General features: G+C 53.2%; 1 protein-coding gene across 1 annotated transcript; it reads right to left on the bottom strand.

Moving 5' to 3' along the window:
• Window positions 1-20,998: 20,998 nt before the first annotated feature.
• NGFR (nerve growth factor receptor) lies at window positions 20,999-51,114 on the bottom strand. Its single transcript, XM_029074635.1, has 6 exons — window positions 50,916-51,114; window positions 40,114-40,255; window positions 30,540-30,899; window positions 24,066-24,309; window positions 23,496-23,656; window positions 20,999-21,369 (listed from the first exon to the last, which is right to left on the bottom strand). Exons 1-6 carry the CDS (start codon window positions 50,988-50,990, stop codon window positions 21,065-21,067), a joined length of 1,287 nt encoding a protein of 428 aa, XP_028930468.1. The 5' UTR covers window positions 50,991-51,114; the 3' UTR covers window positions 20,999-21,064.
• Window positions 51,115-70,609: the final 19,495 nt, after the last annotated feature.

Raw genomic sequence — 70,609 nt, 5'->3', positions numbered from 1 at the left:
GAGGAGGGCAGGCTGTTTTGGCATGGTGTTATGAAGGTGGGCAGTGCAGGGCATCGTGTTATGGGGTGGATAGGGCTGGGCAGAGTGGAGGGGCCAGGCTGGGTAGGGCAAAGTAGGGCATGGGGTTATGGGGCTGAAAGGAGCTGGGCAAAGCAGGGCAGAGCGTGGTGTTGTGTTGTGGGATTGGACAGGGCTGATGGGCCTGGAGTCAGAAGGTCATTTTATTGCCATCGTTCTCGTCTGTCCGTCTCCCCCGATTAGACCGTAAGCCCGTCAAACGGCAGGGACTGTCTCTATCTGTTGCCGACTTGTTCATTCCAAGCGCTTAGTACAGTGCTCTGCACATAGTAAGCGCTCAATAAATACTATTGAATGAATGAATGAATGAATGAATGAATGAATTCTGGCTCTGCCACTTATCTGTCGTGTGGCCTTGGGCAAGTCGCTTCACTTCTCAGTTACCTCATCTGGAAAATGGGGATTGAGAGTGTGAGCCCCACATGGGGCAGGGTCCCCCTCCCTTCAGGCTCGCATCTCCTCCTGCCTTGGGGACGTCTCCACCTGGATGTCGGCACGCCACCTAAAACTCAACATGAGCAAGACCGAGCTCCTCATCTTCCCTCCCAAACCCGGTCCTCTCCCAGACTTCTCTATCACCGTGGATGGCACGACCATCCTTCCCGTCTCTCGGGCCCGCGATCTCGGTGTCATCCTTGACTCGTCTCTCTCGTTCATCCCACACATCCTATCCGTTACCGAGACCCGCCGGTTTCACCTTTACGATATCGCCAAGATCCGCCCTTTCCTCTCCACCCAGACGGCTACCTTACTGTTACGGGCTCTCGTTATATCCCAGCTAGACTACTGTGTCAGCCTTCTCTCTGACCTCCCTTCCTCCTCTCTCGCCCCGCTCCGGTCTATTCTTCACTCCGCCGCCCGGCTCATCTTCCCGCAGAAACAATCTGGGCATGTCACTCCCCTTCTTAAACAACTCCGGTGGTTGCCCATCGACCTCCGCTCCAAACAAAAACTCCTCACTCTAGGCTTCGAGGCTCTACGTCACCTCGCCCCTTCCTACCTCTCCTCCCTTCTCTCTTTCTACAGCCCACCCCGCACGCTCCGCTCCTCCGCCGCCCACCTCCTCACCGTCCCTCGGTCTCGCCTATCCCGCCGTCGACCCCCGGGCCCCGTCCTCCCGCGGTCCCGGAATGCCCTCCCTCCTCACCTCCGCCAAACTGATTCTCTTCCCCTCTTCAAAACCCTACTTAAAACTCACCTTCTCCAAGAGGCCTTCCCAGACTCTTCTCCCTCTACTCCGTCTACCATCCCCCCTTCACCTCTCCGCAGCTAAACCCTCTTTTCCCCCTTTCCCTCTGCTCCTCCCCCTCTCCCTTCCCATCCCCTTAGCACTGTACTCGTCCGCTCGACTGTATATATTACCATTACCCTATTTATTTTGTTAATGAAATGTACATCGCCTCGATTCTATTTAGTTGCCATCGGTTTTTACGAGATGTTCTTCCCCTTGACTCTATTTATTGCCATAGTTCTCGTCCGTCTGTGTCCCCCGATTAGACCGTAAGTCCATCAAACGGCAGGGACCGTCTCTATCTGTTGCCGACTTGTTCATTCCAAGCGCTTAGTACAGTGCTCTGAACATAGTAAGCGCTCAGTAAATACTATTGAATGAATGAATGAATGAATGACTATGTCCAACTCAATGTGCTTGCATCTACCCCAACGCTTAGTTCAGTGCCTGACACATAGAAGGCGCTTAACAAATACCATCACTGTTAGTACTGTTATTATTATTATGGGGTTGGGCGGGGCTGTACAAAGCAGAGCAGAGTGGGTGGGATCTAGTGTTTTGGGGGGATTGTGAGGGGCTGGGTGGAGCTGAGTAGAGTTGGGTGGAGGGCAGATTATGGTGGGCTGTGGTATGGTGGGGTTAGGTGGGGCTCAACACGAACCCCAGTGAGATTCAGGAATGCTTAATTTCTATAGTCTCCAAAACCCAGGGCTGTCTGCCCACCCCACCCATCTCTTGCTCCTAATGATCCTGCCGCTTACTTCACTGATCAATTAATCAGTCGTATTTATTGAGTACTTAATGTGTACTCCCAGAGCACTTAGGAGATAAAATTGAAACCGCTAAGCATAGTCTCCTTTAAATCTCCCTTCCTCCTTTCCATTCCTTCCTCCTCCTACCCCTCGTCTCTCCCATCCTCCTCGGCAGTATCTCAAGAGGAGCTCTCCACCTCCTCTCAAAATCTACCCCCTTCCCCTGCACCTCTGAACCTCTCCCTTCCCGCCTCATCGAAAGAACTGCCCCCTCCCTTCTTCCCTCACTGACCCCCATTTTTAACCATTGACTTTCCAACGGCTCCTTCTGCACTGCTTTCAAACACGTCCATGTCCCCCCATCCTAAAAAAAATTCTCCCTCGACGATCAGGTTCCTTCTAGTTATCTCCTCATCTCCCCACCGCCCCCACCATTCTTCTCCAAACATCTTGAGAGAGCTGTCTACATACGCTGCCTCCACTTCCTCTCCTCCATCTCTCTCCTTGACCCCATGCAATCTGGCTTCCACCCCCTTCGCTCCACAGAAATTGCCCCCCCCAAGGTCACCAATGACCTTACCAAATCCAATGGCCTGTATTCCATCCTAATCCTTCTTGACCTTTTGGCTGCTTTTGACATTGTCAGTCACCCCCTTCTCAATTCCCATTTTCCAGGTGAGGTAACTGAGATCCAGAAAAGTGAAGCGACTTTACCTAACTTGACCTAACCTTGGCTTCAGTGACACTGTCCTCTTCTGGTTCTCCTCACAGGTCTCTGGCAGCTCCTTCTCAGTCTCTTTCATGGGCTCCTCCTCTGCTTCCCACCCTCTAACTGTGGGGGTACTTTAAGGTTCAGTTCTTCTATTCTCCAGCTACACCCATTCCCTGGAAAACTCACTGGCTCTCTTGCTTCGGCTACCACCTCTAGATGGATGATTCCCAAATCTACTTCTCCAGCTCTGAACTCTCTCCTCTGCAGTTTCATAGTTCCTCCTGCCTTCGGGACATTGCTAATTCAATGTCCTGCTGACACCTCAAACGTCCAAAACAGAACTCATCTTCCCACCCAAATTCTGATCTCCCCATGACTTTCCTATCACCGTAGAAAACACCACCATCCTCCTTGTCTCACAAACCCATAACTTTGGCATTAGCCTTCACTCATCTCTCTCATTCAACCTGCATATTCACTGTCACGAAAATCCTGTCAGTTCTACTTTCACATCTCTAGAATCCACCCTTTTCTCTCCATCCAAATTGCTACCACGCTGATCCATGCACTTATATCTCATTTCACTGCATCAGCCTCTTTGCTGACCTCCTTGCCACCTGCCTCTCTCCTCTCCAGTCCTTACTTTGCTGCCCGGATCATTTTTCTGAAAAAAAAAAAGCATTCAATCCAAAAAAACCTCAAAAACTTCTGAAGGTCACCCACCTACCTTCACATTCATTCATTCATTCAATCATATTCATTGAGCGCTTACTGTGTGCTGAGCGCTTACTGTGTGCAGAGCACTCAGACAGAAACTCCTAACCATCAGCTTTAAGGCACTCAATCAGCTCTCTCCCTTCTTACCTTACCTCACTGCTCTCCTGTTATAATCCAGTCTTCCCACACCACTCCTCTAATGCCAATTTACTCTCTATACCTCGATCTCCTCTATTCTGCCACTTAACGCCTTGCCCTTGTCCTCCCTCAATCTGGGAATTCCCTCCACCTTGGGCAAGTCCCTTCACTTCTCTGTGCCTCAGTTCCCTCATCTGTAAAATGGGGATTTAAGACTGTGAGCTCCATGTGGGACTACCTGATTACCTTATATCTACCCCAGCGCTTAGAACAGTGCTTGGCACATAGTAAGTGCTTAACAGACACCATTATTATTATTAGCATTCGTATTTGACTTAACTTCAAACCCCTCCTAAAATCACATCTCCTCCAAGAGGCCTTCCCTGACTAGACCTTTATTGACCCTACTGGCTCTCCCCTTTGTGTTGTCTATGCACTTGGCTGTATAACCCTCATCCACTTTGAAATTCACCCCGAACCCACAGCACGTAGGTATATATCCTTATACTCTCCTATCATCCCTACCGGCAGTTGATTTTATCACCTACCTCCCCTTAGACTAGAAGCTCCTTGTGGACAGGGATCTTACTGTATTGTATTTCCCCAAGGAGTGATTTGACTGAGGCATTGTGAAGTGACTTGCTCAAGGTCACACAGCAGACACGTGGCAGAGCCGGGATTATGACCCACGACCTCCGACTCTCAGACCCGAGCCCTTTCCGCAAGGCCACGCTGCTTCTTCAGGCCACAGATTCAAGTGTGTAGGTGAAGCAGAAAGGAAAGGAAGTAGAGGAAGCGAGGGCTTAGTGGAGAAAGGCCTCCTGGAGGAGAAGTGATTTAAAATAAGTCTTTGAAGGTGGGGAGATTAGTGGTTTCTTTCACATGAAGGGAGAGGGAGTTCCAGGCCAGAGGAAGGGCCTGGGTAAGGAGGTTGCTGACAGCTAGAGGAGATTGAGGTGTAAGGAGGAGGTCGGAGGAGCGAAATGTGCAGGCTGGGTTGTCGTAGGAAATCAGCGTGGGCCTGACTCTGATCTGGGCTCAAGTGATCTGGCAGAGGAAGTGCCCCCTCCCACCACCGCCCCCATCCCTCAGATGCCTGGGCTACAGTATCCCCCAGCCCCTGCCAGAACACTTCTGATTCAGCTCCCATCTGCTCTGGTCTCTTCCTCATCACCCATCCGACCCCCACCCCCACCTCCAGCCCAGGTTCCTTGCTTGACCTGGAATGGCAGCATAGCATAGTGGATAGCTCTTCTATCAGTCAGAAGGACCTGGGTTCTAATCCTGGCTCTGCCATGAGTCTGCTGTGTGACCTTGGGTAAGTCACTTAACTTCTCTGAGCCTCAGTTACCTCATCTGTAAAATGAAGATTAAGACTGTGAGCCCTATGTGGGACAACCTGATTACCTTATATCCACCCTAGTGCTTAGAAAGTGCTTGGCACATATTAAGCACTTAACCAATACAATTATTATTATTCTCTGAGTCTCAGTTACCTCATCTGTAAAATGGGGATTAAGACTGTGAGTCCCACATGGGACAAGGGATTGTGTCCCACCCAATTTGCTTGTGACCATCCCAGTGCTTAGTACAGTGTCTGGCACATAAAAAGTTCTTAACAAATACCATCATTATTATTATCATGTAGCTACCTCAGTGCTTAGGACAGTGCTTGGCACATAGTAAGGGTTTAACAAATACCACAGTTATTAATAATAATGTTAATAATGTTGGTATTTGTTAAGCGCTTACTATGTGCCGAGCACTGTTCTAAGCGCTGGGGTAGACATAGGGGAATCAGGTTGTCCCACGTGGGGCTCACAGTCTTAATCCCCATTTTACAGATGAGGGAACTGAGGCACGGAGAAGTTAAGTGACTCGCCCACAGTCACACAGCCGACAAGTGGCAGAGCTGGGATTCGAACTCATGAGCCCTGACTCCAAAGCCCGTGCTCTTTCCACTGAGCCACGCTGCTTCTCCAATATAATAATAATAATAATAATAATATTATTATTACCCTTTAAGCTTGTGATATTCACCCTTCCCTGAGCCCCATAACATATTTTATTTATTTATTTTTTATGGTATTTGTTAAGCTCTCATTTTGTGTCAAGCACTGTTCTAAGCCCTGGGGTAGATACAGGATAATCAGGTTGGACTCAGTCCCTGCCCTTCATAGGGCTCACTGTCTTAATCCCCATGTTACAGATGAGGTAACTGAGGCCAAGCAAAATTAAGCGAGTTGCCCAAGATCACACAGCAAAGTAGCAGAGCCAGGATTAGAACCCAGATCCTCTGTCTCCCAGTCCCGGGGCCTTTCCGTGAAGCCGTACTCCTTCTTATTTATGTACATATCCATAATTTATTTTTATCTCTATCTCCCCTTATAGACTCTAAACTCCTGGTGGGCAGGGGACGTCTTTTCCAATTCTATTGTATTGTTCTCTCCCAAGCGCTTAGTTCAGTGTTCTGCAAATAGTAAGGGAAAAGGTGGGACAGCTCCTGCTATCCCCATATCTCTCTTCCTCTCCCCTCCATGAGCCCCCTAGCTCTTGGACCCCTCCCTCTGTGGGTGTCTGGCTCAAGTGTAGTGGGTTCTAGGAACTCCTTGGGATTGGAGTCTGGCAGGGCCTGCCCCTTTAAAAGCAGGCATTATCGGCTCTCCACTTTGATCCGTTCCTTTTAAGCACTTGATTTCACCCTCCCCTCAGCCCCAAAGCACTTATGTCTTTATGTGTAATTTATTTTAATATCGGTCTCCCCCTCTAGACTGTAAATTGGTTTTTTTGGTAATGGTCTTTGTTAAACACTTACTGTGTGACAGACACTGTTCTAAGCTCTGGGGTAGACACAAACTCAGCAGGTTGGACACAGTCCACGTCCCACATGGGGCTCGCAGTCAATCCCCATTTTACAGATGAGGGAATTGAGGCATAGAGAAGTTAAGTGACTTGCCCAAGGTCACACAGCAGACAAGTGGCGCAGAGCTGGGATTAGAACCCAGGCCCTTCTGACTCTCAGGCCCGGGCTCTAGCCACTGAACCATGCTGCTTCTCTGGTTTGGGGCAGAGTATTTGTGGTACTGTGGTAATTGGACTTTGTGGTTTTATATCTCCCAAGTGTTTAGTACAGTGCTCTGTATGCAGTAGTCACTCAGAAAATACCATGGATTGATTGCATCTATAGGGGAAACCAGAAGCAGGGGGCCCTGAGGTTCTGGTTGCTTAATCTCATTGTTTTCCACCGCCTCGGAACGATCAGTCATTCATTCATCCAATCGTATTTATTGAGCGCTTACTGTGTACAAAGCACTGCACTAAGCACTTACAGATCCACTGTCCTCCCTCACCTCCCGGAACAAAATCAAGAGGCAAAAGGACTTCAACTGCAGCAGTAGGGATGAAGGTTAGCGCCTCAAGAGTCACTTCCTGATTGGGAGAGTGAGGAAACCCCCAAACTAACCCTGGAGAGCCAGTGGGGAAACTCCCAGTGTTATGGAAACAGGGAGATAGGCAAGATGTCTTTTCAAGGATTCTCCTTGCCAGGGGAGTCTAGCAATTTCATCTTCCAGCCAATGATTTGGGGTTGGGGTTGGGGTTGGGTGGGGTCGGCCGAGCTGGGGAGAGCGGGAAGGAAGAGATCTTCCCCCACACCCCCTCCCTCAACCCCTCCCCTCCCAAACTCCCTGGCCCACGAGCAAAGGGGCCCAGCTTTCCACTGCTAAAAACTGAAAAACAGCAGATCCCCATTTCCCTTTGCAGGAGGATTCCCTGGGTCTTTCCTCAGGCGGTTTCTTGCCCCTGCTGCGGAAACAGCACTTGAAAAATCTCATCTGCAAAATGGTGATTAAGACAGTGATCCCCATGTGGGAGAGGGGCTGTGTCCAACCTGATTAGCTTATCTACCCCAGGGTTTAGAACAGTGCCTGGCACATAGTAAGTGCTTAACAAATACCACAAAAAAATCCTAAAAGTGCATGTAAGCTTATTGTGAGCAGGGAATGTGTCTTTTTATTGTTATATTGCACTCTCACAAGCACCTAGTACAGTGGTCTGTACACTATAAAGAAAAGCAGCATCTTGGGAGTCAGAGGTCATGGGTTCTAATCCCAGCTCTGCCACTTGTCAGCTGTGTGACTTTGAGCGAGAAACTTAACTTCCCTGTGCCTCAGTTACCTCATCTGTAAAATCGGGATTAAGACTGTGAGCCCCACATGAGACAACCCGATTGCCTTGTATGCCCCCCAGCACTTAGAACAGTGCTTGGCACCGAGTAAGCGCTTAACAAATACCATAATTATTATTATTATTACTATAAGTGTTCAAAAAATATGATTGGATGAATGAATGAATTTGGGAGCCACTGCCATTTACAAGCAGTACAGAGTTCCTCAGCAACAGAAGCATCTGTCGGTCAGTCAGTTGTAATTATTGAGCATTTACTGTGTGCAGAGCACTGTACTAAGTGCTGGGGAGAGTACAATAGAATGATATATCTGACATATTCCGTCTCCACAGCGATCTTAGGGTCTAGAGAGGGAGACAGATATTAATAGAAATAAATAACCAATATGATCTTGAGTGCTGTGGGGCTGGGAGGGGGGATGAATAAAGGGAGCAAGTTAAGGCAATGCAGAAGGGAGTGGGAGAAGAGGAAGAGAGGGCTTAGCTAGAGAAGGCCTCTTGGAAAAGATGGGCCTTCAATAAGGCTTTGGAGGTGGGGAGAGGAATTATCTGTCAGATATGAAGAGAGAAGATGTTCCAGGCCAGAGGCAGGACGTGAGCGAGAGGTCGCCGGCAAGATAGACGACATCAAGGTACAGCAAGTAGGGGGGCATTTCAGGAGCAAAGCGTGCAGTCTGGGTTCTAGTAGGAGAGTAGTGAGATGAGGTAGGAAGGGGTCAAGGTGATTGAGTGTTTTACAGCATCAAAAAATCCCCTATAGCTCACCCCTACTAGGGAAGGTAGCTGCATCCCTGGGGACACCTTGATGCTGCCCTAATTTGCTGGTAAATGCCATCTCTTGCCAGGCTCTTGCTGCACGTTGTATACTGGTAAATATGGTTTACCTCCATGGTTTACCCTCCAATTTTAGAACACGTGAGTTGCTTTCTTACTATAAGCCCTGTGGTAAAGGAAACTCGCCCTGTAGAATCAATCGATCATATTTATTGAGAGCTTACTGGGTGCAGAGCACTGTACTAAGCACTTGGGAGAGTCCAACACAGCAATATAGCAATATCTATCACTAATATATGTTACATATAATATAATAGAACTAACCTGTTGGGACAATGTCAACACACAAACATGCAAACACATATGCAAACATACCCCTGGAACCCTACACATCCCATGTGTATAAGCGGTTTCTTCTGTGCCGAGACATGCCAAGCTCATGTTCTTCTACTATCTAGTCACGTATCGAAAGCACCCATTATAGCTGAGCAGGTATTATACTTCTCTGAGTCACATGCCCCATATACTGGTAAATATGATATTAGACTCTCTGAATCTCAAACTTACATATTTACACGCTGGTAAATACGTAAATATGGTATTAAGGTTCTCTGACTCCCATGCCCTGTCCTCGGTCAATCGATCATTCAGTGATACTTACTGAGTCCTTATTGTGTGCAAAACACTGAACCAAGGACTTAGGAGAGGATGATATAAAAGAGACGATAGATAAGATTTCTGCCCTCCTGGAACTCCCCGTCTAAAGGGGAAGACAGGTGAGAAAATAAATTGCCTATGAGAAAAATACTGGAGTGTAAGGATAAGTACATAATAATGGTATTTGTTAAGCTCTTACTATGTGCCAAGCACTGTTCTAAGTGTTGGGGTAGATACATGGTAATCAGGTTGTCCCATGTGGGGCTCACAGTCTTAATCCCCATTTTAGAGATGAAGTAACTGAGGCCCAGAGAAGTCAAGTTCATTCAATAGTATTTATTTTTATTTATTCAATAGTATTTATTGAGCACTTACTATGTGCAGAGCACTGTACTAAGTGCTTGGAATGTACAAATTGGCAACAGATAGAGACAGTCCCTGCCCTTTGACGGGCTTACAGTCTAATCGGTGGAGACAGACAAGCAAAAACAATAGCAATAAATAGAATCAAGGGGATGAACATCTCATTAAAACAATTGCAATAAATAGAATCAAAGGGATGGACATCTCATTAACAAAATAAATAGGGTAATGAAAATATATACAATTGAGCGAACGAGCACAGTGCTGAGGGGAGGGGAAGGGAGAGGGGGAGGAGCAGAGGGAAAGGGGGGAAAAGAGGGCTTAGCTGAGGGGAAGTGAAGGGGGGGTAGAGGGGGAGCAGAGGGAGCAGAGGGAAAAGGGGAAGCTCAATCTGGGAAGGCCTCTTGGAGGAGGTGAGCGCTAAATAGGGTTTTGAAGAGGGGAAGAGAGTTAGTTTGGCAGAGGTGAGGAGGGAGGGCATTCCAGGACCGCGGGAGGACGTGGCCCAGGGGTCGACGGCGGGATAGATGAGAACAGAGGACGGTGAGGAGGTGGGCGGCAGAGGAGCGGAGCGTGCGGGGTGGGCAGTGGAAAGAGAGAAGGGAGGAGAGGTAAGAGGGGGCAAGGTGATGGAGAGCCTCGAAGCCTAGAGTGAGAAGTTTTTGTTTCGTGCGGAGGTCGATAGGCAACCATTGGAGGTTTTTAAGAAGGGGAGTGACATGTCCAGAGCGTTTCTGCAGGAAATGTGCAAGTCAAGTGACTTGCAAGGGACTGCAAGTGACTTCAACTGACTTCAAGTGACAAGTCAAGTGACTTCAAGTGACTGCAAGTCAAGTGACTTGCCCAAGGTCACACAGAAGACAAGTGGCAAAGCCAGAATTAGAATTCATGACCTCTGACTCCCGGGCCTGTGCTCTATCCACTACGCCATGCTGCTTCTCTAAGCACATAAGTGCTGTGGGGCTGAATTGGGGTACCAGAGCACCTAAAGGTATGTACATTGGTTAATACGGTATTAGATTTCTCTGAAAATGACAATGGCTCGGCCAGCAATCCCGGCAGCTGTGCCCTGCTGACATTCATTCATTCAATAGTATTTATTGAGCACTTACTATGTGCAGAGCACTGTACTCAGTGCTTGGAATGTACAATTCAGCAACAAATCCTAAATATGCTATTAGACTTCTCTGAATCTTATGCTCTATAAACTGGGAAATAAGGTATTTGATTTCTCCAAGACCCATAACTTATATACTAATAAATAAGGTATGAGACTTCTCTGAATCCCTAAAATCACCCCCTATATACAGGTAATTATGGTACTCAATTTCTCCAGTGCTTCACCCAAGTGAGTATTCACCTGAGGACTGTCTAGCCAGGTAATTCTAGTTGGGGAGAGGAGGGCGGTCAGCACAGTCCAAAGGGTCAGAAGGGACATGGGGGAAAAGGAGAGGTGCTGGGGGTTGGGGGGAGACATGGGGGGAGAGGGAAGGGACACTTGTGGAGGGGGTCTTGAGATTGAGAGTTTTGTTTTCTTATGACAGTGATTAAGCGCTTACTATGTGCCAGGCACTGTACTAAGCGCTGGGGTAGATGCAAGTTAATCAGGTTGGACTCAGTCCCTGTCCCACATGGGGCTCACAATCTTAATCCCCATTTTATAGATGAGGTAACTGAGGCCCAGAGAAGTAAAGTGACTTGGCCCAGGTCACTCAGCAGACAAGCGCCAGAGTTGGAATTAGAACCCAGGTCCTCTGACCCCCAGGCCAGTGCTCTATCCGTTAGGCCACACTGCTTTTCATGCCCAGGTTTCTGGGCATTTTGATACTAATCGAAGCATCTGTAGGTGGAAACCAAATGTGCACGCAGTAAGCGCTCAACAAATAGGATTGAATGAATGATGAATTAATGAACGACCCCACCTGTCCCTTGGGTTCTTTGAGGTAACAGGGCTTTGTAAAAGGGAAGCAACTCCATGAGCTTGTTATGGGCAGGGAATGTCACTGATTATTGTTCTAGAGTACATTCCCAAATGCTTAGTACAGTGCTCAGCAGGCAGTAAGGCACTTAATAAATCCAATTGAGTGAGTGAGATCTTTCCCCAGCTGATCCTGGGGGAAGGGTTGGGCAGAGAAAGGAGAGGCTCCTTGATGGGGCAGGTGGGCCCTGCCCACCTGCAGGCCGGGGGTCCCTGGGGGTCCACTGGCCCAGACCCCAGGGCTTCCAGCTCCTCCATGGCCCGCCCCTGCTGGGGCTGATGCTGAGGGGAGATGGGAAGGGGTCCCGAAATTCAATCTCAGCCCCACCCCCTGCCGCTGCTGCTTCCTGGAAGCCTAGTTCTTCTGTGCCAGGTTTCCCATGTGAGCTGCCCACCCCCTGTTCAGGGCCCAAACACCCAGGCTCCTGCTCTATCTGTACCAGGGCAGGGCCTTGTGGGTTGGATCCACCCTGGCAGGGGGCTGGGGATAGAGGGCCCCTCAGGCGCCCCCGCCGCCAACCGGCTCCTGGCCAATCCACCTGGTGGCCTCGGTTGCCAGGTCAAGATGCCAGGCAGGTGACCCCAGTCTCGGCAGCTGCTCCTGCACCTGCGTCCCTCCCAGGCCCGGGCCACCTGCTCCCCTTGCCCAGAGCACGTGGAGAAGGGGGCGGCACCATCAGGGAGGGGATCCAGGAAGGTGAGCCCCCCACCCCTTCCCAACCTCCACATCCCCCCAAGCCTGGATCTCTGCATCCTCCTCCCCCTCCTCCCCCAACCCCCACGCCTGACTCATCGGGATGTGTCCGCTGGAGGGCAGCTGGCAGTGCCCCAGAGCGGGTCTGGGCAGGCCCGACCCACAGGGTTTGCAGCCCTGCCAGGTGAAGCTCCATCCCAGCCCTCGTGGAGCCCCGGGGCCCGGGACGCCCGGCCTCCAGAGACGAGCACCCGTTGCCTTTTAGGGTGGCATGGGGGTGGCTGAGAAAGGAGGACAAGCAGGGGTGGGGGAGGATGGGAGAGGAATGGGCCTTGACCTCCCTTTGCAAAGGGGGAAACTGAGGCAGTGGAGACCTCTGGAATAATCGATGAAGAGACAGGTTGCCCTGGGCTCTGCCCCCTGGCATAAGGTCGGTGCCCATCTGATAGCCCTCTGTCCTCCTAGGGTGAGGCTGCTGAGAGGTGAGGGGCATCGGCCATTATCCACCGACACCTTCAGTGATAATATAACTGTGGTATTTGTTAAGTCCTTTCTATGTGCCAGGCACTGTACTGAACACTGTGGAAGTTACAAGCAAATCGGGTTGTCACAGTCCCTGTCCCACATGGGGCTCAAAGTCTTCATCCCCATTTTACAGATGAGATAACTGAGGTCCACAGAAGTGAAATGACGTGCCCAAGGTCACACATCAGACAGGTGGCAATGCTGGGATTAGAACCCAGTGGAATTTGTTAAGCACTTAACAAAGCACTGTGCTAAACTCTGCAGTAGATATGATCCAAACAAATCAGACACGGTCCATGTCCTATCTGGGGCTTTCAGTCTAAGGGGAAAAGAGAATGGGTAGTTAATCCCTGTTCTCAGAGTAGAAAATTGAGGCACAGAGGGAGTAAGTGACTTGCCCAAGGTTCCCAGCAGACAAGTGGTAGAGCCAGAATTAGAACCTGACCTCGCCCTTACACTTTCTCTGCTGGGCCTGCGGGGAGAGAGGGCTCCAGACTATGCCCCCAGACCATGCTCCTCCCCAGATTCAGCAGCCCCCAGGTTTGAAGGGGGAGGTATTGGAAATAACCCACCCCCAAATCAATCGATTGTATTTATTGAGCGCTCACTATGTGGAGAGCACTGTACTGAGCACTTGGGAAAGTCCAACCCAACAGAATTAGCAGACACGTTCCCCTGCCCATAATGATCTTTACAGTGCAGAGGGCTGCCAGCAAGATTTTCTTGTGCATCCCCTCTGCCCAGAAGAGGGGTCACCCCTCTTTGCCATATCCAGAAGGCGTGTAATAAAGGGTGGCAGAGGGAGAATAGAGGCCCAGCGAAGGACCAGAACCCAGGAGTCCTGGCTCCCAGACAGTACTTGGGCCTTTTCAGCCTGTCTTCTCTGTTTTTGCCAAATCAGCTCGAGAGACCAGCGGGGCGAAGGAAGTATCAGGACAGGTATTCATTGGCACTCCCCTCAGGCACCTTCTTAGCCGCAACCATGGGGATGGGGTGAAGATTGGAGTGGAAGTAAGGTGGGTTTGGGGGTCAGGGTGGGGGATGGGGTGAAGATCTGGGTCGGAGGGGTGCGGAGCAAGCTGGAGCCAGGTTGGCTATCCCTCTCGGGACCAAGGAAGGACAGAGTCGGGCTTGAACCCAGATGTTGCTTCAGATGGGGTCAGAAAGTCTTCCAGATGCGGAGCTAGGGAGGGGGCGAGCTCCCTGCCTGCTACCTGTTGTTCTGTACCCACTCTTTCCTCTTCTCCAGAGCCCCCCGGTTTCCCCCCACCACGGTTTTGGCTTCCCGGGAGCCCTTCCCGGGAGTGGGAAGCATGAAATAATAATAGGATTTGTTAAGCGCTTACTACGTGCCGAGCGCTGTACTAAGCGCTGGATAATAATGGTGATATTTTGTTAAGAGTTTACTAGGTGCCAGGTGCTGTACTGATTGCTGGAGTAGATACAAGCTAATCTGGTTGGACGCAGTCCCTGTCCCACACAGGGCTCCTAGTCCCTATTATACTGATGAGGTAACTGAGGCTGAGAGAAGTAGCTTGCCTAAGGTCACATAGCAGACGAGTAGCAGAGCCGGGATTAGAACCCAGGTCCTTCTGACTCCCAGGCCAATGTTCTATCCACTAGGACAGGCTGAGCTGAGGCTTCCGGTTGCAGACCCCCTACGGAGGAGTTGATTCTAGTGTTAGTGGCTTGTGTAAGGCCCTCCTCTTGTGCTCTGGCTTGGCCCTGCTGGGTGGGCACTAGGGTGCAGTGAGCGAGCAAGCGGGCGGGGGGAGCCATGTGGAGAAGTGCCTGTGCCACCTTCACCCGGGCTTGCCAGCTGCAGGCCCAGTTGGGATTAGAACCCTGGTCTCCTGATTCCCAGGATGGAGCTCTTGGGATTGAGTTGATTTTACTTGGAGGCAGAGGGACGCCACTGGATGCTCTAATCAACCAGAAAACATCAAGGCAGAGTTGCTCAGTCCACCCAGGGCCCCGGACACTGAGACTAGGTTTGTGGGGTCTCTCTCCCTGCCCTAATAATAATAATAGTTTTGGTATTTGTAAAGCACTTACTATATGCCAGGCACTGTACTAAGCGCTGATCTCCCCAGTGCTCATGAGCACTGTCTCAGCAGACACGGTCTGGGTCTGACTTTGGGACTTTTTGACCCCCTGGCCTGGTTCCAATAATGACGTTTTCCAGCAGCCCACCCTCGGCTCAAGCCCCCTGGAAGGTTTGCAGGGAGACGAGGGGGCCGACGAGCCGTGAGCAAGGAGGCACCTGTTGGTCCACTTCTTCCCTGCAGATCATTCATCATTCAATTGCATTTATTGAGTGCTTTACTGTGTGCAAAGCACTATACTGAACTCTTGGGAGGGTACAATATAACGGTAAACAGACACATTCCTGGCCCACATCGAGCTTACAATAGATCAATCATATTTATTGAGTGCTTACTATACGCAGAGTACCGGACTAAGTGTTTGGGAGAGTTCAATATAACAAGAGTTTGTAGAAACGCTCCCTGCTCACATGAGCTTACAGTCTAAAATAACAGAGAGAGTTCAAAGGGTTTGATTACCCTGTGAGTTTGCTGGGTTCCTCCGTGTTTTTCGTTCTCCCTCCCTTCCTGACTGAGGATCAGGACACTCTGAAGGCAGTGTAAACAGCACTGAATTCCTGGGCTGGGAGTCAGGAGACCTGGGTTTGAGACGGCTCGGGCCGTGAGACCTTTCTCCACTCAATCGGTCAATCATATATTGAGCCTTTACTGTGTGCAGAGCGCTGTACTAAGAACTTGGGAGAGCACAGTATAGCAACAGATGCATTCCCTGCCCACAATGGGCTCATGTCTAGAGGAGAGAGAATGGGAGCTTATTTTTTATTTTAATTTATTATATTTGTTAAGTGCTTACTATGTGCCAGGCACTGTTGGAAGTTCTGGGGTAGATACAAGCTAATCAGGTTAGACACAGTCCCTGTCCCACATGGGGCACACAGTCTTAATCCTCATTTTACAGATGAGGAAACTGAGGAACAGAGAAGTAAAGTGACTTGCCCAAGGTCACCCAGCAGACAAGTGGCAGAGTTGGGATTAGAATCCAGGTCCTTCAGACTCCCAGAACCGTGCTCTATCCACTAAGCGACACTGCTCCTCTGGGACTTTGTAGCTCCGACGCTAAGGGGAGAGGTTACTCCCCCTGCCCCTTCCGAAGCGGGCAGTGAGCTCCTCTCCCACCCTGACATCAGGAGACAGAGGAGTTAGCCGGTCAGCCAAGGCCCCGTTTGAAGTTTCTGGGGGGGAAGCAGGGAAGTTGGGGTCCCTCCCTGTTTTTCACATCGCTCTCTCCGGCTTCTCGGGCCCCAAGGGCTATCTTGGCACGGGCCCTTCCCGTCGGCCCCAACTGGGCCGGCCATGGCCGCCCTTCCTCTCTGAACATATGGGCAGCAGACCCTCTGCCCCGGGGTAGGATTGAAAACTACCCCCCTGCTCCTGACCCCAGCCTCACCCCCGGCCCCTTTCTCTTCCCGAGAGGTGGGAAGCGGCAGCCTGGGCATGAAAGGAAAGGGGCGGGCTGCCGGGTTGGAGGGGCACACGATTGCTTTTGGAGTCGCCTGCCATTTGTCCCGCCTCTGAGCACCACCTCCCCCCAAGCCACACACACACACACACACACAACCTCCTGGAACCCTCCTGTCAGCACTTCTGGTGATTAGCAGGAATCCTCTATCCCCGCCCCCATCCCACTGCTTCCCTGTGGGGCCTAGGGCTAGTGGTGGAGGAGGAGAGAGAGATGAGAGAGAGGAAGAGCAGGGCTCTGGGTACCCTTAGGCATCAGCCATCAATCATGTAGACACTGGACCAATCAAGAGCCTCACAGTTCTGACCTCCCCCCAGCTCAGCCTAGGGCTTTTCCAGACAACTGGGCTGTTTCCCAACCCAAGGCCCGGGTTCGAGCCCCCCTCAGCTGCCAAAGCTAGGTAAGTCCATGCCACGTGAACATAGGCATGCTCCACATCAGAGATGGACGCTTTGTCAAATTTAGGCTCACACAATCAGACACACAGTCTCTCGATCATATATGACACAAACACAGTTCTGCATTAATTCCCTGGGACGCATAAATCACACACAGAGTTGTGCATGTATTCTCAGAGACACGTGCACACATACACATACATACATACACACAAACACATCCCCCTCTCTCTCCCAGTGAACCCAAATCCCACCCCGAAGGCAAACACAGTTTCCATGTGGGACGTGATTAGGCTCAGACAGAGCCGTGAAGATTTTATTCCTTATAAGAATTGAGAGTGAATTAGCGGAGGGGTGGGGAAGGGGGGCCCTCGAGCTTCAGGGGCACAGAGCGGGGACAGAGGGAGTGTGTGAAAACGAACCAGCTCCATGGTGAAACTGGACGGGTTTCATTTCTCTAAAACCAAGCGGCAGAGGCTGGGCCGGATCTCTGGTTTCCATCGATGGCATTTATGGAGCGCTTACTATGTGCAGAGCCCTGTATTGAGCTCTTGGGAGAGTACGCTACGACAGAATTAGCAGACACGTTCCCTGCCCATAACGAGCTTACAGTCTGGAGGGTTTGGGAAGTCTCCTTTTCACCTTTGGGGTCACGGGGGGAGAAGGGACAGGGAGAGGGGAAGAATCTGGGATCGGTTAACCCAACTCAGCTGTACTCCCCTTTCTCTGGATCCCAACTAGGAGCACGGTGGGGGCGACTGGAGTGGAAGGGGAAGGCTTGGATGAAGAGCATCCTTTGGGTGGTCAGTTGGCTGTTGGCGAGCCAGAGCAGGAATCAGAACACACAGTATCGTACTGAGAGGCATTATTATACAAAGGAGTCGTGCTGGGTTTGCGTAGGTGTGTTGGGGTCAACAGCTCAGGCACTTGTAGTCAGAGGGCAGAGCTTGTGTTTCCCATCAGATCATTTCCTCTCTCTGCCGCCGAAGCTGCCCGGTGCCTCAGCAATGCCCACTAGGCTCTGTGTTTTGGCCGATGACCTGGGTTCTCTTGATCCAGCCACCCCTGCCTCTTTTCTCCCCAGAGATTGTTGAAAGTCTCAGCTTCACTCTAAAGGAGGCCAGAGTCCTGGTATCGGCTATGCCTCGATCTCTCCCCGAGTCCCTCCCTAAAAACTCTCCCAGCTGCCCTGGGGTGGGGCAGCATTCTGCTCTTCCCCCTCATCAAACTCTATCTTTCAGGGAAAGTTCTGAGTGGGAAGCATAGACCGTTGAGTACTGGTTTAAGTCCATCTCTTTCTCACCCTCATGGCATTTGTCAAACGCTTACTAAGTGCTAGGCACTGTACTAAGTGCTGGGGTAGATAAAAGCTAATCAGGCTGGACCCAATCCATGTCCTATATGGGGCTCGCAATCTCAATTCCCATTTTATAGATGGAGTAACTGAGCACAGAGAAGGTAAGCGATTTGCCCAAGGTCCCCCAGTAGGCAAAGGACAGAGCCAGAATTAGAAGCCGGGTCCTTCTGACTCCTAGGCCGTTGCTCTATCCACTAGGCCACGCTGCTTCCTAAATACCTCTGTCATGCTGGGCATCTTTGAGCTGGTCCCTTGGCCTCTCTGTGCCCCTGTTTCCCCTCCCCATCTCCTCCCTAAATTCCCCACGCTAAGACTTGGGCCCGGCTTGGGAGCCACAGGTCATGGGTTCTCATCCCGGCACCGCCGCTTGTCAGCTGTGTGACTTCGGCAAGTCACTTCACTTCTCTGTGCCTCAGTTACCTCATCTGTAAAATGAGGAATAAGACTGCGACGTGGGACAACCTGATAACCTTGTATCTACCCCAGTTTTTAGAACAGTGTTTGGCGCATAGTAAGCGCTTAACAAATATTATTACATTATTGATAAGATTTGAGGCTCCGCTCTGGCTCCCAGGACCCAGCGGGGTGGGGGCCTCTTTTTCCCTTTCCTTTTGGGAGAGGCAGAAGAACACTAGGCCTCCCCCGCTTCCCAGCCAGGACCACCAGATATTGCCCGGAATAGTGTCAGGGCCCAGCCAAGAAGCGGCAGGCGGCAGGGGGCGGGGAGACGAGTCGGCCGGCCGAGCCGGCCAGCCCAGAGCTGGTTCCCAGACTCCCTTTCCAGGCCATAAAAGCAGAGAGGGGAGAAGTCGTGGGCGGGAGAAACTCCCTCGGCGGCCTTGACGTTTCTCAGGAGAGACCACCCGTCAGCTCCTGACCAAAAGTGGGGCCGTAGGGGAAGGTGGGGCGGAGCGACTCTGAGTCCCAGCTTGTGGGGATCTTGGGCCTTGTGCCCAGCCGACCTCCCTGGGAACCCAGAGGGGTGAACTTCGCTCCGTCCAGGGGGCGGGGATCAACCTCACATCTGGTTCCTGGTCACTTTCCCTTTCACCCTTAAAACTGCCTTTAGGGGTGGGGTGGGGTGTGTGTATGTGTGTCTAGGGGTGGGGTGAGGGGCAGCGTGCTAACTGTGTCTCACACACACACACACACACACACACACACAATCCATCCATCCCCTGGGATTAACCCCTTCCCCTCTGCACCTGGGTTCCGGTTTGTCCAGATCCCGTTTTTTGTTGCTTTTTCCCCCCCGCGGCCCCCCCCACCCCCACCCCAAGAGAGGCAAGCCAGGAGTTTCCATCCTGGACCGGTGACGGTTCCCACACTTTTCAGCGCTGTCGGAAAATAGCTCTCTGGACAAATTGGGGGTTTTTTTCCGGTTCCTTCCTTTTATATTTCACCTGTAACGGTCTAGAAGGCCCCAGAGACCGATACAGAGGATGCAAACAATAGGGGACAGTCAGGCCCAGCAGCTCACCATCGATTGATCGCTCAAGAGGCGGCCGGGGGATGGGGCCAGTTCCTGAACCGCCCCCCTCAACATACACCTTTGGTGAGGGGCGAGGAGGGGGGAGGGGGTGCAGGCTCTGAGCCTGGCATTGACCCCCAAATCAACGCGATGTGATCTGGGGGAGGGGATGCAGAGTGAGCACGTGTTCAGGCAGTTTTGCCCAGCCCTGCCCGTTCCCGTCGTCCCCCGCGCGTCCCCCCGGTTCCCCTCTGGACTCCCCCAAGAGGCACCCAGGTGGTCAAATAAATAAAGTCAGGCCCACTCCTTGGGCTCAAGCAGAGATTCGGGTCCTGGCCGAGTGGGCAGCCGGCCGAGGAGCTGAAGGCGGCCCTGCCCTCCAGACACAGTTTGCAGTCAGTGAAATGTCATTTTTCACGAGGTTTCCCGGTCTCGCGGGGATGGCGTGGGGGCGGGGGGCTTGGAGGGGGGCGAGCAGAGCCGGACAGTGACAGCGGAACGGGGGCGGGGGTCAGCAGAGCAGCCGCACAGACAGCAAATGGCACCAACCCTCCCTTTCCTCCACCCTGGAGGAAGGGGGGGGTGGGAGAGGGGTGACCCTCAATACTGCCTTTGGAGATAAAATGGGGGTGGTGGTGATACTGTAGAAAATGCCCCCTCCCCTACCTGAGCAGGGGTCCAGGGTAGGGAGCTGTCTGGTCCCGGCCCCTCGCGTGATGGGAGGCGGGGCATCCAGAAGCCTCGTCCTCCGATCTGAGCGGCTCAGCCCCCCCAACCGCACTCCTTCTACCCGATAAAGAAGGCGCGGGTCTTGGGGGCTTCTTCCCTCTCCCCTCCAGCCCCCACCCCTTCCTTCCCCTTTGGTCTCTTGCCGCGGGGCCTCCGCGCCTTTCCCCTCGCCCGGCTGTCTCCCCACCGTCCACCCCTCCGACCCCCAAGAACATGATGGATGCTTCAGGCCCCCTTCATCCCTCCCGGGGGCGGGGAGGGTGGTCCGGACCATCTGGCGAATGCCAGGGGAGGGGAGGGGGAGGCGAGCGAGGCCGGGGAGACCTGAGAGAAAGAGCCCAGTGGGCGAGGAGGGGGCGGGACGGAGGAAGCGACCCGGCCAGAGCAGGGGTCGGCGGAGGGCGATGTCGCGGTGGCAGATGGGCGACCGCGCCGGGGGTCCCCAGCCCCCCTCCCCGGCGCTCCCTGATCTTCGATTCGGTTTTTTTGCTCCCTGGGACTTTGATCTTTGACCTTTGCTCCCGGCGGGAGTTTTGCTCTTGGATTTTCGGCTCCCTGGAAATTTCGGCTTCAGTCTGAACGGGTGGGCGGGGGCGAGGGGAGACCGTTCGCCGTCAGAGGGGTTGGGTGGGTGGGTGGGGGGGTGGGAACCTCGGGGGTAGGGGGGTCCCCGCTTGGCCGTCGGCCCCGGCGCCGCCCGCGGGGTTGGGGTCCCGGCCCCGCGGACCCCTCCCGACCCCCTCAGACGGGAGAGGTGGCGGTGGAGTCGCTGTAGAGGTTCTCGGCGATGTCCCCGCGCTGGATGCGGCGGAGGGCGGCGTGGAGGGCGTCGAGCGTGGCGCTGTCCTGGGCGGCCCAGCTGGCGAGCAAGGCACGTGCCGGGCAGGCCTCCCGCCTGAACGAGTCTATGTGCTCCGCCTGGTAGCCCAGCTCCCCGGCCAGGTGGCGCCACGCCTCCCCCGCCGAGCTGCTGTGGAGCAGTTTCTCCACTTCTTCCCGCTTGGCCGGGGGCAGGCTGCTGTACAGGCCCCCGCAGCCCTTTGGCACTGCCGGGCGCAAGGATGGACGGACGGACGGACAGAGAGGAAGGTTCAGCTCGGAGTGGGGGGTGCAGGGGTAATAAGGAGGAGGAGGAGGAGAGGAGAAAGGTGGAAGGAGAAGAAAAAGAAGAGGAGGGAGAAGAGGGTGAAGAAGAAGAAGGGGAGGAAGAGGAAGACGGGGAGGAAGAAGAAGAGGGGGAAGAAGAAGAAAGGGAGGAAGAGGAAGAAGGGGAGGAAGAAGAAAAGGAGGCAGAAGAAGAAGAGAAAGAGGAAGAAGAAGAGGCAGAAGAAGAAGAGAAAGAGGAAGAAGAAGAAAAGGAGGCAGAAGAAGGAGAGAAAGAAGAAGAAGAAAAAGAGGAAGAGGATGAGGAAGAAGGAGGGGAAGAGGAAGAGGAAGAAGGAGAGGAAGAAGAAAAAGAGGAGGAGGAGGAAGAAAAAGAGGCAGAGGAAGAGGAAGAAAAGGAGGGGAGGAAGAGGGGAAGAAGAAAAAAGAGGAAGAAGGAGAGGAAGAAGAAAAAGGAGGAGGAGGAAGAAGAGGAAAAAGAAAAAGAAAAGAGGAGGAAGAGGAAGAAGAAAAAGAAGAAAAGAAAAATAGACTGTGAGCTTGCTGTGGGCAAGGGATATATCTGCTTATCATTATTTTGTAATAATAATAATGCTACTTATGGTATTTGTTAAGCGCTTACCATGTACCAAGCACTGTTCTAAGCACTGGGGAAGATACAAGGTCATCAAGTTGTCCCCCTTGGGGCTCACTGTCTTAATCCTCATTTTACAGATGAGGTAACCGAGGCACAGAGAAGTTAAGTGGCTTAACCAAGATCAGACAGCAGAGATGTGGCAAAGCTGGGATTAGAACCCATGTCCTCCGACTCGCAAGCCCATGTTCTTTCCACTAAGCCACACTTGTACTCTCCTAAGTGCTTAGTACGAGGCTTTGCACACAGTAAGCATTCAATAAATCTGATCAAATGAATGAGTGAATGAATAATATTGGCAGTTGGTAAGATCTTACTATATGCCAGGCAATGCTCTAAGAGGTGGGGTGGATACAGGCTAATAGAGTTCGATACAGTCCCTTTCCCATGTGGGTCTCACGGTTTAAATCCCCATTTTACAGATGAGGTAACTGAGGCCCAGAGAAATGAAGTGTCTTGCCCAAGGTTACAGCTGACAAGTGGTGGAGCAGGATTAGAATCCATGACCTTCTGACTCCCAGACCCCTGCTCTATCCACTTCTCTAAGAACCATCCGAGTGGTTGGGAAAAATGGGGAGGGTCTGCTGAGTGAACTTGGGCATGCCATTTCACTTCTCTGGGCCTCCGTTACCGCATCTGTAAAATGGAGATGAAGACTGAGACCCATGTGGGACACAGACTGTGTCCAACTTGATTAGCTTGTATCTACTCCAGCGCTTAGTATAGTGCCTAGAACACAGAAAAGCGCTTCACAAATACCTCATTAAAAAATAAATAAATAAGGACTGCTCCTCTCCCTCGATCACTCCACGGACTTGAGGGGGCAAATCCCTTCCCGGGGTGGGGGCCGGCGGCTAGCTTAGAGGCAGGGGGATGGGCAAAGCGACCTCGGAGACAGAATGACCTTCGCCAGGGGGTTGTCTGGCTCTACCTATCCAGGTGTCCTTCCCTGCCCCGAGCCCCCTCCTCCACCTAGTCCGGAGCCTCCACCTCGGCCTTTTCTCAGGGTAAAGAAAAGAAGGGGGCAGGGTGTGGGCAAGGATGTCCGTGGGCGGCTAATTGGGAAAGTAATTAGCCACTCGTACCGGGGAAGTGGAGGGGTGGGGGGCAGGAAGCTAATAGCAGCCACTTGTCAGAGCAATTAGCCCCTAGGAAGGCAATTACTCTGATGAATCTGGAATCACCGAGAGGGAGCTCAGCGGTCAGCCCGTCCATCCCCCTGCCTTGGGCGGGCAGTACAGGTCCCTTCCCCCAGCCCCGGATAGGGGCATCTCATCTCCTCTTCAAGACCTCCGGGGAAGGCAGTGCCGCTCCATCCCATCCTTCGGAGGCCTGCAAGTTTGTCTCAATGTCTAACCACAATCCCTCCTATTGCATTTAGCCTTTTGGCTCCTGGGTCTGGGGGTGGCACCTGGGGGGCCCTCCCCGCCTCACCCTGGACTTGAGCGGTCTGCGTCTGCGGCTGCTGGTCGTGCAGGCTCTGGCTGTCCACCGATATACCGCTGTCGCTGTGCAGCTTCTCACCCTCGGGCGATGGGGTCTGGTTCACGGGCCGGTTGTTGGCGGCCTGCTTGTTCTGCTTGCAGCTGTTCCACCTGAGGGAGAGGGGCGAGCGGGTCAGGGAGCACCAGGGGCGACCCCCCCACACACAAACACGCACGACACCCGGCCACTACACACGTGTCCTTGCATGACTGCATGTGGCGCTCGTAGGCAATCTGGGCATGTGCAACCGATATGGAGCATGTGTGTGCACATTGTGTGTGTGTGTGTGTGTGTGTGTGTGTGTGCATGTGCAGGGGAGGGGAGGGGAGAGGAGAGGAGAGATCGACCTGTGCTTTGCTCTCATCATCCCTTGTTCCTGGTCAGCAAATGGAGCCGCTGGGCACCAGCGGCTAGTTTCCGATGGGGTTGGACAGAGGTGTGTGTGTGTGTGTGTGTTTGGTGGGGGGATGTGTCTGTGGCCCGGGTTGAGGGTCAAGGGGGTCCAGCCCCGGGGCCTACCGTTTGAAGGCGATGTAGGCCACCAGCCCGGCCACCACCGCGGCCAGGATGGAGCAGTAGACGGGGATGAGGTTGTCGGCGGCCCCCCGGCTCACCACGGGCTGCGAGCTGCCCATCACCGTGGTGACCACATCCGCCAGGGTGCTGGCCGCCACGTCCGGCTCCGAGGGGTCCGGGCTGAAGGGGGAGGGGCTGCTGGAGCTGAGCAGTGGCGGGGTCCGAGTCGTCCAGCGAGGGGGAATTTCTGGAGGAGAAGTGTCGGGGTGCGGGGGTGAGAGCCGCGCCCTCCCGGGCTCACGCCCCTCTGGCCCCAGATTCCTCCTCGGCCCTGCCCTCAGCTGCCTCCTGGGAAGGCTGCCAGCTGGGGTTCTAGGGACCCGGGTTCTTATCCTGGCTCCTCCACTTGGCTGTGTGACCTCGGGCAAGCCTCTTCATTTCTCTGGGCCTCAGTTACCTCATCTGGAAGATGGGGATTAATGCCGTGAGCCCCATGTGGGACACCGACTGTGTCCAACCTGATTAGCTCGTGTCTACCCCTGGCGCATAGTAAGCGCTTAAAAAATACCATCCTCATCATCATCAATAGGGATCTAGACCCCATCCTGTCTCACCCATTTTAGGGATTCTTCATCCCAGCTCCGACCTAAATGCTGTGTGACCTCGGGCAAGCGGCCCCACTTCTCTGGACTTGTTTTCCCCATCAACCTTGGAGGTCATTACTCTCCCTGGGACCCAGGGACAGGTGGAGGTGAACTGGTTGGGGCGACGGGAGGGGTAGCAGAGAGGCAGAGTAATAATAAGGATAATAACTGCGGTATATATTAAGGGCTGACTATGCATCGGACACTGTACTAATCGCTGGGGTAGATAAAAGAAGGTCAGGTTGGACACAGTCTCTGTCCCACACAGAGATAACAGCCTTCATTCCCATTTTTCATGAGGGAACTGAGGCACAGAGAAGTTAAAGCAGCATGGCCTCATGAAAAGAGAACGGGCCTAGGAGTCGGAGGACCTGGCTTCTAATCCCAGCTCTGCCATTTGCCTGCTATGTGACCCTTAGGCAAGTCACTTCCCTTCTCTGTGCCTCAGAGAAATCCGTGAGCCCTACGTGGGACAGGGACTATATCCAACCTGATCAGCTTGCAGCCACACCAGTGCTTAGAACTGGGGCTGGCATAAAGTTAGCGCTTAACAAATACCATAAAAGAAAATACCACAGAAAGGAAAATGCAACAGAACATTGTTCAACTCTGATTCCATCTCTTGGGCTCCCTAGAGTGTAAGAAAACCCCTTCTTCTCTTCTCGCCCGGACCCCTTCCTCCTCCTCCTCTCCGCTTCTTCCTCGCCATTCTCTTTCCCTCCCCGGTAAGCCCGGAGTCTCAGGGGCAGCTGAGTGACCCCTTGGCATTTTCGTGGCAGCTGGGCCTGGCCCAGCCCCAGCAATGGGTTTGGGCTTGTCACACGGAGGAGGAGGAGGACGAGGAGGAGGAGGAGGAGGAGGAAGCTGCTGGCCAGGATTAACCCTTCCGCAGGCGAGAGTGGCTTCCTGGGGAATCCAAGCAGGCGGGGAAGGAGGAGCTGGGGTGGTTGCCTCCGGAGGAAGTTGAACCTTTCTGCTTGGGTTCTTCCCTGCCCATAGGGCTCCACCCTTCTCCTGGGTTTCTCCCTCTGCAGGGCTGGCATTGAGTCTGCCGCCCAGGGCTCTGCCAACCAGCCAGTGTGGCACCCCCAGGCTGGCAGATGTGGGTGGACGGTTCTATGTTGCCACCTGGGAAGTTGCCAGGGAGCAGTGCCAGCTGGGGGGGAGGGGATGTCCAGGAGGGTGCTGAGGATGGCAGCGGGGAATAGCTCTCCCTGGATGGATTCCAGCTTTGGTCAGGATGGCCGCCGGTCCCTGGCTGGGCTGGGCTGGGCTGGGCCTGCTGAGTTCCCCTCCTCTCAGTGGGGTGGGAGCGGGCATGAACGCTCGCTCAGGTTGGCCTCAGACCGGGCGCCCCGCTGACCCTTGCCGCCTTCTGCAGGCCCTTCCCCTGTGGTGGACTCACCATAGTGGCCGGAAATAATAATAATAATGATGTTGGTATTTAAGCGCTTACTATGTGCCGAGCACTGTTCTAAGCGCTGGGTAGATACAGGGTAATCAGACTGCCCCACCTGAGGCTCACAGTCTTAATCCCCATTTTCCAGATGAGGTAACTGAGGCACCGAGAAGTGAAGTGACTTGCCCAAAGGGTTCAGGAAGCCAGGACCCTACTGCAGAGCTAGACTGTAAGCTCGTCGTGGGCAGGGAACGAGAAACGGTGAGTGGATAGAGCACGGGCCTGGGAGCCAGAAGGACCTGGGTTCTAATTCCAGCTCTGCCACCTAGTGTGCTACGTGACCCTGGGCAAGTCACTTCACCTCTCTGGGCCTCAGTTCCCTCATCTGTAAAATGGGGATTGAGACTGTGAGCCCCAAGTGGGAAGGGAACTGTGTCCAACATGATTTACTTGTATCGATTTGATCCACTCCACCGTTTAGTACAATGCCTGGCACACAGTAAGCACTTAACAAATACCATTATTATTATTAATGTAGTCTCCCAAGCGCTTAATACAGTGCTCTGCACGCAGTAAGTGCTCAGCAAATATCACCGATCGGTTGATTCTCTGCTCCCTGTGACTGAGAAGGATGCAGGGAGGGGAGCTTGTGTGTGTTGGGGCGGGGGGCCGTGACTGGTGGTCATCGTCTATCAGAGTGAGGGGCAGTCACCACCGTATCCTTCTGGCAGTTGAAGGTGGAGTAGCCACGTCATTAGGGTCCTGAGGATATTGAGGTCGACGCGTGATGAGGGAGGGGAAACCAGGCCATTACGGTAAGTGGCGGGGTGGGTGGGTGAAGGAGGGAGGAGGGGGCGGGGGGAGGGATGGAGCTTTGGGGTCCAGAGGGACCAGATTCTGGCTAAGGCTCAGACTCCGCTTCCTGAGTCCGTGCGAAGGTTTGCACGGCCGGGCCCGGCCGCCCCCCGCCCCTCCCCTTCTCCATCTCTAATTGCGGGGACCAGAGGGGTGGGGGTGGGGGCGGCGGGGGGAGGTGTGGGGGTCCATATGGCTTCAATTTCCCCGGCGACCCAACCTGCCAAGCCCTCCCGTTTCCTCCCAGCTGCTTCCTGCCGGGGAGCCGGCCGCCGCCCCCTCCCCCAGACCTCACCTGGCTGGGGGGCTGGGACGAGTCAGCTCGTTGTGGGCAGGGAATAATAATAATAACAATGGTATTTGTAAAGCGCTTACTATGTGCCAGGCACTGTTCTAAGCGCTGGGGTAGATACAAGGTAGTCAGGTTGATCCCACGTGGGACTCACAGTCTTCATCCCTTTTCCAGACAAGGGAACTGAGGCCCAGAGAAGTGAAGTGACTCGCCCAAGATCATACATACAGAAGACAAGTGGCAGAGCCGGGATTAGAACCCATGACCTTCTGACTCTCAGGCCGTGTTTGATGTTGTGGTGGACTCTCCCAAGCACTTAGTACAGTGCTTTGCTCACAGTAAGCGCTCAGTACGTACGATTGATTGATTGAGCTGGATTTCGGGAACGATGCCTCGGTGGATCCGAGGGGAAATAGGGTTCGGACACTCGCACGCAGTCCGGGTTCAGGCCCCGCTCCCGGGCCAGGGCCACGCCCACCAGGCCCCAGCCCCTTGGCCCCAGGAGGCGTCCTGGCCCGCTTCCGTGCAAAGATCAGTCTCCGCTGGCCCGGGTCCGGGCGGGGGCGGGTTTTTTTGGGGGGTGGGGAGGTGGGGGTCGGGCACGAGGCCCAAATTCCATTTCTAGGCGCCAGAGGGTTAACCCTTCCGAGGCCAGAGCCCAGGCCCCCATCCGGAGCAGAAGTGGGACTCCGGGTGACCACAAGCTCTCCACCCTGGTCCGACGCCAGCAGAAGGGGTATCCCTCTTCCCCCCCACCCGGAGAGCCTGTGACCACGCATCTCTCGAAGGCCTGATGCTTCGGCACCCTGGGGTAGTGGGCCGATGGGCGAGGGGCCGAGGGTGCCCGGCCCGCCCTCAGGAAGGATCAAGCTTGCTAGGCCAAGGGGATTTCCGTGATCCTAATTCGATGGGCAGAGGGAGGGGAACTGAAATGTGGAACTGGAGATTGTGGGCCCCCGTGTCTTCGGGCGGACCCAGGTTTCGGGGGCCCCAGCCCACTGTGCTCCCAGAGGATCTCAGCAACTCTGATCTGAGAGGGGCCTCAAGAGGTCATCTGATAACCATGATGATGATGGTATTTGTTAAGCACTTACTATGTGCCCAGCACTGTTCTAAGCGCTGGGGGAGCTCCAAGGTAATCAGGTTGTCTCACTTGGGGCTCACGGTCTTAATCCGCACTTGACAGATGAGGTCGCTGAGGCACCGAGAAGTGAAGGGACTTGTCCAAAGTCACACAGCTGACAAGTGGCAGAGCCGGGATTAGAACCCATGACCTCTGACTTCAAGGCTGTGCTCTTTCCACTAAGCCACGCTGCTTCTCAAGTGGGCGACCACCTCAAAGTCCAGCCTCTGGTCTGGAACTCCTTCCCTCCTCCTATCGGACAGGCAATGCCTCTTCCTGCCTTCAAAGCTGAAGGCCCATCTCCTCCAAGAGGTCTTCCCTGACTAAGCCCTCCTTTCCTCTTCTCCCACTCCCTTCTGCATCGCCCTGCCGCGCTCCTTTTATTCATTCCAGCGTGGCTCAGTGGAAAGAGCCCGGGCTTGGGAGTCAGAGGTCATGGGTTCGAATCCCAGCTCTGCCACTTGTCAGCTGTGTGACTGTGGGCAAGACACTTAACTTCTCGGGCCTCAGTTACCTCATCTGTAAAATGGGGATTAAGACTGTGAGCCTCATGTGGGACAACCTGATTACCCTGTATACCCCAGCACTCAGAACAGTGCTCTGCACAGAGTAAGCGCTTAACAAATACCAACATTATTATTATTATTATTCCCCCTCCCAATCCCTCAGCACTTATGTCCATATCTGTAATATATGTTTTTCTATTAATACCTGTCTCCCCCTCTAGACTGTAACCTCCTTGAGGGCAGGGAACGTGCCCGTTTATTGTTCTATTGCCCTCTCCCGAGCTCTTAGTATGGTGTTCTGTACACAGTAAGTGCTCAGTAAATACAACTGACTGATTGACTCACCGGAAATCTTTTCCCCCTCACCCTCTGCCGGAAAGTGTTTCCTTGGGGCTGACCCAAGTCCCTACTGCTGCAGTTGAGCTGTGATTCGGCCCTCCCCGCCCCGCACCCTCTCTTCTCCAAGTCCCAGGTCCCACCCGCCACTCCCCCAAACCCTCGGCCATTCCTCCAGCCCCCTTCACCACCCCCTGACTCGACAGCCAGAGAAGCAGCATGGCCCAGTGGGCGTGGGAGGCAGAAGGATCTGAGTTCTAATCCTGGCTCTGCCACGTGTCTGCTGTGTGACCTTAGGCAAGTCACTTCACATCTCTGGGCCTCAGTTGCCTCACCTGTAAAATGGGGATCAAGATTGGGAATTGAGTTGCGCAGGGGAAGCGTGCTGGGCCCATAACCCAGAGATCAAAGGATCGTCACCTTCCTCTGCTAGCGATCACGTTTTTAGAGAAGCAGCATAGTGTAGTGGATAGAGCATGGACCTGGGAATCAGAAGGTCATGGGTTCTAATCTTGGCTCCACCACTTATCTGCTGTGTGGCCTTGGGCAAGTTACTTCACTTCTCTACGCCTCAGTGACTTCATCTGTAAACTGGGGATTGAGACTGTGAGCCCCATGTAGGACAGGAACTGTGTCCAACCTGATAAACTTGTATCTACCCCTGCGCTTAGTACAGTGCCTGGCTCATAATAAGCGCTTAACAAATACCACAATTATTATTACTACTATGTGGGACAGGGACTGCGTCCAACCCGATTTGCTTCTCTCCAGCCCAGCACTCAGAACAGTTCCTGGCACATAGCAAGCGCTCAACAAATAACACAGTGAGAGGCAGCGTGGCTTAGTGGAAAGAGCCGGGGCTTGGGAGTCAGAGGTTGAGGGTTCTAATCCCGCCTCCGCCACTTGTCTGCTGCATGACCTTGGGCAAGTCACTTAACTTCTCTGGGCCTCAGTTCCCTCATCTGTAAAAAAAATGGGGATTAAAATATGTGAGCCCCACGTGGGACAATCTGATTAGCCTGTATCTCCCCCAGCGTTTAGAACAGTGCTCTGCACATGGTAAGCGCTTAACAAATACCATAATTATTATTATTATTATAGGACAGGGACTGTGTCCAACCCGATTCGCTTGTACCCACCCCAGCACTCAGAACAGTATCTGGCACATAGTAAGCGCTCAACAAATACCACAGTTATGGTGAGGCAGGGACTGCATCCATCCTGATTCGCTTGTATCCACCCCAGCGCTCAGAACAGTGCCTGGCACCAAGTAAGCGCTCAACGAATACCCCAGTTATGATGATGAGAAGGCCGGGGCTTACCCTCACACTCGGCGTCGCTGAAGCGGGTGCAGGCTCGGACCTGGCGCTCGGTCTCCTCGCAGATGGTGCAGGGCAGGCAGGGGTCGACGTGGTTGGCCTCGTCGGAGTAGGTGCCCTCGGGGCACTCCTCGCACACGGTGTTCTGCTTGTCCAGGCAGGAGTACATGAGGCCGAAGCCCACCTCGCACACCTGGCACCTCTCGCAGAGTCCGGTCCGCTCGTCCTGGTAATAGCCGTAGGTGCAGCGGCACACGGCGTCGTCCGACTCCACGCACGGCGCCGACATGCTCTGCAGCCCCACGCACTCCGTGCACGGCTTGCAGGCTTCCGTGGCGCTCACCGTGTCCGAGTAGGTGACACCTGGGGGCGAGGGGGACCGAGAGACGCCCGTCACCCGGGGGTGGCGGCGAGGGGGCCGTCGCGGCCTCCTATCACCAGGCTGCGCTGAGGACATTTCCCGTGCATTTCTGGTGGGGGCAGGTGCGTCCCTCTAGAAAAAGGCGGGTGCTCTGCTGAGCGGGATAATAATATAATAATAATGATGGTATTTCTTAATAATAATAATAATAATGTTGGTATTTGTTAAGCGCTTACTACGTGCAGAGCACTGTTCTAAGCCCTCGGGGAGATACAGGGTAATCAGATTGCCCCACGTGAGGCTCCCAGTCTTCATCCCCATTTTACAGATGAGGAAACTGAGGCCCAGAGAAGTGAAGTGACTTGCCCACAGCCATACAGTTGACAAGTGGCAGTGCCGGGATTCGAACCCATGACCTCTGACCCCCAAGCCCGGGCTCTTTCTACTGAACCACGCTGCTTCTCTTAAGCGCTTATTATGTGCCAAGCACCATTCTAAGTGCCGGGGTAGATACAAGGTAATCGGGTTGTCCCACGTGGGGCTCACAGTCTTAATCCCCGTTTTACAGATGAGTAACAGAGAAGTGAAGTGACCTGCCCAAAGTCACACAGCTGATAAATGGCGGAGCTGGGATTAGAACCCACGACCTCTGACTCCCAAGCCCGGGCTCTTGCTGTTGCCCTGTAGGGTGTTGCCCTTTAGGGGCTGGAGGCTTGAAGGCGGGGGTTCGGCCCCCCCAAACTGCTATGCTGAGATTGGTCTCTTTTGGGAAAAAGCATGGTGTGGTGGATAGAGCACGGGCCTGTGAGTCAGAAGGTTATGGGTTCTAATTCCGGCTCCGCCCTTTGTCGGCTGTGTGACCTTGGGCAATTCACTTCACTTCTCTGGGCCTCAGTTCCCTTATCTGGAAAATGGGGATTGAGAGTGTGAGCCCCATGTGAGATAGGGACCGCGTCCAAACCTCTTGGCTTGTAGCCACCCCAGCGCTTAATATAGTGCCTGGAACATAGTAAGCGCTTAACAAATTGCACAATTATTATTATTTTGTTGGGGGAGAGGTGAAGGTGGGGTCTAGTTTTTGGAAGGAGGAATGGGTCTGGTCTTTGGCAGGCTGCCTGCAGGCTGCCCGGGGTGGGGAATAGATGCAAGAACATGAGGTAGTGGATAGAGCACGGGCGTGGGAGTAAGAAGATCATGGGTCCTATTCCCAGCTCCGCTACTTATCTGCTGTGTGATTTGGGGCAAGTCATTTCACTTCTCTGGGCCTCAGTTACCTTATCTGTAAAATGGGGATTGAGTCTGTGAGACCCCATGTGGGATAGGGACTATATCCAACCTGATTAGCATGTATCCACCCCAGCGCTTAGTACAGTGCCTGGCACATAGTAAGCACTAAACAAATACCATCTTTATAATATTATTATTTTATTAACAGTTGCCCTCGGCCCCTTACCCCGAGGCCCTTCTCTTTCCCACTCTATCAAGAAGCAGTGTGGCACTGTGTGACTGTGGGCAAGTCACTTAACTTCTCTGTGCCTCAGTTCCCTCAGCTGTAAAATGGGGATTAAGACTGTGAGCCTCATGTGGGACAACCTGATTACCCTGTATCTACCCCAGCGCTTAGAACAGTGTTCTGCACATAGTAAGCGCTTACAAATACCAACATTATTATTATTATTTATTTTTTAAATGGCATTTGTGAAGTGCTATAGTAAACACTTAATACTTACCACTATTATTGTTATAATTATTATCATCATCATCCCCATTCAAAATGCCCTTACTAGTCCTCCTCCTCTTCCAGAAAGCCTTTCCTTCCTCCAGTACTTCCCCACATGTCTTCACTGGGCCAACTACCGATTTCCGGCTCTTGAAGCCGTTCGGTCAACCCGGTGGGCTGTCAGATTATCCCAATGGCAAGTGTGAAAATTCCCTGAGCCACTCTCCTGTCTAGGCCAAACCTTTTTCTTGGGAAACAGGCCAGCTAGCAAAGTGAGTTCCAATTCGCTTCCAAGTTCCGCACGGAGAAGCAGCATGGCCTAGCGGATAGAGTCCGGGCCTGGGAGTCAGAAGGTCATGGGTTCTAATCCTGACCCCGCCACTTGCCTGCTGTGTGACCTTGAGCAAGTCGCTTCGCTGGGCCTCAGTTCCCTCATCTGGAAAATGGGGATTAAGACTGTGAGCCTTCTATAGGACAGGACCCTTATCCAACTTGGTTACCTTGTATCTACCCCAGTGCTTAGAACAGCGCCTGGCACATAAGTGCTTAACCAATACCATCGTTATGATTATTATTATTCGGTCTAGTTGGACGAGTCCTGCCCGGAGCATCGCGAGCTCTGGGTTCTAATTCTAGCTCCGATGCACCGTGCGACTTGAGGCACGTCACTTTTAACCTCTCCGGTCCTCCGTTTCTCCTCCCGTGCCCTTGACGTGCCCTTGATGCGGCAGGCCGGGAAGGAAGCGAGGCAGGTGGATGCTTGCCTTCTCGAGACTCCCGGGGCCTGATTCCCAGGAGCCGGCAGCCCCGGTACGAAGCGAGTCGCACGATTGCCAACTAATCCCCAAAGCCGGTTCCCCGCCTGGCCCTCCCTGCAGGGCCCGATCTGGGCGGCCCGGAAACCACAGGGCTCCACACTCTAGGCTGAGGTCCCCGGGGCTGCTCCGCTTCTGAGCCTCCTCCTCCCTTCCATCACCCCTGTGCTCCTCCCCAGAGCCAGGTGCACGGGTATATTGGGAGCGGGGGGGAGGGGGAGGGGGGGAAGGGGAGGAAGGAGGGAGGCGGTCTCCATAGGCTGAAGCGAGCAGTCCCTTGGGGGCTTGGAGCAATCACCTCTCTGCTTTTCTTTGGGGATCCGGGGCTCGGTAAGAGACGGGACCACACCCTAAGACAAAAATCCCTTGGGAATCCTGCCTGCTTCTAGACTCGATCCCTCCCACTGCCAGGCCTGGGTTCCTCCCCGCTCCCCTCCGTCTCCTGGGTCTCTGGCGGGCTCCCACCCAACAGTGGTCCTCCACCCCGGGCAGAGGAAGAGGAAGCAGACCTTGCAACGGGAGGGGATGTGGTCACACTCAACAGGTTTGGTGACCAGGACATCGGCAGACCCCAGCAGCCTAGCCTGGGATCCTCAGGTCCTCCAATCGATCGATACCGTCGATGGATCGAATGAAGTGGGCGAGGGTCTCCAAACTCCGAAGCGGGGGGCTGGGGGCCGGAGGAGGGGAGATGGGGGAGAAGGGACCAAGGGAATGATAATAATACTAACTGTGGTATTTGTTAAGCGCTTACTCTGTAAAAGACACTGTACAAAGCGCTGGGGTAGATGCAAGAAAATCGAGGTGGACACAGTCCCTGTCCCACATGGGCTTCACAGACTCAATCCCCAATTTACCGATGAGGTCACTGAGGCCCAGAGAAGTGAAGTGATTTGCTCGAGGTCACACAGCAGACACGTGGAAGAGCCCAGATTAGAACCCATGACCTTCTGACTCCCAGGCCCGGGCTCTATCCCCTACGCCATGCTGCTTTCCCGATCCTTGTCAACACACACCTCCAGGGAGAAGTTGGATAGGAGCTGAGTCAGAGGCATAGAGTGAGGATCCATTAATCAATTAAGAAGCAGTGTGGCCTAGTGGAAAGAGCACAGCCCTGAGTTCTAATCCCGACTCTGACACATGTCTGCTGTCTGAGCTCGGGCAAGTCACTTCTCTTCTCTGTGCCTCAAGTTACCTCATTTGTAAAATTCCTTCAATCGTATTTATTAATATTTGTGGTATTTGTTAAGCGCTTACTCTGTGCCAGGCACTGTACTAAGTGCTGGGGCGGGTACAAGCAAATCGGGTTGGACACAGTCCCTGTCCTACACAGGGCTCATAGTCTCAATCCCCATTTTAAAGATGAGATAACTGAGGCACAGAGAAATGAAGTGACTTGCCCAAGGTCCCCCAGCATACATGTGGTAGAGGCAGGATTAGAACCCATGACCTGCTGACTCCCAGGCCTGTGCTTTATCCAGTACACCAAGCTGTTTCTCTATCGGTACCACTCCCCAACTGTTCCCCCAGGGCTCTCCCTGCCTTTCTTGGAAGATCTCAAAGCACTGTATGTATATATCTGTAATTTATTAATTTACTTATGAGTCTTAATGTCTATCTCCCCCTTTAGACTGTGGGCAGAGAATATGTCTGTTGTTGGTAATAATAATAGTAATAATGTTGGTATTTGTTAAGCGCTTACTATATGCTGAGCACTGTTCTAAACGCTGAGGTAGATACAGGGTAATCTGGTTGTCCCACGTGAGGCTCACAGTCTTAATCCCCATTTTACAGATGAGGGAACTGAGGCACCGAGAAGTCAAGTGACTGGCCCAAGGTCACAAAGCTGACAAGCGGTGGAGCCGGGATTAGAATCCATGACCTCTGACTCCTACGCCCATGCTCTTTCCACTGAGCCACGCTGCTTCTCAGCTTAGTACAGTGCTTTGCACGCAGTAGCTCAATAAATACGATTGAATGGATGAATGAAGGAACGGTCCCACCTCTTCCAGGAAGGGTGAGGGTCCTCTCCCCTGAGTGGGCCACTAGGGCAAAAGTGAGGGCCACTAGGCCAAGACCACACAGCGTGAGAGAGCTGGGCCCAGAACCCGGTTCCCCCGGCCACCCACGCCAACCTGTGGACCTCACCTCCTCCGGAAGCAGGGCCAAGAGGCAGCCAAAACCTTGCCGGGCGGGGGGTGAAGCTGGGTGGGATGGGGAGGGGGCCACCGGATTCAGAATCACCAGACTTTAGGAGTTTTCGGGGATGGGGGACTCAGCAGGGCGCTTAACGAGGACGAGCCAAGGAGGCGGGTCCGGGGAAGGTCTATTTGGCTGGATCCCTGCGGTTTGTTCTCCAGAATGAAGGTAGGTGTGTGTGGGTGTGTATGCGTGTGTATGTGAGGGGGTATAATAATTATAGTATTTGCTAAGCGCTTACTATGTGCCGAGCACTGTTCTAAGCGGTGGGATAGATACAGGGTAATCAGGTTGTCCCACAGGGGGCTCAGCTTTTAATCCCCATTTTACAGATGAGGGAACTGAGGCTCAGAGAAGTTAAGTGACTTGCCCAGGGTCACACAGCAGACAAGTGGCGGAGGTGGGATTAGAACCCAAGTCCTCTGACTCCCAAGCTCGTGCTCTTTCCTCTAAGCCACGCTGCTTCTCTAATGTGTGTGGGGGGGGCGTGGGGTTGCTGTTATTTCACCACTCAACATCCAACATCAAATGAGATGCAAAAATGGACCTTGAGCCAAGAAGTCGAGCACTTAAGAGCCCAGCCTATAGCCAAGGGCCAGGACTTTCTTGGGCAGCTCCTCTGCTCGGTGCCTCAGTTTTCTCATCTGAAAATGGGGATTAAATACTTGTCCTTCCTCCCTCTTAAACTTTGAGCCCCAAAGTGGGATAGGGACTATGCCCAATCTGATGATTGTGTATCTTCCCCTGCGCTCAGTACATGCTTGGCACATATTAAGTGCTTATCATAGGTTCTAATCTTGGCTCCGCCACTCATCTGCCCTGTGGCCTTGGGCAAGTCGCTTCATTTCTCCGTGCCTCAGTTTCCTCATCTGTAAAATGGGGATTAAGACCGTGAGCTCCTGTGGGCCAAGGACTGTGCCCAATCTGATTATCTTCTATCTACTCCAGAGCTTAGAACAGTGCTTGGCACATAGTAAACACTTAATAAATACCATCTATCATTATTATTGTTATTATGATTATTATTATTGTCCACTCCAGCGCTTAGTACAGTGCCTGACACCTAGTAAGTACTTAACAAATACTATCATTTTATTAAGGGACTCAGTGTTTGCATTGTGAGACAACTGCATCGGCCTCCTCGCTGACCTCCCTCCCTCCAGTCTTTTCTCCACTCCAGACCGTACATCACTCGGCTGCCGGGATCATTTTCTGAAAATGTCCTTCTGCACACACCTCCCCGCTCCTCTAAAAGCTTCCAATCGTTTCCCGATCTTCTCCGCATCAAGCAGAAGCTCTTGACCATCAGCTCTCTTCCTCTTATTTATCCACACTCCTCTCCCACTGCTGCCCGGCTTGCACTCTTCATTCCTCTAGATCCAAGCAAGCCACAGTGTCTCATTCTCACTTGTTCCACTGCCCATCTCTTGCTCGTTCTTTCCCCCGTGTCAGGAAGTCCTACCCCTCTTCCTAACCAACAGATCATCACAGCCCTCCCCACCCCCGAAATCCCATCTCCTCCAGGAGGCCTTCCCAAATTAGTTTCTAATCTCCCCACTTATTTCCACTCAACTTCCATCTTAGCACTTCCATAACTCCAAAGTACTTAAACACTCACAACCCCTATTATACTTAAGTCCATACTTTTAAACTCTGCTGCGTCCCTCTCCCTGTAATTTATTTCAATATCTTTCTCCCCCACTGGATTGTAAGGTCCTTGTAGTCAGGGAACATGTTTGCCAACTCTCTTGCCTTGTACTCTCCCCAAGCACCAAGTCTAGTGCTCTGCACATAGTAAGCCCTCCATAAATACCACTGCTCAGCCCACCCTGATGCCATTAATAATAATAATAATGGTATTGTTAAGCACTTACTATGTGCCAAACATTCATTCATTCAATTGTATTTATTGAGCGCTAACGGTGTGCAGAGCACTGTAGTAAGCGCTTGGAATATACAATTCGGCAACAGACAGAGACAATCCCTGCCCAACAACGGGCTCACAGTCTAAAAGGGGGAGACAGACAGCAAAACAAAACTTTTCTAAGCGTTGGGGGAGTTACAAAGTAATCGGGTTGTCCCACGTGGGGCTCACAGTCTTCATCCCCATTTTACAGATGAGGCAACTGAGGCACAGAGAAGTGAAGTGACTTGTCCAAGTCACACAGCTGACAAGTGGCAGAGCTGGGGTTAGAACCCACAGCCTCTGGCTCCCAAGCCTGTGCTCTTCCCCTGAGCCATGCTACTTCTCATTATTATCACTATTATGTCATTTTAATTGAGCACTTACTGTGTGCCCAGCACTGTTCTAAGGACTTGGCAGAGTACAATATAACAGAGTTGGTAGAAACATTCTCTTCCCACAACGAGCTGACAGTCTAGAGGGGGAGATAGATATTAATATAAATAAATTATGGATATGGACATAAGTGCTGCGGGGCTGAGGGAGGGGTGAATAAAAGGTGAAAATTCCCATGTGCCGGGATGACATGGAAGGGAGTGGGAGAAGAGGAAATGAGGGCTTAGTTGGGGAAGGCCTCTTGGAGATGTGCTTTTCATAGAAGGCCTTCCCAAAATAAGCACCCCTTTTCCTCTGTTCCCTCTCCCCTCCCCATCGCCCCGACTCCCTCCCTTTGCTCTACTCCCCTCCCCGCCCCACAGCATTGGTATATGTATGTACGTATTTATAATTCTATTTATTTCTATTAATGATGTGCATATATATATAATTCTTTTTATTTATAATGCATGGCTCAGGGAAAAGAGCACGGGCTTGGGAGTCAGAGGTCATGGGTTCGACTCCCGGCTCTGCCACTTGGCAGCTGTGTGACTGTGGGCAAGTCACTTCACTTCTCTGTGCCTCAGTTCCCTCATCTGTCAAATGGGGATGAAGACTGTGAGCCCCACATGGGACAACCTCATTGCCTTGGCTTAGAACAGTGCTTAGAACAGTGCTTGGCACATAGTAAGCACTTAATAAATACTAACATTATTATTATTATTATGATGCTATCAATGCCTGTTTACTTGTTTTGATATCTGCCTCCCCCCTTCTAGACTGTGGGTAGTGCTCTGCATGCAGTAAGCACTCAATAAATACGATTGAATGAATGAGTGAATAAGGCTTTGAAGGTGACCGATGAGGGATTCCTATTCTGAAATCTCTTCAGGAAGGAGGATTCTAAGCTACCGCCCAGGCTGGCTCACTCCAGATTGTCAGCTCTTTGTGGGCAGGGGATGTGTCTGTTTATTGTTGAATTGTACTTTCCCAAGCGCTTAGTACAGTGCTCTGCACACAGCAAGTGCTCGGTAAATATGATTGAATGAATGTATGACAGTCAGGAGGTCCCTCATGCTGCCTCACTTCAATCTCGCCCGTTGCCTCTCCACCCTCCGTGAGGCCAGAGATCAGCTGAGCTGGGCGAGGGGCTGCAGGCCGACTGTCCGGCCCGGGCCTGGTGCCGTCTTGACCAGGACGCAGTGATGAGCCCTCTTGGCCGGAAGCCTGAGGTCCCCGTGGTGAGGAGGAGGTGCTGGGGGTGGGGCAGAGGTTGGAGTAGAGACTGGGAAGTGGGGAGATGGGATGATCCTGGCAGCCACAACTGGGAATGGGGCAGAAATGGAGTGGGAAGAGGGGTGGGATGGGGCAGGGACAGGGGCACCGGAATGGGCAAAATCAGGGAGGGATGGGGGCACCAGTAGGGGATGAGGCAGGGAGGGACAGGGGAGGGGGCAAGGATAGGGGCATGGACATGGGCAGGGAGAGACAGAGGCAGAAACATGGGTGGGGGCAGGGATAGGGAGACACAAGGGTCGAGGCAGGAAAAGAGGCAGGGGTGGGGGGATAATAATAATAATAATAATAATGATGGTATTTGTTAAGAATTTACTATGTGCCAAGCACTGTTCTATGCCCTGGGGTAGAGACAAGGTATTCAGGTTGTCCCACGGGGGCTCACAGTCTTAATCCCCATTTTACAGATGAGGGAACTGAGGCACAGAGAAATTTGGTGACTTGCCCAAAGTGCCCAAGTGGCAAAGCTGGGATTAGAACCTATGACTTCTGACTCCCAAGGCCGTGCTCTTTCCACTAAGCTTCGCTGCTTCTCTGCATAGGCAGGGAGGGATGGGAGCGGAGGCAAGGCCAGAGGCAGGGGTGGGGGCATGGGCAGGGAGGGGCAGGAGTGGGGGGCACAGGGTCAGTGAGCTCCCAGGGTGAGCAGCCCCCAGCAGTATGTCGGCGGAGTCCAAGGTCAGGCCACGACACCATCCCTGTCGTTTCTCCCAGGAGGAAACAGCCAATGTCAGTGGCGAGGTTGGTGGGTATTTTTAGCGGCCCTTGGCATGGGCCTCTCCCTCGACTCTCCCGCCCCCGGGCTCCTTCATCCCGGAGCCCGCTCCACCCCCAGCCCTGGCAGGGCCCGAGCACGGCTCCCGTCCCCCCACACTCGCCATCCCGGCCCCTGGCCCCCAGGAACTCACTGTCCAGGCAGGGCTTGCAGACGGTCTGGTTGACCCCGCAGGGCTGAGCCACACCCTCTCCCAGGTTACACGCTTTGCAGCACTCTCCGCTGGCCGTGTACAGCTCCGTCGCACACTTGTCCTTCGCCCCCTGCACGGACACCTGGTGGGGAGACAGACGGGATGGACGGACAGGCTGGTCAAGCCGGCCCCTGGCTGGGAAATTGATGAGGATCGGGATGGAAAGGGGGAGAACAACATAATAATAATAATGGTATTTGTTACACACTTACCATGTGCCAGGCACTGTACTAAGCGCCGAGGTGGATACTCTCCCCAATTCGAAGCCTTACTGAAGGCCACCTCCTCCAAGAGGCCTTCCCAGACTAAGCCCAACTTTTCCTCATCTCCCACTCCCTTCTGCATCGTCCTGACTTCCTCCCTTTGCTCTTCCCCTGACTCCCAGCTACACAGCACTCATGTATTTATTTATCTGTAATTTAATTTACTTGTATTGATGTCAGTTTATTTGAAGATGTCTCTCTCCCCCACCAAGCCCTCTCCCCCCACTGCCCGCAAGACTGTGAGCTCTTTGTGGGCAGAAATGTCACTGCTTATTGTGGTAGTGTACTTTCCCAAGTGCTTAGTAGAGTGCTCTGTGCACAGATAAGCGCTTAATAAATATGATTCAATGAATGAATGAATACAAGCAAATCGGGTCGGACACAGTCCCTACCCAACGTGGGGCTCACGATCTCAATCCCCACTTTACAGATAAGGTCACTGAGGCCCAGAGAAGGTGACTTGCCCAAGGTCACGCACCACATATAAGCGGCAGAACCAGGATTAGAACCCATGCCCTTCTGACTCCCAGGCCCCTGCTCTATCGACTAGGCCATGCTGCTTCTCTAAGGGAACGTGCAGGGGAGGAAGGAGGGGGGAGGAGGGTGGCGAAGGGGGACTACAAGGGATCAAACATCCCTTTTTAATTGTCTTGTATTGGAACCACCTGCCTCGGGATGAGCTCATAAAAGAGGCACAGGGAACTATGAGCCACGGGAGAAGAAAGTTCCGGGACAACTGAGGGTTGACGAGGTGAGCCACCCCTTCCCTCCCCCCCCCCCCCCCCGCCCTGCACAGTGATGCCCCTCTTGGGGATGTTGGGGGCAAGTATGGGGCAGCAAGGGGTCTCTGTCAGCATCTCCAGTCCTTCCCCTGCCACGGGGGTCTCACAGTTTCATAAAAAGTCCAGCGAGGGACATTCTAGGCGTCAGTCAGCCCTGAATTTCCAGATCCCAGTGATGGACCCGCAGACTGGGCTGAGGCGCTCACGGGCTGTGGGTTGGCTTTCAAAGAGGTCGGGGTGAGGGGGTGGGGATGTGGTTTGGCAAAACAGAGCAAGAGGGTGTTTCAGGTGGGGTCACGAGGGTCAGGGGCGGCTCAGAGGGCCTGGGGGTGGGTGGTCACAGTTTGGCTGATGATCCTCTTGTGTGTCTCCATTCAGGCAGAAACAAGAGGCCAGTGCTTTGCACACAGGAAGCGATCAATAAATTTGATTGAATGAAAGAAGAGGCCCTGAATTTTCCATCCCCCGCTCACCACCAGGACATCCCACCCCTCCCACCCCGAGAGCCCGGGACAGGCAGATCCCACGCTCTGAGGGGCCCAGACCCAGAGAGACAGCAGACCCATCAAGGGTAAGTCATTTGTTTCTTGTCATGACTGGATTTATGGAAACATTTAATCTCCCAGCCTAAAACAGCATGGCTCAGTGGCAAGGGCACACACCTGTGAGTCAAAAGAAGTGGCTTCTAATCCTGGCTCTGCCACTTGTCTGCTGTGTGACCTTGGGCAAGCCATTTAACTTCTCTGTGCCTCAGTTACCTCATCTGTAAGATGGGGATTAAGATGGTGAACCCCACATGGGACAACCTGATTACCTCATATCTACCCCAATGTTTAGAACAGTACTCAGCACATAGTAAGCACTTAACAGATATTATAATTATTATTATTATAATTAAAAACCCAGGATGCCTCTCCATGCTGACAAAGTTTACCCTCCTGGGGTCGGAGAGGGGTCATCTTGTCCATCCCTCTGTCCCCAGCCTATGGCAGACATTTCCTTGCCAACCCTCTGTTGAGGCAAATCAATGAATCATATTTATTGAGTGCTTGCTCTGTGCACAGCACTGTACTAAGCACTCGGAAGAGTACAATACAGCTGAATTAGCGGGTATGTTCCCTGTCCAAAGTGAGTTAGGCAAAGGGGTCCCTGGGAAATTCTGGATTGAAAACTCCTGAAAGGAATTGTGTTTAGGGGTGTGGCAAGGGGTGAGGGGAGCCAGAACTCGTTTATGGCTAAGGTACGGAGGCCTGGTCTTCGATACTTCATAGGAGGTTGGCTTTCGATGGTGTATGTGTTGTGTTGTTGTGTTGTAGGGGGGCAGGGGAGGCATCTGGAGGTGGACTGAAAATGGTGATGGAGCAAGACTCCCTTGGTCCCGCTCTGGCCAGAAGCCCCACCTAGGATCTGGAGTTTTACCTGGGGAGTCATCCATCTCCTTTCCGTGCGGGGCTCTGGCTCAGAGAAAAGAGTGCAGAGAATCAATCGATCAATGGTCTTTATTGAGCGCTTACGGTGTGCAGAGCCCTGTATTAAGTGCTTGGGAGAGTACACTATAACAGAGTTGGCAGACACACCCCTGCCCACAACGAGCTGACAGCTAGAGCTGGGGTATCCTGGAAAATTGGGTTTGATTCCCGCTTTCCTGGGTGACTTTTGGCAAGTTGCTTAACCTCTTTATTCTCCTGATTCCTTGTGGCCCAACCAAAACCGCAGGGGGGCTGAGGGGGTGGGGGTGGAGGGTGTTTTTGACCTTTCCCTATTGCTGCAGTCTGTCAGGCCTCCAGGCCCAGGACGCGGGAAACACCGTCATTCCGGCCATTCGGTGGAAAGAGCTGGACCTGTCTTTCTGCTTCCCCTATAACCAGGGTTCCAAGCAGGCAGGAACCAGTCTCCCCTATTCTATGTAGCACCCAAGAGAATGACTGGTCCATGCTGGAGACTGTAAACTCCTTGAAGGCAGGGATCCTCAATCAATCAATCCATCGATGGTATTTACTGAGCACTTACTATGTGAAGAATATACTGTTCTATGCCCTTGGGAGAGTACGATGCCGGAGAATTAGCAGACACGTTCCCTGCCCATAATGAGTTTACAGTCTAGAGGAGGAGACAGGCAGGCAGACAGATCCTGTCTCCTAACTCTATTATACTCTCCCAAGCGCTCAATATAGTGCTCTGCACCCGGAAGGTGTTCATTTAATAATATCGATTGATTCCCCACTAGACATTATTATCATTATATTTGTTAAAGCACTTACTATGTGTTAAACACTGTACTAAGCACTGGGGTAGATACATGGGGTTCACAGTCCAAAGAGGAGGGCAAATAGGCATTGAATCCCCATTTTATAGTTGCAGAAATTGAGGCATGGAGAAGTGAAGTGACTTGCCCAAAGTCAGACAGCAAGCAATTGACAGAGTTGGGAATAGAACCCAGGTCCTCTGACTCCCAGGGTCTTGGGGTCTGTCTGCTAGACCTTGCTGCTTCTCACATAAATTAGACTGTAAATTAATTGAGGGCAGGGATCACATTTAGCTATTGTGTTCTCTTAAATGTTTGGTACAGCACAGTGTGGTGGATAGAGCACTGGTCTCGGAGTCAGAAGGTCACGGTTTCTAATCCTGGCTCCGCCACTTGTCTGCTGTGTGACCTTGGGCAAGACACTTCACTTCTCTGGGCCTCAGTGACCTCATCTGGAAAATGGGGATTGAGACTGTGAGCCCCATGTGGGACCAACCTGATGAACCACCCCAGTGCTTAGAACAGTGCTTGGCACATAGTAAGTGCTTAACAGACACCATTATAATTATTATTATTATTACAGTGCTTGGCACACAGTAAACACATATAATACTGATTGGTTTTTGGAGCTTCATTCATTCATTCAGTCATTCAGTCAATTAAATCCTATTTATTGACCGCTTACTGTATGCAGAGCACTTTACTAAGCACTTGGGAGAGTACTAAGTGCTTGGGGGAGGAGCAGCATGACCTAGTGGCAAGAGCACAGGCTTGGGAGTCAGAGGACGTGGGTTGTAATCCCGGCTCCGCCCCTTGTCTGCTGTGTGTCCTTGGGCAAGTCACTTAACTTCTCTGTGCCTCAGTTACCTCATCTATAAAATGGGGACTAAGACTGTGAGCCCCAGGTGGGACAACCTGATTACCTCGTATCCACCCCAATGTTTAGAACAGTGCTTGGCACATAGTAAGTGCTTAACAAATACCATATTCATTATTCTTCTTCCAGTACAACAATAAATAGACACATTTCCTGCCCACATCGAGCTTACAGTCGAGAGGGTGTCCACTTGGTGGAACCAAATTGCATTTTGAGGCCAGTCTTCACCTGATCCCATATCTGAGAGATCTCTAGAAGGCGGGAGGTCTGTTCATTGGTCTTCTCGGCCGCTGAGAAGCGAGTGAAGCAGAAGAGCAAGGGAGGGAGGGGTAGTTTGATTGGCTCTGGGCTTGGCCGTCCCCCTAGGACACACCCTTCCAGAAAGTGGGTTAATTTAAACCGGTTCTGGGCCTGGACAGCACAGCCCTAGGGATAGGGTCGTGGGGAGGAGGAGGCAGAGGGGAAGTTAGGGAGGGGAGATAGAGGGAGAGAGAGAGAAGGGTGGGTGAAGAGAAGGAGAAAAAAAGGAAAGACACGGAGAAAGGGGGAGAGGGAGAAAGAAGGAGAGACGGAGGGAGGGAGAAGGAGAAAAGGAGAGACAGAGAGAGGGAAGGAGTAGGAGAAAAAAGAAGAGACAGGGAGAAGGGGAGAGAGGGAGAAAGCAGGAGAGGCAGAGAGAGGAAGGGAGAGACAAGGAGAAAAAAGGAGAGACAAAGAGAAAGGAGGAGAGGGAGAAAGAAGGAGAGAGATAGAGGGAGGGAGAGAGAAAGGGGGAGAGAAGGAGAAAAAAGGAGGGACAAGGAGAAAGGGGGAGAGGGAGAAAGGAGAGACTGAGAGGGAGGGAGAGACAAGGAGAAAATAGGAGAGACAAGGAGAAAAGGGGAGAGGGAGAAAGCAGGAGAGTTAGAGGGAGGGGGAGAGAAGGAGAAAAAAGAAGAGACAGGGAGAAAGGGGAAGAGAGGGAGAAAGCAGGAGAGACAGAGAAAAAAAAGGGGAGACAAGGAGAAAAGGTGAGGGGGGAAAAGGAAAGAGAGATAGAAGGAGGGAGAGAGGAGAAAAAAGGAGAGACAAGGAGAAAGAGGGAGAGAGGGAGAAAGGAGAGACAAGGAGAAAGAGGGAGAGAGGGAGAAAGGAGAGACAAGGAGAAAGAGGGAGAGAGGGAGAAAGGAGAGACAGATAGAAGGAGGGAGAGAGAAGGAGAAAAAGGAGAGACAAGGAAAATGGGGGAGAGAGGGAGAAAGAAGGAGAGACAGAAGGAGGGAGAGAGGAGAAAAAATGAGAGACAAGGAGAAAGGGGGAGAGGGAGAAAGAAGGGGAGATGGAGGGAGAGAGAAGGGGAAAAAGGAGAGACAAGGAGAAAGGGGGAGAGAGGGAGAAAGAAGGAGAGGCAGAGAGAGGGAGGGAGAGAAAGGGTGGGGAGAGAAGGAGAAAAAGGGAGAGACAAGGAGAAAGGGGGAGAGAGGGAGAAAGCAGGAGAGACAGAGAAAAGGGGGGAGGGGGAAAGAGGAGGAGGGGAGAGAGGAGAAGGAGACGGAAGCGGCGAAAATAGCAGCGTTTCCGGCCAGCGGGCAAAGGCTGCTGCGGGGGCAGGCCGGGCCGGGCCGGGGCTGAGATGGCTCTCGCTGCCCTCCGGTCATCCTTCTCCCCGGTCCCGCATCGTCCCGCACCGTCCCGGACGGTCCCGCACCGTGCCGCACGGTCCCGCGGCTGCCGGAGCAGAAGTCACAGCTGGGCCAGACCTGCACATCTGGGGGCGGGAGAAAGCAGAGATCCCTCCCCTGCCCTCCCTCCCTCCCCCCCGAGCTTTCCCGTTCCGGGTTTGGGGGGCGGGGGTCTCCCGGGTCCGTCCTGAAGGAACGGAACTGGACTCCTGGTCGACTGGGCTTTAATTAGAGGGCCCACCCCCTCAATCATCTTCCTCGTCACCTCTTCTAGACCCAACTGTCCAGGGCCCAGCCTCCTCTGGAAAGGATGGGGGGCAAATTCGGGGGTCCCTGAAATGGGGGTGGGGGTCGGAGGGGCCGTGCTGGGTGACCTAGGGGGGAAGCCGCCCCTCTCTGAGAATCCTCATTTTCTCCTCTTTTTTTTTTATGTTATTTGTTAAACGCTTGCTTTGCGCCAGGCGCTGTTCTAAACGCTGAGGTGGATACGAGGTAATCAGTTTGGACCCAATCCCTGTCCCACACGGGGCTCACACTCTTAATCCCCGTTTTTACAGATGAGGGAACTGAGACGCGGAGAAGTGAAGTGACTTGCCCAAGGTCACGCAGCAGACAAGTGGCAGAGCTGGGATTGGAACTCACGACTTTCCAATAATAATAGTAATTATTATGGTATTTGTTAAGTTCTTACTGTATGCCAAACTGTTCTAAGCGCTGGGTTGGATGCAAAATTATCAGATTGCCCCATGTGGGGCTCACAGTCTCCACCCCCATTTTACAGATGAGGGAACTGAGACCCAAAGAAGTGAAATAGTTTGTCCAAGGTCACGCAGCAGACAGGTGGCAGAGCTGGGATTGGAACTCATGACTATAATAATAGTAATTATTGTGGTATTTGTTAAGTTCTTACTGTATGCCAAGCATTGTTCTAAGCTCTGGGATGGATACAAAGTTATCAGGTTGCCCCATGTGGGGCTCACAGTCTTCATCCCCATTTTACAGATGAGGTAACTGAGACCCAGAGAAGTAAAATAGTTTGTCCAAGGTCACGCAGCAGACAAGTGGCGGGGCTGGGATTGGAACCCACGACCTTCTGACTCCCAGGGCCCTGCTCTATCCACTGGGCCACACTGCTTCTCTTTGGAGGATGCCTCCACCTCACCTCCGCGGGCCGGGTCTCCAAGTGGCAGGCGAGGGTCCCCGGGCTGGTAGCCCTGCCCCACCCCATCGGCCCCCTCCCCACCTCTAGATTATAATCTCATTATGGGCAGGGGAATGTGTCCGTTTATTGTTGTATCATATTCAATAGTATTTATTAAGCTCTTACTATGCGCAGAGCACTGTACTAAGCGCTTGGAATGAACAAATCGGTAACAGAGACAGTCCCTGCCCTTTGACGGGCTTACAGTCTAAACATATTCATTCAATCGTATTTACTGAGCTCTTACTGTGTTGAGACCACTGAACTAAGCGCGTGGAAAGTACAATACAGCAATAAAGAGAGACGATTCCTGCCCATAACGAGTTCACAGTCTAGAGGACTCTCCCAAGCGCTCAGTACAGTGTTCTGCACACAGCAAGCGCTCAGTAAATACGATTGAATGAATGGTCCCCGTCCTGGGCTCACTGTCGCCCTCCAGCGGGCAGAATGAACCCTGTGCGTGCCCTGTGATGACCACCCCCTAAACACAAATATCCAACCTCCAGATTCTGGCAACCCGGCAAACCTCAATCCGGAGCCCGAGGGAGGCGAGGTCCTGGATAATTATGATACTTGTTAAACGCTTTACTATGTGCAAGCTCTGCACTAAACGCTGGGGTAGATACAATTGGGGTAGATAGTCTCTGGCCACAGACCCCTGGCCCACGTCCTACCTCTGGCCTGGAACGTTCTCCCTCCTCAAATCCTCCAAACATTCACTCTTCCCCCCTTCAAAACCCTACTGAAAGCTCACCTCCTCCAAGAGGCCTTCCCAGACTAAGCCCCCCTTCTCCTCAGCTCCCCCTTCCCCATCACCCGAACTCACTCCCTTTGCTGTTCCCCCTCTCTCCCCGTCCACAACACTTATGTATATACGTATATATCTAGAATTCTATTTATTTATATTGATGCCTGTTTACTTGTTTTAATGTCCGTCTCCCCCCTTCTAGCCTGTAAACCCGCTGTGAGCGGGGATTGTCTCTTTATTGCCGAATTGTACTTTCCAGGCGCTTAGTACAGTGCTCGGCACCCAGTAAGAGCTCAATAATACGACCGAATGAATGAATACAAGTTCATGAGGTTGGACCCAATCTCTGTTCCACATGGGGCTCACACCCTTAATCCCTATTTTACAGATGACCGAATCGAGGCCCAGAGAAGTGAAGTGACTTGTCCAAGGTCGCTCAGCAGACACGTGGCGGAGCCGGGATTAGAACCCATGACATTCTGCCTCCCAGGCCCGGGCTCTAGCCGCTAAACCACGCTGTTTATGGAAGGAAGAATGGAGCGGTTGGACCTCAGGGTGGAGGGGCCGGGGGTGGGCCTGAACCCCGGATTCCAAAGGCATATCCCCCCCAGCCCCGAGCCCCCCGCCGGCCCACAGCTGGGATCCCAGCCAGGGGCTCGCTACATTCTGTTCCATCCGTATTATCCTCGCATTAGACAACGCAGCTCCAGTTACAGGCATCTGAATGACAAAGCGCCTCAATTACCCGCCGCTCGGAAGCCCCGGCCCCTCTCCCCCTCTCCCCCTCTCTCTTTCTCTGTCTCTCTCTCTCTCTGTGTCTCTCTCTGATGCTCTGATTTCAGCACTTTCTTTCCCGGAAGCTGCCGGGGGGTGGGTGGGGGAGAAGCGAAGTCTGAGACTCCTAGGGAGCCGATCTGGGCTCAGACAGATCAGGGAGGAGCAGGGAATTGGTTTTTATTTTTATCTTCCCAGATTACAGCAAGGCCCAGAGAGGTTCAGCGGCCGGTCCAAGGTCACACAGCTCTCATCCCCGCTCTTCCCACTTGACTGTCCTCGGTAAGAATGATGGAAGGGGAAGGGAGGGGGCAGAGAGAGGGGGCACTGACCTCCCCTTGTCCCCCCCCCCACCCCGTGGCATCCTGTAGTTGTGTCCCCCAGCGGGGGAAGGCGAAGTTAAGCCCATCGGGCCCGGATTCCCGCTCCCCGGGGAGGCACATGGGGAGCATTAGCGTAGCCAATGTGCAGGCCATTAGCACGACTCCCGTTGACAAAGCCGCAGGTATTAACCCCATAAAGCATCAGGACAGCCGGGGGCTTGGGGGGGTGAGGCCCTTTGGGCTGGACCGACCAGGCCAGGGGCCGAAAGGCGACATCCCGGTCCGGGCGGGGGACGGAGGAGGGGGGAAAACCCGGCCCGGTCAGCCTCACCTCTCCCGGAAACTCAGCAGCGTCGGGGGGAAGGACCCAGGGGGTCGAGCCTCAAACCCCTTGGGGGGCTCACTTCCACTTTGTGTTCCTCGGAGCGCTGGGATGCACCAGTCTAGCCCAGCCCCAGGCCCAGCCCAGTCCATCCCCAGGTCCAGCTCCAGCTCCAGCTCCTGTCCAACCCAGCCCCGGCCCAGCCCCAGCGCAGCCCACCCCTAGCCCAGCTAAAGCTCCAGCCCCAGCCCAGTCCATTCCAGCTCCAGCGCCTGTCCAACCCAGCCCAGTCCAGTTCATCCCCAGGTCCAGCTCCAGCTTCAGCTCCTGTCCAACCCAGCCCCAGCCCAGTCCATTCCTAGGTCCAGCTCCAGCTTCAGCTCCTGTCTAGCCCAGTCCCAGCCCAGCCCAGTCCATCCCCAGGTCCAGCTCCAGTTCCAGCTTCAGCTCCTGTCCAACCCAGCCCCAGCCCCAGTCCAGTCCATCCCCAGCTCCAGGTCCAGCTTCAGCTCCTGTCCAACCCAGCCCCAGTCCCAGCCCAGTCCCAGCCCAGTCCCAGCCCAGCTAAACCCCGGCCCCGCCCAACCCCAGCCCAGCCCCAGCCCAATCCATCCCCAGCTCCTGTCCGGCCCAGCCCAACTCCAGCTCCTACCCGGCCCAACCCCAGCCTCCAGCTCATCCCAGCTCAGCCCGGCCCAGCTCCGTGCCCAACCCGGGCAGCGGCCCATCGCCTGGCCTCGCCCCTCCCAGCTCCGTCCCTCCGGACTCCAGCTCTTCCCATTGCAGCCCCCCGCCCCCCGGGGACCGAAGGGCCGGGGGCCGGACGGATCGGCCTGCCCGGGTCCGGCCGGACGGAGCTGATCCCGGGCTGAGTGGACATCCGCCACCTGGACCTGCCGCTCCCTCAGTTGGCCGCGTTTCTGCAGGTCCTGCCCGCGAACACAGGCTCGGGACACCCGGCTAAAGCCCCCGGGAGCTTATGCCGGGGTGGGGGCGCTTACTACACTGCTCTGCACACAGTAAGCGCTCCCTATAAATAAGACCGAATGAATGAATGAGGGGGTCTCCGCCGCCTACCTGCCCCCGTCCCCAGTCCGGACGGAGAGGATGGGGGAGAGGGGTGGGGGGTGGCCCCCCGCCCCCCGGGGCCTTTTCTGTTCTGCTTCCCCTCCGGTCTCGGGCCAGAGAAGAAGGGGGGCATCCCGGTCGGGGTTCTCCCCTCTCCCTCGCCCCCCACGCGGGCTAAGGGGGCTCGGGGGGAGACCCCCCGAGTGGGGTGACCGTTCCCAGGCGGCGCTCCTCCCCAGACGCAGCCGCAACCGGGAATGGGACGGAGGTCAGCCCCGGCCGGGGGGGCGGGGGGTGGAAATAGGGGATGGGGAGGGCTCCGAGGCTGCTCTCCTCCCTCTCTCCCTCCACCTGTCCCTTCCGTGCCAACGCCCCCCGGCCGGTCCTGCCCTCTCCTCCCACCCCCTTTTCCCCTTCGCCCTCCCGGACCGCCGCCGGGCACCAGGTGTCTGCGCCCCCCACCCCGAATCCGACTCACCAAGAGCAGCAGCAGCAGCGGGGGTAGGGGCGAGGGGGGTGAGGGCGGGATCCGGGCCCGGCGAAGCTGCTCCATGGCCGGGCTGCGGGATTGGCACGGGGTGGGGATGGGGGGGGGGGGTCCTCGGCTAGCTCGGTGGCCGGTGGGGCGAGCCCGGGCCGGCGGCTGCTGTCCTGCCCTGCCCGTGCCCTGCCCGTGCCCTGCCCCGTGCCCGCAGACGCCGAGGCTCCCGCTCCCTCTGGACGCGGGCGGGAGGCGCTTCGAGGAGCCACAGCATAGACCCCGCCCCCTCCGAGACCCCACCCCCAGCCCCCACCCCCATCCCACGCCCCCCGACCCCCCCATCGGCAGCCTGGCATACGCCCAGGGCACCGGGCCTCGCCTCTGGACGTGGAAAGGGGGACGGACACCCCCCTGACTCTCCCCAGTCCCTGACTGTCCCCCGCCCCCCGATTCCCCGTCGCCGGGGGGGACCCCGGCCCCCTCTGCTCCCAGCCTTTCCTCTGCGCGCCCCACTCTCCTCTCTGCGCCCCTCTTCCTTCATTCAAGCCTATGTATTGAGCGCTTGCTGTGTGCAGAGCCCTGGACTAAGCGCTTGGGAAGTACGATTCAGCAGCAGCAGAGACAATCCCTGCCCAACGACGGGCTCAGAGCCTTGAAGGGGGGGGGGCGGGGGGACAGACAGCAAAACAAGTAAACAGGCATCGGTAGCATCAATATAAATAAATAGAATTAGAAATATATGCACATCATTAAGAAAAAATAGAAAGAAGAAATACGTACATACGAGTGCTGTGGGGCGGGGAAGGGGGTTGAGCAGAGGAAGGGAGGAGGGGTGATGGGGAGGGGGAGCAGAGGAAAGGGGGGGGGTTAGTCTGGGAAGGCCTCCTGTAGGTCTTTCTCTCCATCTCCTCCCGGACGCTCTCCTCTCCCCTCTCTGAGTCTCTCTCTCTGCCTCAGTGTCGGCCCCGGTGTCTCTCCTCTTCAGCCTCTGTCCCCGGGTCTCTCTCTGCCTCCTGTCGCTAGCCCAGTGTCTCTCTGCCTTAGATCTGCGCCCCGGTGTCTGTTGACTTCATTCTCTGTCCTGAGGCCTCTACTCCAGAGAAGACACTCTGGCCCAGCGGGTCTCTCCCTTCAGCATATGTGCTCCAGCGTCTCTGTGTCTCTGGCTCTCTGACCTCCCTCTGCCGATCCCTGGACCTACTGCCCCACAACACACCGACCCCCAAGTCCCCTGGCCTTGGTCCGGCGCCCCTCTCCATCCTCCAGCTCCCCAGCCTTGGTTGGTCCAGCTCTCCCCCCACCCTCCGGCTCCCTGCCCAGTCCCACCCTCCATCCCCGAGATCCCCATCCCTCGTCCAGCCCCCCAACTGCATCCGAGCCCCTCTATTTTAGTCCAGCTGTCCGTTCTCTCTCAGGGCTGGGTCCCACTGGGGGCGATCCAAAAGAGGGGCTGGGAGAAGTAGTGTGGCGTAGTGGCTAGAGCACGGACCTGGGAGTCAGAAGGTCATGGGTTCTAATCCTGGCTCCCCAACTTGTCTGCTGGGTGACACTGGGCAAGTCACTTCACTTCCTCTGTGCCTCGGTTATCTCATCTGAAAAATGGGGATTAAGACTGTGAGCCCCAAATGGGACAGGGATTGTGTCCAACCTGATTACCTTATATCTACTCCAGCACTTAGAACAGTGCTGGGCACATAGTAAGTGCCTAACAAATATGATTATTATTATTATTTATTATTATTCCTCCCCTATTCTCATCCCCAGATCTACTCCCTCCCCCCCTGCCCCCCTGCCAAACACACAAACAAACCCATATCATCCTCCTAGAGCCAGCCCTGCCAACAGACGGGGACCAGCAGGGAAAACTTGGAGCTGGGGGCCTTGGGTGATCACAGCCCTGGGGTAAGGATGTGGGGAACTTGTGTAACAGCCCCCCCCGGTCCCCCCGTCCAGGAGGGACTGCTCCTCTCTCCTCCCCTGCTCTATAATTATTATTACTACTATTAATGATGACGATGATGGTATTTGTTAATTCCTTACTATGTGCCAAACACTGTTCTAAGCCCTGGGGTAGATACAAGCTAATCAGGTTGGACACAGTCCCTGTCCCACATGGGGCTCACAGTCTTAATTCCCATTTTACAGATGAGTGAACTGAGGCACGGAGAAGTGACATGACCTGCCCACAGCAGTCAAGTGGCGGGAGACAGGATTAGAATCCAGGTCCTTCTGACTCCCAGACCCGTTTTCTATCCACTAGACCGTGCTGCTTCCCTATCATTATTAGTAGTAGTAATAATAATAACAATAGTAATATTCGTTAAGCATTTTCTCTGTGTCAAGCACTCTACTAAGGGCTGGGGTAGATACAATATCAGGTCAGACGCAGTCGCTGCCCCATCTGGGGCTCACAGTCTTAAGGAGGAGGGAGAGCAGGTACCGAATCCTCATTTTAACAGTGAAGCAACTGAAGCACAGAGACGTTAAGCGATTTGTCCGAGTCACACAGCAGGCCGGTGGCAGAGTCGGGATTACAACTCAGGTCCTCCCGGGCCTGTGCTCTATCCACTAGGCCACGCTGCTTCTCTAGTCCAGTTTGTTCCATTATTTGGGCTTTTCCCATTAGGAGAGAAGCATGAGCGGGATAGCTAGCCTGCTTGGAGAGTCTGTGTTGCGTTGTTGTGCAAAGCTCTGCACACCTGTACCCACACAAGCACACGTGACAAGCACACGTGACTACACGGTCCTACATACCTGTGCCCACACCTGCCAACAGAACTCCATGTTTCTGCGCAACTGTAATAATAATAATAATAATGTTGGTATTTGTTAAGCGCTTCCTATGTGCCGAGCACTGTTCTCAGCGCTGGGGTAGACACGGGGGAATCGGGATGTCCCACGTGGGGCTCACAGTCTTAATCCCCATTTTACAGATGAGGTAACTGAGGCCCAGAGAAGTGAAGTGACTTGCCCACAGTCACACAGCTGACAAGTGGCAGAGCTGGGATTCGAACTCATGACCTCTGACTCCAAAGCCCGTGCTCTTTCCACTGAGTCACGCCGCTTCTCTACTGTACCCACATACACGTGTGTGACTGCAGGCCCGCACACGTGTACCCACACACGCAACTGCATAGGTACACCCCTGTCCCGACGTGTGCACACGGGACCGCATAGGTACGCAGCTGTGTCCTCACATGCACCCACGTCTGCATAGGTCTGCACATAGAGTGCTTCTCTCTTCAAACCAGGATCCCGAACCCATCACCTTCCTGGCGGAGCGGAGCCGAGAGCCGTCTGCATCTCCGGTGAGAGCTCAGAATCAGTCAGTCGTGTTTATTGAGTACTTACTGTGTACTAAGCGCTTGGGAGAGTACAACACAACAACAAGAGAAGCAGTGTGGCTTAGTGGAAAGAGCCTGGGCTTGGGAGTCAGAGGTCGCTGGTTCTCATCCCGGCTCGGCCACTTGTCCGCTGTGCGACGTTGGGCAAGTCGCTTAACTTCTCTGCGCCTCAGTGACCTCATCTGTAAAATAGGGATTAAGACTGTGAGCCCCCTGTGGGACAACCTCATTACTTTGTATCTACCCCAGTGCTTAGAACAGTGTTTGGCACATAGTAAGCACTTGGCTCAGTGGAAAGAGCCCGGGCTTGGGAGTCAGAGGTCGTGGGTTCTAATCCCGACTCCGCCGCTTGCCAGCTGTGTGACTTTGGGCAAGTCACTTAACTTCTCTGGGCCTCAGTGACCTCATCTGTAAAATGGGGATTAAAACTGTGAGCCCCACGTGGGACAACCTGATCACCTTGTATCCCCCAGCGCTCAGAACAGTGCTTTGCACATAGTAAGCGCTTAACAAATACCACCATTTTTAAATTTAACAAATACCCTAATTATTATTAGCAACTTGAGACACATTCCCTGCCCACAACAAGAATTGACCCTGCTCTCCCTCTCGTTGTCCTGATGGGCCACGTCCCATAGTACTCGGGGCCACGTGCCATATTGTTCTGGGCCAAGCTCTGAGCCGTGCTCCACAGTGCTCTGGGCCAAACTCCACAATGTTCTGGGTGACAACTGATCCCGGCCACTTGGGCCTGCCCTCTGTAAATACCTGTACCCCGAGGGCCATCTGGGCACCAGACCCCTGGGTGTGTTCAGTACAAGTAGAAGAAAGAGACCCCGTGTGGAGCAGCAAGGGGGAAAAGGAAGAGTGCGGACACCAGTGACAAAGCAGAAGTTAGCAATTTGACCCCCGGATAGACAGGAGGACTTACTGGGAGGGCTGAGGGGATTGAAGGGGTCCATCCCAGTCCTCCCTGCCTGTTTTATTGTTATTCATTCATTCATTTATTCAATCGTATTTATTGAGGGCTTACTTTGTGCAGAGCACCGTACTAGGCGCTTGGAAAGTGTAATTCAGCAATAAAGAGAGGCGATTCCTGCCTACAGCGGGCCTGCGGTCTAGAAAAGGGGGAGCAGACATCGAAACAAAGAGACATCAATGACATCAATGTAAATAGAAATATGTACACATCAAAACAAGTAAACAGGCATTAATATAAATAAATAGAATTATAGATATGGACATATATAGGGAAGTACTGTGGTGGGGGGGGTAGAGCAAAGGGAGAGAGTCGGGGTGATGGGAAGGGGAAGGGGTACTCTCCCAAGTACAAGCTCTGCTCATGGTAAGTGCTCAATAAATAAATTAATACTGACTATTTTCCATCTACTGATGTCTGTCTGTCTCACCCCCAGAGCTCGTTGTGGGCAGGGAATGTCACCGTTTATCGTTGCATTGTCACTTCCCAAGAGCTTAGTACAGTGCTCTGCACACAGTAAGTGCTTAATAAGATTTAATGAATGATTGAATGATTGCCCTCTTCCGCTGGCTGGTCAGAGCCCCCCAGGTCCAGCCCCTGCAGGCCACCCTGCTCACAACCAATTTGACCCACCCCCATCAGTGGGTTGGGATGGAGGCCTCTCCCCCTCCCCCGGGGTGACCAAAGTCACCACGAGCAAAAAGGCCTCAGCTGTCACTCTGGGAGCAGACATGTGGAGCAAGGAGCAGCTTGTCAAGGAACACGGGTCTGAAAGTCAGAAGGTCACGAGTTCTAATCCCTGCTCGGCCACTTCTCTGCTGTGTGGCCTTGGGCAAGTCATTTTACTTCTCTGTGCCTCAGTTACCTCGTCTATAAAATGGGGAATGAAGACTGTGAGCCCCATGTGGGGTGGGGACTGTGTCCAACCCGATTTACTTGTATTCATCCCAGTGCTTAGTACAGTGCCTGGCACTTAGTGAACCCTTAACAAATACCATAATCATTATTATTATTACTATTACAGTGCCTGGCACATAGTAAGTGCTTAACGAATACCACAATTATTATTATTATTATTATTTTTTATTGGGGAAGGGGAAGGGCGGATTCCGCTTCTTGGGCGGCTGCAGGCTCTGGAGACCCCAGCGCTGCCCTACTTGGGGAGAACACCCCCCCATTTGGGGAGGGGGCAGGAGAGGAGGAAGTCTCCTTAGTCCCCCCTCTCGGGAGCTGGGGCAGAGGGAGAGTCCTCCTTGCCTAGCTGCCCTCCTCCCCAAGGGGACTGGCCTCCAGTGGCTTGGTTCCTTGGGTGTCCTGAATCCCGGGGAGGCCGTGGGAAGGCGGCGAGGCAGCGAGCGGGCATTCTGTACTCCGGGCCAGCTGGGACCCATCTGCCCCTGGCCGGGAGCCAGCCAAGGTAAGTGAAACCCGCTGCCTATGGCTGGGGCGGAGCCTGACCGCTTTGATGAGCGTGGAGACCGCTGCTCTGCGGCGAGCTCGCCACACTGCTCTGGCCTGACAGTGGCCCAAGAGCCGGACAGCCTCCGTCTAACGGGGGGAGGGCAGTGGAGGAGGGGGTTGCCAGAGAACTAGTGACCCAGGCAGGGCAGGGGTGACAGGACCACTCTGGGGTCCAAAGGGTCCCACCCGGAGCCAAACAGCATCCTCTCCCGAGCCTAGGAAGAGCCGCTCTGGAGTCTAATAGGCTCCGCTCCAGGGTCTAATAATAATAATAATAATAATAATATTCGTTAAGTGATTACTATGTGCCAAGCACTGGGCTAACTGTTGGGGGTAGCTACGAGATATACAGTACTTGATTCTATGTATTGCTATTGTTCGTCTGTCCGTCTCTCCCGATTAGACTGTAAGCCGTCAAAGGGCAGGGACTGTCTCTGTTTCCGATTTGTACATTCCAAGTGCTTAGTACAGCGCTCTGCACATAGTAAGCCCTCAACAAATACTATTGAATGAATGAAATGAGATAACCGGGTTGGACCCACCCCCTGTCCCGCACAGGGCTCCCAGTCTTAATCCCCATTTTCCAGATGAGGTAATTGAGGCACAGAGAAGTGAAGTGGCTTGCCCAAGGCCACTCTGCAGGCAAGTGGCAGAGCTGGGATTAGAACCCCCGTCCTTCTGAATCCCAGGCCCAAGATCTAGCCACTAGGCCACGCTGCTTCTCTAACAGGATCCGGCTCTGGAATCTAACAGGCCCTGTTTGGGAGTGGAGCGGGATCTAATCCAGAGTCCAGAGGGTCCTGCACTGGAGTCAAACAAGATCCATTCCATTTGGAATAGAATCCAGTCTGGAGTTGAACAGGATCTGCTCTTAGGACTAGCAGGGTCAACTCTGGAGTTGAACAGGATCATTACTGAAGTCAATCAATCAATCAATTGTATTTATTGGGCGCTTATTCTGTGCAGACCACGGCACTAAGTGCTTGGGAGAGTACAGTATAATAGAGCTAATGTTAGACACCTTACCTCCCCACGAGGAGTTTACAGTCTCTAGCAGGATCCTCTCTGGTGTCTAACGGCATCCTCTCTGAGATCTAGCAGGATCCACTCTGGAGTCTAGCAGGATCCTCTCTGGAGTCAATCAATCAATCCTATTTATTGAATGCTTACTGTGTGCAAAGCACTGCACTAAATGCCTGGGAGGGTACAATCTAATAGAGTTATTAGACACCTTCCTTCCTCAAAAGGAGCTGAGAATCTCCAGCAGGCTCCTTTCTGGAGTCTATCAGGATCCTCTCTGGAGTCTAGCAGCATCCTCTCTGGAATCTAGAAGGATTTTTTGTCAATTCTCTCAGGATCCTCTCTCACCTCTAGCAGTATCCTCTCTGGGATCTAGCGGGATCCACTCTAGAGTCTAGCAGGATCCTCTCTGAAGTCAATCAATCCTATTTATTGAGTGCTCACTGTGTGCAAAGCACTGCATTAAATGCTTGGGAGAGTACAATCTAATAGAACTGATAGACACATTCCTTCCCCAAAAGGAGCTTAAAATCTCTAGCAGGCTTCTCTCTGGAGTCTAGCAAGAGCCTCCCTGGAGTCCAGCAGCATCCTCTCTGGAGTCTAGCAGCATCTTCTCTGGAGTCTAGCAGGATTCACCCTGCAGTGCAGGAGCATCCTCTTCGGAGTCTAGGAGCCACACTTCTGGAGACTAGCAGGATCCATTCTGGAGCCTGGAAAGATTCCCACTGGAGTCTACCAGGATCTAATCCGGAGCTGAACAGGATCCATTCCCAAGTCAGGCTGGAGCCACAACCCCCTAAGAAAGAGGCAGCCCCAAGGGAAAGACTAGGAATAGAGGTTTGGATTTGGCATTTGATTCACAGAAGGGAGGGCCCTGGGCTCTGAAAAACAGGCTTGAGTGATGACGGGGAAACTGGTTATCCAGCAAGTGGGACCGGCTGCTCTTCATCTCCCCTGGGGCAGAATAGGAGGAAATTAAGGAAAGCGGAGCTGGCTGGAGGGAAGGGAAGGGTTAAGATTACTTCTGGACTGTGGTGGTGGCCGGGGGGGGGGATGACTTCAGAGGGGCAGAGCTGAATCTTGGCCACTTCCTTTATACGGTGGGCAGGGGCAACCGCTTCTCCTACAAAAACAGAAGAAGGGCTGGACTCTCCACTAGACGGGAGGGTGGGGGGTGGGCAGCGATCCACGCCTGGTCCCAGCCTTTCTGAGATCTCCTAGAAGAATGCCAGGGAAGAATGCCAGGGCCCGAAAGGAGCCTGAAAGGTCACCTGGTCCAGGCCCTGTGCCACACCCCTGTTCTGACTGTATTGTGCCTAAAGGAATGATCAGTCAGTCAATCGTACTTATTGAGCACTTCCTGCATTCAGAGCACTGAACCGAGTACTTGGGAGAGTGCAGTATAATAATATAACAGACACATTCCCTGCCCACAATGAGCTCACAGTCTAGAGGGGGAGACAGACATTAATATATAAAGAAATCAGTTTCAGTTATGGCTATAACCTCTGTGGGGCTCATCAACTGGGGTTTTTCTTTGAGGTATCAGTTCCCTCCCGCTGCAAGGGAAGACCCTCTCCTCTGTGCCCACCAAAGTTCCTTCCCTGGGTGCCCAAAAAGCCCTTCCACTCGATGCCCACAGTACCTTCAGGGTGGGAGGCCAGCGCCTATTTCTCCTCTCCAGGAGACGGGCAGAGCCAGGCAGTAGCAGCCCCAGCCTTCTGTTTCTGACTGCCACCTCCTCCCTCCTCCGTTGTCCAGCCTCTGGCCCACTGACTCCTGCAGCTCCTCATCTCTCTTCTCATGCCTCTCCTCCTCCTGCTGCTTCTTTTTCTTTACTATCCTACTTTCTTCCTCTCCCCCTTTCCTTCTTCTCCTCTTTTCTTTTCTTTCTTCTCCTCCCTCCTCCCATTCATCCCCTCCTCTTCTTCCTTTCCTTCCTCTTTTCCTTCTCCCTCCTTTCTTCCCTCCCCAACTCCCCATCTCTCCTCCCTCCTCCTCCTGCTTTTTTCTCCTCCTTCTTCTGCTCCTTTTGCTCCTCTCCTTCCCCTCCTCCCCCATTTCCCCTTCTTATTAAGGCATTGGGCACCAGGCAGCCTCCAGGCTCACCCTAGGCCAGATGGTGCCAAGGTCTCAGGAATGCAGGGAGGCAGGACCCTCTGTGGGGACGTGGGGCCAGCGATCCCTTGAGGACCAGTAGGGACTTGGCCCTAGTTCCATAATAATAATAATAATAATAACAATGATTGTATTTGTTAAGCACTTACTACGTGCCAAGCACTGTTCTAAGCGCTAGAGTAGATGCAAGTTAATCAGTTTGCCCCATGTGGAGCTCGCAGTCTTAATCCCCATTTTCCAGATGAGGTAACTAAGGCACAGAGAAGTTAAGTGACTTTCCCAAGGTCACAAAGCAGACGAGTGGTGGAGCCGGGATTAGAACCCATGACCTCTGATTCCCAAACCCATGCTCTTTCCACTAAGCCACGCTGCTTCTCTGTATCATTCCTGTTGGTCGAGGCATACGAATGGGGCCTTTCCAGGAGAGAGACGGGAATTCCCATCCCATCTCTGCCAGCTCCTCTGGTGGGAATCGCAAGGGAAAGGTCACCAGTGGGATTAAATGCCAGAGAAGTCTCATCTGTTTCTGCTCCAATTAAAAAAGATTCCTGGGTCCGGCCGGGAGAGATAGGACCTGATCTCTTCCCTCCTCATGGCCCTCCCCACAAACAATCCTGACCTGTCCCACGCCACTGGCCAACTCAGAGACAAACAGGCCAGAAAGGGGTGCTCAGAGATCCCGAGGATGGAGGAAATGGTCAGCGAAAGCCCGGACACCCGTCCCGTTCTGCCCCCACTCTCCCTGGTCCATGTCCCCAGGGACTATGTGGCCAGCCTGGTCATTGCCACGCAGGAAGGGCTGGCCCGAACAGGGCAGGGCACAGAAGAGAAACAGTGCGGCCTAATGGATGGAACACGGACCTTGGATCCAGAAAGACTTGGATTCTAATTCGGGTTCTGCCTCTTGTCTGCTGGGTGACCTTCGGCAGGTCACTTCACTTCTCTGGGGCTCAGTTACCTCATCTGCAAAGTGGGGATTAAGACTGTGAGGCCCATGTGGGATATGGATTACGTCCTGATTAGCTGGGATCTCTTAATAAAGTGTTTGGCACACATTAAGCGCTTAACAAATACCATAATAAAAAAGAGAACTCCAGGCGGAGAAGAAAGGAAAGGAAAAGAGGGGACAGAGAGGGTCAGGACCCTGCAGACGGGACAGACAGACAGACGCAAACTGAGGGTGGACGGGGTTGGAGTTTCCAGAGCCAGCAAGGGGGTGGGCAGAGCACGTTGCGAGCAGGGGATTCGTCTGTTTATTGTTATATTCAACTTTCCCAAGCACTGAGTACACTGCTCTGCACGCAGAAAGCACTCAGTAAATCCGATAGAATGAATGAATGTATGCAACATCAGTGAGGAGACTGAAGTCTGCGGATCCACACCGCTAGTTATAGTCCTTTCTTCTTTATGGCATTTGCTAAGTGCTTACTATGTGTCAGGCCCTGTTCTAAGCACTGGGGTAGATACAAGCTAATCAAATCAAATCACGTGGGGCTCACAGACTTAATCCCCATTTTACAGATGAGGTAACTGAGGCGCAGAGAAGCGAAGTGACTTGCCCACAGCAGACAAGTGGCGGAGACGGGATTAGAACTCCATTCCTTCTGACTTCCAGGTCTGGGGTCTATCCATTAGACCGCAGTCCTTCTGGAGATCAAACCTGAATCCCTCCAGCCGTAATTCAAAGCAGTCTGAAGATATGGTCCCCTGTCCTCACTCTGTAGCTTTCAAACTCCTGAAGGGTGTGGAAAGGGAGACACGGAATTACTCCTCCCCAGATCCCTCCCACCAGGAGCTGGAAGGCGGCAGGTTCAACTTGAACAGCAGGAAGCACTTCTCCTAGAGGGAGGTGGGGTGGGAGAGAGCCCAGGGATTCTGTTTCCTGGAGGAAACTGGGAATACTGGTAGGGGGAGGAGGGATATGGACAGGACCGCTAATTCTGGGTCTCTCGGGGAGAGTCAGGGATGGAGCGAGGAAAGTCAGGGGTGTGGGCTGGTCTGTGCTGGGTCATGGAGATGGGTCAGGGATGGAGAGGGAAGAGTTCCAGGATTGCGTGATTGTCCAAGCTGGGTCACTGGGGGAGAGGCAGAAATGGAGAGGGGAGAGCAAGGCGCAGTGGATAGGATAAGGGCTTGGGAGTCAGAATGTCATGGGTTCTAATCCTGGCTCTGCCATTTGTCTGCAGTGAGGCCTGAGCAAGCCACTTCACGTCTCTGGGCCTCAGTTACCTCATCTGGAAAACAGGGATTAAAATGGTGAGCCCCATGTGGGACAGGGACTGTGTCCAAACTGATTTGCTTCTATCCACCCTGACGCTTGATACAGTGCCTGACACATAGTAAGCGCTTGAATACCATAATAATTCTTAGTATTATTAGTTAGGGGTATGGGATGGTCAATTCTGGGTCACCAGGGGAGAGTCAGGGATGGAGAAGGGAGAGTTCTGAGAATTGACTGGTTCATTCTTAACCGATGATTTGTTCAATTGTATTTATTGAGCGCTTTCTGTGGGCAAAGGACTGTACTAAGCACTTAGCATTGTACTATGAAAGTGAGTGCCCAGAAGGGTGTGCAAAGCACAGTTCCTCTAAGTTTCCTGGAGGCCCCTGGCAGAGTTCTGGGTAGACAGGCTGGGGGGGGTCACCCAGGGAAGGAGGGAGTAGGACATAAGACTCTCCCATCTGTTCTCTAGTTAATTACAGTATTTATTATGTGCCAAGCACTGTGCTAAGCTCTGGGGTGCAGAGAAGTTTAACAGATCAGACTGACCCTTGCTCTGCGCTGACTCGTAATCCAAGGGGAAAGGGAGGCCAGATACATCAAAGAAGTCAAGAAGAAGACGAGAGAAATCACAGGGCAGAAACAGAGGGACCCAAGGTAGAGAACGCCATTCATTCTTTCATTCATTCAGTCGTATTTATTAAGTGCTTACTGTGTGCAGAGCACTGTACTAAGCACTTGGGAAAGTCCAATGCAACAATAAACAGTGACATTCCCTGCCCACAGCGTGCTCACAGTTTAGAGGTGGGGAGAAAGACATCGATGCAAATAAATAAAATGACAGATAGGTACATAAGTGCTGAGGGCCTAGGTGGAGGGAAGAGCAAAGGGAACAAGTCAGGGTGAAGCAGAAGGGAGTGGTAGATGAGGAAAAATGGGGATTAGTCTAGGAAGGCCTCATGGAGGAGATGGGCCTTCCGAAAGGCTTTGAGGTGGGGACAGAGGAATTATCTGTTGAATTTGAGGAGGGAGGGCATTTGAGGCCAGAGGCAGGTTGTGGGCCAGGGGTCGGTGGTGAGACAGGCCAGACCGAAGCCCAGTGGGAAGGTTAGCGGCACCCGAGGAGCCAAATGGGCAGACTGGGTTGTAGAAGGAGAGAAGCAAGATGAGGTAGGAGGGGGCAAGGGGATGGGGTGATTTAAAGCCAGTGATGAAGAGTTTTGTTCGATGCGGAGGTGGATGGGCAATCACTGGAGATTTTCGAGGATGAGGGTGACAGGTCCTGAACGTTTTCGTAGAAAGATGCTCCGGGCAGCAGATCGCAGTGTGGACAGGAGTGAGGAGAGACACCAGGGGCCGAGGGGCTTCACTGGGGGTCCGTGCCCCGCTCCTGGGCCCCAGGCTTTGCTTCCAAAGAGCTGCAGCCCTCAGGGACGCGTGGGTCCGCGCGGGTCCTCGCGGGTCCACGGTGGCTGGACGGACCCTCCGGCCGCTGCAGGCCCCGCTCCGTGACGTCATCCGGGATCCGTTTGATCGATGGGCTTCCCAGGCCCTGCCTCCCCTTTAATGAGCCCATGTAACCCAGAGCTATAAATGGCAGCGCGCAGAAATCCGTTGGTTCCGCTGCAGGCCCTCGCTCGACCGCACCTGCCCCTCCTCCCCACCTTCTTCTTCTCCTCCCCTTCTTTCCCCCCTCATCTCCCCCCCTTCTTTGTCCCTTCTTCTGCTTCCCGTCTTCTCCTTCCCATCTTCTCCTTCTCTTGTTCTCCCCGGTCTTTTTCCTCCCTCTTCTCCCTCCTTCTCCCCCTCCTCCCTTCCCCCCCCCACCTTGGGAGGGGGAAATAATAATTATGATGGTATTTGTTAAGTGTTTACTCTGTGCCAAGCACTGTTCTAAGCACTGGGGTAAATACAAGGCCATCAGGTTGTCCAAGCGGGACTCCCAACTTGTCAAACAAACTTGTTTGTTTGGGTTACTTGTCAGGCCTTTAGCTCGGCGGTGTCACTAAAATCCCCACTGGTTTGGGTTTCCCAGAGATTCAAGTTCAAGGTCAGCTGCCCCTGCCCCTCCTCCTCCTTCTCTCTCCTCCTCCTCCTCCTCCTCCTCCTCCTTTGTCCCACTCCTCCCTCTATCCTAGGCCCGTGCTCCCAGGGATGACGGGTCAGCAGGGAGGGACAGGAGGCTAATAATAATAATAATAATGTTGGTATTTGTTAAGCGCTTACTATGTGCCGAGCACTGTTCTAAGCGCTGGGGTAGACACAGGGGAATCAGGATGTCCCACGTGGGGCTCACAGTCTTAATCCCCATTTTACAGATGAGGGAACTGAGGCACAGAGAAGTTAAGTGACTTGCCCATAGTCACACAGCTAAGTGGCAGAGCTGGGATTCGAACTCATGACCTCTGACTCCAAAGCCCATGCTCTTTCCACTGAGCCACGCTGCTTCTCTGGGGGCTGGGGGTTGGGGGCAGGACCTCTGGGCTGAGGTTTGGCCTCTAAAGAAGGAAATCTGAGCCACTGTACCTCGATCTCATCTATCTCGCCGCTGACCTCTCACCCACGTCCTGCCTCTGGCCTGAAACACCCTCTCTTCTCATATCCTACAGACAATTATTCTCCCCCCCCCACCTTCAAAGCCTTATTAAAGGCCCATCTCCTCCTTCAGGTCTTCACTGACTAAGCCCTCCTCCTGTCCTCTTCTCCCTCTCCCTTCGGCGCCACCCTGACTTGCGGCGTGGCTTAGTGGAAAGAGAACTAAGTCAGAGTCGGGAGTCAGAGGTCGTGGGTTCTGATCCCAGCTCCACCGCTTGTCAGATGTGCGACTGTTGGCAAGTCACTTAACTTCTCTGGGCCTCAGTTACCTCATCTGTAAAATGGGGATGAAGACTGAACCTCACGTGGAACAACCTGATGACCCTGTATCTCCCCCAGCGCTTAGAACTGTGCTCTGCACGTAGTAAGCGCTTAACAAATACCAGCATTATTATTATTATTATTATTATCCCCCACTTCCAGCCCCACAGCACTTATGTCCATATCTGTCACTTATTTATTTCTATTAATGTCTGTCTTCCCCTCTAGACTGTAAGCTCCTTATGAGCAGGGAAAGTGTCTTATTATATTGTTCATTCATTCAATCATACTTATTAAGTGCTTACTGTGTGCAGAACACTGTACTAAGCACTTGGGAAAGTACAATATAACAATAATCAGTGATATTCCCTGCTCACAACGAGCTTCCAGTCTACTGTCGTACTCTCCCAAGCGCTTAGTACAGTGCTCTGCATACAGCAAGTGCTTGAAGCAGCGTGGCTCAGTGGAAAGAGCACGGGCTGGGGAGTCAGAGGTCATGGGTTCGAATCCCCGCTCCACCGCTTGTCAGCTGTGTGACTTTGGGCAAGTCACTTCACTTCTCTGGGCCTCAGTGACCTCATCTGTAAAATAGGGATGAAGACTGTGAGCCTCACGAGGGCAACCTGATTACCCTGTATCTACCCCAGCACTAGAACAGTGCTCTGCACATAGTAAGCGCTTAACAAATACCAACGTTATTATTATTATTATTATTATTATTAATACAACTGAATGAATGGCCCAGTTTGAGCTTGAGGTCACTTGCAGCCCCTCAGATTCTGGCTCTCCAGGGCTGCAGGACTGCTGATTTTTGTCCTTGCCTGGAGACTCCATGTTCATTCATTCATTACTCCATGTTCATTCATTCATTCAATAGTATTTATTGAGCGCTTACTATGTGCAGAGCACTGGACTAAGCGCTTGGAATGAACAAGTCGGCAACAGATAGAGACGGTCCCTGCCGTTTGACGGGCTTACGGTCTGATCGGGGGAGACGGACAGACGAGAACAATGGCAATAGAGTCAAGGGGAAGAACATCTCGTAAAAACAACGGCAACTGAATAGAATCAAGGCGATGTACATTTCATTAACAAAATAAATAGGGTAATGTTCAACTTCTCAAACAGTTCCAGCAGTAATAATAATAATAATGTTGGTATTTGTTAAGCGCTTACTATGTGCAGAGCACTGTTCTAAGCGCTGGCACTGTTCTAAGCGCGGTATCCCCGGCAGGCCAAGGTGGACCCTGAGTGACCAGAAGGGATCCATGTAATAATAATGATGATGATGATGTTTGCTAAGCGCTTGCTTTGTACCAAGCACTGTTCTAAGCCCCAGGGTCGAGACGAGACATGATCCAGTCAGGTTTCCCCACCCCCCGCCCCGTCCCCTTCCCCCAGCTCCCGTCTTGCGGTTGCCCGCCGAGAGCTAATGATGGGCAAGGGCGTCTCGGTGAGGACAGACCCAGCAATGGGCAACCTCAAACTGGACACCACCTCAGCTTGGAGCTGGGCATCAGCTGCTGCTGCGGGTGGATCAGTCTGGCAGCGCTTAATAAATCCCTTTGATTGGCCTTTTGCGATTCCATCAATCCATCAGTAGTACTTATTGAGCACCTACGGTGGGCAGAGCACTGTAATGAGCACTGGGCAGCGTCCAATAGAATTAGTAAGCCCGATCCCCGCCTTCAAGGATCTTACCATCTATCGGGTGCAAAGGAGTGTACTGAGTGCTTGAGAGAATCCAATAGAGTTCGTTTGTCCCTGTCCCACGTGGGTTCTCAGTCTAAGGTGAAGGGAGAACTGAGGCACAGAAATGTTAAGTGACTTGCCCAAGGTCACACAGGGATCAATTGGTAGATCCAGGATTAGAACCCAGGTCTCTGCTATTTCCATTTAGGCCAAGCTGCTTTTCCCTCTAATAATGTTGGTATTTGTTAAGCGCTTACTATGTGCAGAGCACTGTTCTAAGTGCTGGGGTGGATACAGGTCATCAGGTTGTCCCCCTTGGGGCTCACAGTTAATCCCCATTTTACAGATGAGGCAACTGAGGCACAGAGAAGTTAAGTGACTTGCCCACAGTCACACAGCTGACATGTGGCTCAGTGGAAAGAGCACGGGCTTTGGAGTCAGAGGTCATGGGTTCGAATCCCGGCTCGGCCACTTGTCAGCTGTGTGACTTTGGGCAAGTCACTTGACTTCTCGGTGCCTCAGTTACCTCATCTGTAAAATGGGGATTAAGACCGTGAGCACCACGTGGGACCACCTGATTCCCCTGTGTCTACCCCAGCGCTTAGAACAGTGCTCGGCACATAGTAAGCGCTTAACAAATACCAACATTATTATTATTAAGTGCCCGAGCCGGATTTCGAACCCATGACTCTAGCCAATCGATTCACCAATGGTTTTTATTGAGTGCCTACTGTGCAGAGCACTGAACTAAGCACGTGGGAGAGTACAACAGAGATAGTAGATGCATTCCCTGTCCACAGCGAGCTTACAGTCTAGTAGAGGAGGCTTTAGCTGAAATAGCAGTAATAGTATTTATTAAGCGCTTACTGTGTTCAGAGCACGGTACAAAGTGTGATTCTAAAAATTTTTCCCCTCCACATCAGTCAGTCGTGTTATCGAGTGCTTACTGTGTGCTGAACACTGTACTAAGTCCTTGGGAGCGTACAGTGCGACAATATAATGGACACATTCCCTGCCCACAACGAGCTTACAGTCTAGAAGGGGAGACAGACATTCTTATAAATGTACATAAGTGTTGTGGGGCTGGGAGAGGGGGATGAATAAAGGGAGCAAGTCAGAGCCACGCCGAAAGGAGTGGGAAAAGAGGAAAGGGGGGCTTAGGGAAGGCCTCTTGGAGGAGATTCATTCAATAGTTTGTATTGAGCGCTTACTATGTGCACAGCACTGTACTAAGCGCTTGGAATGGACCATTCGGCAACAGATAGAGACAATCCCTGCCCAGCGACGGGCTCACGGTCTAAACGGGAGATGTGCCTTCAGCAAGGCTTCGAAGTCAGGGAGAGTCTCTCTCTGTTGGATTTGAGGAGGAAGGACGGATCCAGGCCAGAGGCAGGACGTGGGCGAGAGGTCGGCGGCGAGATAGACGAGATGGAGGTACAGTGAGAAGGTTGGCATTAGAGGAGCAAAATGTGTAGGCCGGTTCCTCTCTGTGACCCCGGCCAAGTCCCTCTGATGGTCTGGGGCACCGCCAGTTGTTTGGTTTCAGCCTCCCTCGCGTCTGATTCCCCTCAGCTCTTCCCTGTCTGATTCCTCCTCGCTCTCCCCGGCTCCCCCAGCTCAGGAGTCTGTCTGGGGCCGGTCCTGGAAGACAGCGGCTGAGGCCCCGGCATCTTCTGTAAACAATTTAAGTTTGCAATAAAGTTGATCGTATTACATCCTTATTAACCGCTTCCAACGTTACTGATGAGCAGAGAGGCCCGGGAAGAAGCGTCGGGCCGCAGTCTCCGGGTCCCCGAGCTCTGGGGGCGTCATCATCTCCCCACCACATTTCCACCCCGGAGCGAAGCTGGACCGGCTCGCGCTTCTCACTTTCCTCCTCCGTAGCCCGCTGTCTGTCCTGCCAGCGCTGGGGTTCATGGCGGGGCCACGGGCAAGCGACCAGGCTCCCCGGACCCTCCGGCTGCTCTCTGCCTAGATCCGGGCTGGAGTCCCTGGACTGACTGCAGTGGGAGGGATTGGAGTTAGGCACTGGGACTCTTAATGTCTGTCTCCCTCTCTAGACTATAAGCTCATTGCAGGCAGGGAATATGTCTTTTTACTATATGACTTGCTCCCTCTGTTCTTCCCCCAGCCCAGCCCCACGACACTTATGTCCATATCTGTCATTTATTTATTTATATTCATGCCTGTCTCCCCCTATCTACACTGTAAGCTCAATGTATTGGACTCTCCCAAGTGCTTAGTACAGTGCTCTGCACCCAGTAAGCGCTCAATAAATACAACTGAATGAGAGAAGTAGCATGGCTTAGTGGATAAAGCACGGGCCTGGGAGTCAGAAGGACCTGGTTCTGATCCCGGCTCCGCCACGTGTCTGCTGCGTGACCTTGGGCAAGTCACTTCACTTCTCTGGGCCTCAGTTCTCTCATCTGTAAAATGGGGATTAAGAGTGTGAGCCCCATATGGGACAGGAACTGTGTCCATCCTGATTAACTTGTATCTACCCCAGTGTTTAGAGCAGCACTGGGCTCATAGTAAGTGCTTACCAAATGTCATTATTATTATTATATAAATGAATGAAAGTTTGTCATGATGAGCAATGGGAGGGAGCTGTGCGAGCTGTGAGTGAAGGGAGGGGTTTCTAGTGGGCGTGGGGGGGAGCCCCTTGGGGGTGTTTTCTGCTACGTTGTTTTCTCTTCTGTTGAGAAGCAGCGTGGCTCAGTGGAAAGGGCACGGGCTTTGGAGTCAGAGGTCATGGGTTCGAATCCCGGCTCGGCCACTTGTCAGCTGTGTGACTTTGGGCAAGTCACTTAACTTCTCGGTGCCTCAGTTACCTCATCTGTAAAATGGGGATCAAGACTGTGAGCTCCACGTGGGACATCCTGATTCCCCTTTGTCTCCCCCAGCGCTTAGAACAGTGCTCGGCACATAGTAAGCGCTTAACAAATACCAACATTATTATTATTATTACGTGGTGGGGAGGTGGAAGGGGGCTGAAGCAGAGGGGCAGGGGAGCTGAGGGTTGCTTTCTCAGCCGGTGCCGGGGCTGGCTGGAGGCTTTCTGGTTGGCAGGACTAGTGCCAGCGATCGGAGAAGGGAAGGGGAGGCAGCTGTGCACATCTGGATCCAGCTCTCCCCTCCTCCCCCCCCCCCCCCCCCCGACTCCATTAGAGCAGGCACCAGCCTGGCCGGCCTTTGATGTTTAATCCTGTGCTGGCTCGAAGGGGCCTCGCCAGCCCGGGGAGAAGCCTTCGCCGGCTCCCCCCTCGCCCCCTGGGACGGGCCCACCGGCCCAAACCCATTTGAGAGGCATAAGTGAAGCGCCAGAAAATCGGGGGACACCGAACCCCACGAGAGAATGGCCACCTCCTCTCTACGTGTCTGCCTTTCTTCCCTGGCCCTTCGGCTCAGCCCCACAGCACTTATGTCCATATCCAATATTTATCTCTATTAATGTCTGTCTTCCTCTCTAAACTATAAGCTCGTTATGGGCAGGGAATGTGTCTATTTTCATATCGTAGAAATAATAATAACGATGGTATTTGTTAAGCGCTATGTGCCAAGCACTGTTCTAAACCCTGGGGGTGGTACAGGGTAATCAGGTTGTCCCACGTGGGGCTCACGGTCTTAATCCCCATTTTCCAGATGAGGTAACTGAGGGCCAGAGAAGTGAAGCGACTTGCCCGGGGTGACACAGCAGACAAGTGGCAGAGCCAGGGTTAGATAGAATCCAGGTCCTCTGACTCCCAGCTCCTTGCTCCATCTACTAGGCCCCGCTGCTTCTCATACTATGTAATAATTGTGGTAACTGTGAAGCACTTACTATGTGCCAAGCACTCTTCTAAGCGCTGGGGTAGATACAAGATAATTGGGTTGGACACAGTCCGTGCCTCCCCGGGGGCTCATAATCATAATCCCCATTTTTCCGAAGTGGTAAAAACTGAGAAGTTAAGTGACTTGTCCACTGTCACACAGCAAATCTCTTTTTAGTATCTCTCGCTAT

Source organism: Ornithorhynchus anatinus, chromosome 11 (genome assembly GCF_004115215.2).
Source record: "Ornithorhynchus anatinus isolate Pmale09 chromosome 11, mOrnAna1.pri.v4, whole genome shotgun sequence".
NCBI lineage: Eukaryota > Metazoa > Chordata > Mammalia > Monotremata > Ornithorhynchidae > Ornithorhynchus > Ornithorhynchus anatinus.
Note: the sequence above shows the minus strand (reverse complement) of the source record. Positions and strands in the feature narration are given on the sequence as shown.

Excerpts from the sequence above, each read along its gene's own strand:
- NGFR (XM_029074635.1), bottom strand. The coding sequence starts at position 50,990 with ATGGAGCAGCTTCGCCGGGCCCGGATCCCGCCCTCACCCCCCTCGCCC. Across the intron at positions 30,900-40,113 it reads CTGCAAGCCCTGCCTGGACA|GTGTCACCTACTCGGACACG; the intron begins GTGAGTTCCTGG and ends CCTCGCCCCCAG. Across the intron at positions 24,310-30,539 it reads CAGCGACGCCGAGTGTGAGG|AAATTCCCCCTCGCTGGACG; the intron begins GTAAGCCCCGGC and ends CTTCTCCTCCAG.